Below are 72,089 nucleotides of genomic sequence, written 5' to 3'. Positions count from 1 at the left end.
ACATTTTCATCAATACCCCACAATGACAAAGCAAAAATAGATTTTTAGAAATGTTTGCTAATGTATTAAAAAAAAATTGAAAATATTGTTTAGGCCAGCTTTTAGAAGAGTCTTGTTGGTTCCAAACTTATTCCATTTAAGAATGACGGAGGCTACTGTGTTCTTGGGGACCATCAATGCTGCAGATATCTTTTGGTAACCTTCCCTAGATCTGTGCCTTGACACAATCCTGTCTCAGAGCTCTACGGACAATTCCTTCAACCTCATGGCTTGATTTTTCCTCTGACATGTACTGTGAACTGTGGGACCTTATATAGAGAGTTGTGTGCCTTTCCAAATCATGTCCAATCAATTGAATTTACCACAGGTAGACTCCAATCAAGTTGTAGAAACATCTCAAGGATGATCTGTTTTTCGCTTTGTCATTATGGGGTATTGTGTGTAGATTGCTGAGGATTTGTATTTATTTAATCCATTTTAGAATAAGGCTGTAACATAACAAAATGTGGAAAAATTCAAGGGGTCTGAAAACCTTCAAAAGGCACTGTACAACCGGCTGGCGTTTATTGGTATTGGGAGTCTTGTCCTTGGGGAAGAACTGAATGATTTCAGCTGGACGACCAGCTGCAAAGTCAAAATTGGCTATATTGCTTTTTGGTCTCAATATAAGGTTATAAGTATGGTTAAGGTTAGGTTTAACATCAAGCTTGTGACCATTTTACAGAGCTGCCTCCAGAACAAGATTCATGATGAAAAATGCTAACCTGTTGGGCGGTGGTGAGGGGTGGGGGAAGGTAATGAGGGGGGCTGTGCCTGTATCACCCCGCAGAAGGCATAGTGGCCCAAATGTGGTGTGACAGGCCATGCCAGAGGAGGACAGGGGGGACTTAATGTCTTGTGATCCCCCAGAAGGTGACAGACATTGATTGGGAGCATTCTGACGTTACGTGTAATGACAACAGAAAGGAAAGGTCAGTCAAATGGCATGAAAGTGAGGAAATGGCTGAGTATCACGCTAAGTCCTGACGAGCCATAGGCTCTTTTTTTTTGTACCTGATTCCATGTGTTTTTAAGAATAAAATATTTTATACATATGGTAAAACCTACATATTAGCCTGCATACAGTATGGATAAAAAGCTGTAGCGTCTCATAGTACTTACAGGTAGTTGATAATACAGTATTATCTACCTTTTCTAAGCCTTTTGTAGGTGCTACCTTTTTGTCACCATATTATTCTGACAATGAAGTCTGGATATAATAAATGTGAAACTTCACAATCATAACCATTTGGTGTCATTTAGGGGTCATAGTATTGAAATCAATGGAGGGTCGTTTCGGAATGTGCTGAGAGCAACATCAAACTTTAACTTCTAATCTCATGGATTTTAAAACATCCTACATTCTTCAAATGGCCTCATGACAACATGCACTGTGAACTGGTGTGATTCACAATGTTTTAAATACTGTCTGAACTGCTGGTTAGGATGCTGTGAGGTATTTGACGGTATACTCCTAGTGAGAGTATGCTTACTTGCTGAATGCGTGTATCTCTCTCTCTCTCTCTTCAGACTCAGTTTAGGGGTGAGGATGTGAGATGTCCACCCCCTTCCACTCCCTCCCTCCCCCTTACCTCAGTCTAGCCCTGGGCCCTGTGCTATGGCCATTAGGGAGATTCCTAGTCCACCCCAAGCAATGACAGGTGAAATGGAGCACAAAGTCCTACAGCGAGCGAAGGGCCTCTCCTCAACCTTTCTTCAACCCCTCTCTGTGTTTCTGTCTTGCTCTCTATATAATAATTGTTGTCTGTCTTTTTTCTCTCTCTTGCTCTCACTCATTTTCTCTTTATATCTTCTTCTCTCTGAAACACTCGAAAACATACAATGAATACGCCTTCAAATGTTTGTGAACACCCTCTTAGGGGAGATTTTTGAACTGTACACCTTTTGCATTACACATCCAACCACAGCAGGCAAAGGTAAGGTAATGTTCCCTTAGGGAAAAGTCCACTGAATAAAATACAGTTAACAACATGTCCTTGTTATAGGCCACATCGTCTAGAGCTCAACCAGAGTCAACCAGGTTACATTCTGAGGTGCTGCTCCTATATGTTACAATGAGCAACATTCCTTATGGCTAACATGAGACGACCTGAATGCTGCAGAAGGCAGAACATGTATATACACACACACACACACTACCCATGTGCACACACACCACAGACGCACGCACACACACGCACACATGCACACACACACACACACACAATGTTCAGAGAGCCATGCGGATATGTGATGGAAGATGGCACCTATTTACACAGGCCTTATGTCCCCTGGCAGTGGGGGAAGTGCTTGGTCATCAGTTTTCTGATTCATTAGACTAATGAGATGGAGTTTGAGTCCCCCCCCTCGCTCTTCATCTCTCTTTCCCTCATCTCTTCCTTTCTCTCCCCCTTGTCCTCTCTGGCTCCAGAAATTCACACTATTATGGTAACCAGTCCGTCTAACAGCGTGTTAATTCCTTCAAAAAGCCCCCGCAGTCAAATATAATGACATTTAATTATTGTCTTTGGCCATAGGGGTATTGAAGCCACCACTACAGTCACGACCTAATGACAGAGCGTATCTGCATTATTGATCATTACCAAGTTACATCCTGTACCAACCATGGCCAGGACTGTGCCCATAATGATTTCACTGCTGGTTTTTATAATTTCTTATGTTTTGATTTGATTTTGGTTTAATTTTCTGCAAAAAGATATTCTTATCCAATCATCAGTGTTTCTGAGTTTCTTTGAGTGTCTTGTTCCCACTGCTTTTGTACAATTGAAATCAAAGGGAGGGAGATATTTGTGGTAAGAGCTCTGTTACTAGACGTTCCCGTTGGGATAATGAGAGGACTGACTTTTGGAAGTTTGATTCTATTGTGCCAGAGCTCTAAGCAAACGAAACGTGTTCAGTGTCTGTATCAAAAGAAGAAGACAGAAAGGAAATGTTAAAAATGCAGACAGGCCTAGCTGCAGAGGCTGGGGGTGAAGTTGAAGGGATACCGTTCACATGCATGTATGTGCGCGCACGGAGACACACACTATTAGGGGAATCAAAACATTTTCGTTAATATGCTATTTCTGATATGTTTATTTTAAATAATACTAGCCTTTGAACTTTTAGGTTTGCAGTGTGGATATGTATTGTATACTCAGTGTAAACAGATACATTTTGGTCAAACTGAACCCCATCACTTGAGTAGGATCAAACCATGGCCAAATCGTCTGCAATCACAATAATTGAAATAATGTAACGTAAGAGGCCTTTTAATCAATAGTGGAACCCAAAGCACCACTTCAAATGTGTTGTCATATGGGTCAGAATGAAACACAAAAACTAGAGTTGATTTTAACTGAAAAGAATACAGTACCAGACAAAAGTTTGGAACACCTACTCATTCAAAGGTTTTTCTTTATTTTTACTATTTTCTACATTGTTGAATAATAGTGAAGACAACAAAACTATGAAATAACACATGTGGAATCATGTAGTAGCCGAAAAAGTGTTCAACAAATCAAAATGTTATATTTTTCAAAGTAGCCACCCTTTTCCTTGAATGACAGCTTTGAACACTCTTGGCATTCTTTCAACCAGTTTCATGAGGAATGGTTTTCCAACAGTCTAGAAGGAGTTCCCATATATGCTGAGCACTTGTTGGCAGCTTTTCCTTCACTCTACGTTCCAACTCATCCCAAACCATCTCAAATTGGGTTGAGGTCAGGTGATTGTGGAGACCAGGCCATCTGATGCAGCACTCCATCATCCTCGGTTGCAACACTCACTACCGAGTTCCAAACTGCCTCTGGAAGCAACATCAGCACAATAACTGTTCATTGGGAGCTTCATGAAATGGGTTTCCATGGCCGAGCAGCCGCACACAAGCCTAAGATCACCATGCGCAATGCCAAGTGTCAGCTGGTGTGGCGTGAAGCTTGCTGTTATTGGACTCTGAAACGCATTCTATGGAGTGATGAATCATGCTTCACCATCTGGCAGTCCGACGGACAAATCTTCTTTTGGCGGATGCCAGGAGATACCTGCCCCAATGCATAGTGGCAACTGTAAAGTCTGGTGGAGGAGGAATAATGGTCAGGGGCTGTTTTTCATGGTTCGGGCCCTTTAGTTCCATTGAAGGGAAATATTAATGCTACAGCATACAATGACATTATAGAGAATTCTGTGCTTCCAATTTTGTGGCAAAAGTTTGGGGAAGGCCCTTTCCTGTTTCAGCATGACAATGTCTCTGTGCACAAAGCGAGGTCTATTCAGAAATGGTATGTCGAGATTAGTGTGGAAAAACTTGACTGATCTGCACAGAGCCCTGACCTCAACCCGATTGAACGCTTTGAGCATGCATAACTATTCACCCCCCCCCAAACTCAATACTTTGTAGAGCCACATTCTGCAGCAATTACAGCTGCAAGTCTGTTGGGGTATGTCTCTAAAAGCTTGGCACATCTAGCCCTGGGCAAGGCAAAACTGCTCCAGCTCCATCAAGTTGGATGGGTTCCGCTGGTGTACAGCAATCTTTAAATCATACCACAGATTCTCAATTGGATTGAGGTCTGGGCTTTGACTAGGTCATTCCAAGACATTTAAATATTTCCCCTTAAACCACTCGAGTGTTGCTTTATCAGTATGCTCAGGGTCATTGTCCTACTGGAAGGTAAACATCGGTAACAGTCTCAAATCTATGGAAGACTGAAACAGGTTTCCCTCAAGAATTTGCAAGTTTATTAGCAAGTGCATCGGAGATATCGTACCCACTGTGACTATAAAAAAATGTCCTAACCAGAAATCGTAGATTGATGGCAGTATTCGCGCAAAACAGAAAGCGCGAACCACTGCTTTTAATCATGGCAAGACAACTGGAAACATGACCGAATACAAACAGTGCAGCTATTCCCTCCGCAAGGCAATCAAAAAAGCAACGCGTCAGTATAGAGACAAAGTAGTCACAATTCACCAGCTCAAACATGAGACGAATGTGGCAGGGTCTATAGTCAATCACGGATTACAAAAATAAAAAAAACTGCCCCATCGCGGACATTGACGTCTTGCTCCCAGACAAATTAAACAACTTCTTTGCTCGCTTTGAGGTTAATACAGTACCACTGACAGGGCCCGCTACCAAAGCCTGTGGGCTCTCCTTCCTCTCCTTCTTCATGGCCAACGTGAGTAAAACATTTAAACGTGTTAACCCTCGCAAGCTGCTGGCCCAGACGGCATCCCTAGCCGGGTCCTCAGAGCATGTGCAGACCAGCTGGCTGGTGTGTTTACGGACATATTCAATCAATCCCTATCCCAGTCTGTTGTCCCCACATGCTACAAGATGGCCACCATTGTTCCTGTTCCCAAGAAAGCTAAGGTAACTGAACTAAATGACTATCGCCCTGTTGCACTCACTTCTGTTATCATGAAGTGCTTTGAGAGACTAGTCAAGGAGCATATCACCTCCACGCTACTTGATACCCTAGACCCACTCCAATTTGCTTACCGACCCCAGTATCACACTGTAGAGTTCCCTATCCGATCTGGACAAGAGGAATACCTATGTAAGAATGCTGTTCATTGACTACAGGTCAGCATTTAACACCATAGTACCCTCCAAACTCGTCATTAAGTTCGAGACCCAATGCCCATTGCATGAAATGTTTCAGTGACTGTTGTAAGCCTCTTTAGGAACATTAGGTTATTTCAAAAGATTGCTTATTGTTTTTTTTAATCTTTTTGTAAAAAAATGCATCTACCACTTCCATATGTTGGTCCTAACTGTCAAATCACGGGGAATTCCAATCATTGTCCATGGCGCTGAATCTGCTTGTAGGCTACATTTTCCTGTGTGTTTACCTTTCACGTGGCGAAGTCACTACTGGCCACATTAACAGTGATGGTAGGCTATAGCTATATACAGTGCCTTGCGAAAGTATTCAGCCCCCTTGAACTTTGCGACCTTTTGCCACATTTCAGGCTTCAAACATAAAGATATAAAACTGTATTTTTTTGTGAAGAATCAACAACAAGTGGGACACAATCATGAAGTGGAACGACATTTATTGGATATTTCAAACTTTTTTAACAAATCAAAAACTGAAAAATTGGGCGTGCAAAATTATTCAGCCCCCTTAAGTTAATACTTTGTAGCGCCACCTTTTGCTGCGATTACAGCTGTAAGTCGCTTGGGGTATGTCTCTATCAGTTTTGCACATCGAGAGACTGACATTTTTTCCCATTCCTCCTTGCAAAACAGCTCGAGCTCAGTGAGGTTGGATGGAGAGCATTTGTGAACAGCAGTTTTCAGTTCTTTCCACAGATTCTCGATTGGATTCAGGTCTGGACTTTGACTTGGCCATTCTAACACCAGGTTTTCTTCCAGAATGGTCCTGTATTTGGCTCCATCCATCTTCCCATCAATTTTAACCATATTCCCTGTCCCTGCTGAAGAAAAGCAGGCCCAAACCATGATGCTGCCACCACCATGTTTGACAGTGGGGATGGTGTGTTCAGAGTGATGAGCTGTGTTGCATTTACACCAAACATAACGTTTTGCATTGTTGCCAAAAAGTTCAATTTTGGTTTCATCTGACCAGAGCACCTTCTTCCACATGTTTGGTGTGTCTCCCAGGTGGCTTGTGGCAAACTTTAAACAACACTTTTTATGGATATCTTTAAGAAATGGCTTTCTTCTTGCCACTCTTCCATAAAGGCCAGATTTGTGCAATATACGACTGATTGTTGTCCTATGGACAGAGTCTCCCACCTCAGCTGTAGATCTCTGCAGTTCATCCAGAGTGATCATGGGCCTCTTGGCTGCATCTCTGATCAGTCTTCTCCTTGTATGAGCTGAAAGTTTAGAGGGACGGCCAGGTCTTGGTAGATTTGCAGTGGTCTGATACTCCTTCCATTTCAATATTATCGCTTGCACAGTGCTCCTTGGGATGTTTAAAGCTTGGGAAATCTTTTTGTATCCAAATCCGGCTTTAAACTTCTTCACAACAGTATCTCGGACCTGCCTGGTGTGTTCCTTGTTCTTCATGATGCTCTCTGCGCTTTTAACGGACCTCTGAGACTATCACAGTGCAGGTGCATTTATACGGAGACTTGATTACACACAGGTGGATTGTATTTTATCATCATTAGTCATTTAGGTCAACATTGGATCATTCAGAGATCCTCACTGAACTTCTGGAGAGAGTTTGCTGCACTGAAAGTAAAGGGGCTGAATAATTTTGCACGCCCAATTTTTCAGTTTTTGATTTGTTAAAAAAGTTTGAAATATCCAATAAGTGTCCCACTTGTTGTTGATTCTTCACAAAAAAATACAGTTTTATATCTTTATGTTTGAAGCCTGAAATGTGGCAAAAGGTCGCAAAGTTCAAGGGGGCCGAATACTTTCGCAAGGCACTGTATATATTTGGTAGAAGTAACAGTCAGTGGATATTCCCCCTATTTTTTTTTTCTTTTTTTATATTGGATCTTTTCACAGCTCCTGTGAAAGTTTGAATATGTGTAAAACCATCCATACCTACTGGGTAAATGCTAGTTGAATCAATGTTGTTTCCACGTAATCTCAATGAAATTACATTGAACCAACGTGCAACAGACATTGAATTGACGTCTGTGTCCAGTGGGTAGTCTACGTTGTCTAAGGCCTAATATTATATGCTCACGGGGAGAAATTAGGGCCTCTGTAACTATATTTAGATATAGCCTATTTAAAACAAGTTGTTGTTTAGTTTCATAAAAATTATTTACTGTCTTTTTAGGTCTAATCAATAGTGAATTGACAATGTTTGGCATGTCCATGGCTCAGACACTAACTGTCATGTCTACTCCCGCTCCCCTCTCCGGAGCAAGAAGTCGCCAGTATACTAACCACCGGTCCTGGCAACCCATCATTACATACACCTGCCCCTCATCATTAGGCAAACCTGGACTTCATCACTTCCCTGATGGCTAAGGATGAGGTCCTCCGCGTTCTTCAACGTCTAGATCTTTCAACGAGCGGAGGATCCTCTACCATGAGTCGCCCAGCGAGCCAGCACCCCAGCCCATTCAACAGTCTGCCCAGGTCAGCGATGCCCATTTGTCGGGACTCCATCCAAATGCCGTTGTTTCCTCCTCTAGTGCGCCCTCTATTTCGCTCATCAAATGGGAGCCCCCACCACGAGAGGTTCAAGGTTGTCATGGTTATTTCCCTGCTAATCGGTCAGGCATTGTAGTGGGCTATGGCCATCTGGGAGAGGAGCTGGGTTCCTATGAGAGGTTCATGGATCTGTTCAGGGGAGTCTTTGATCATCCACCGGAGGGCAGAGAGGGGGGGTGAGTGCCTACTCCAACTACGGCAGGAGGGCCAGGGTGCTGCGGAGTACGTCCTCACCTTCCGTACAGTGGCAGCATCCAGCGACTGGAATGAGCCGGCGCTCCACACCTTATACAGAAGAGGATTGTGCGAAGAGGTCCAGACAGCGTTGGCATGCCCAAGACGACACCCTCTCATTGGACACATTCATCGCGATGGCCATCCGTCTGGATAACCTCATTTGGAAGAGTCGGCACCCCCATCGCCTTTCTCCCTCCTTTGTTGACCGTTCTGAGTCAGAGCCTGAACCCATGGCGGTAGGGGACATGCCTTTCCGCGGTTGAGAGACGACGTCCCTGTAGTGGTCAAGAGGGGCACCAGCTTCAACGGTGTCCGCTACATCCCAACCCTGGAGCCACTAGAGCAAAGGGACGGCCCCATAATCATCATTCTCCCAGGGTAGGTGTGAGCATTCCATCACTCTCCACTAAACCCTTTTTAGTATTCGTGTAGTTTCTACAGCTCTAGTGGACTCTGGTGCCGCAGGGTATGTTATTGACCAGGCCCTTCCTCCTCCCGGAATATAACATCATACCCACTGTCCTCTCCATTTCCGGTTCAAGCGCTGGATAACCGACCACTAGGATCTGGGATAATCGCACACATCACAGCACCATTCCCCATCACCGTGGGACCCCTGCACCAAGAAAGCCTTCCCTTCCTCATCATCCAGGCACTTGTACAAAAAGTCATACTCGGCCTCCCATGGCTCCAAAGCCACGACCCCATCATCTCCTGGTCGAGGATGGAGATCACTGCCTGGGCACTTAGATGTCCAAATAACTGCTTTCCATTACCCCTCAGTTGAGAGTCCTGTGGTTGCCCTCCAGGCCAACATCCTGGAGGATTACCAGGATCTCTGGGAGGTTTTCTCCAAAACCCGTGCTACCTGTCTCCCGCCTCAGCGGCCTTGGTTCCATCTGTCCATAGATTTTGTTACTGATATTCCCGTCTGATGTTATGGTTGTTTTGGACAAATTCTCAAAATCCTGTTGTTTTATCCCTTTCTCTGATCTCCCTACTGCTCTCTAGGTCACTGAGACACTGTTCCAGCAGGTCTTCTGGCACTATGGTCTTCCAGAGGACATCATCTCCGACCGTGGTCCCCAATTCACGTCGCAGGAATGGAGAGCCTTCATGGAGAACCTTCATGGAGAGCCTTCATGGAGAAGCTGGGAGTCACGGTCAGCCTCACATCCAGGTAACGGTCTCAGTCCAACGGGCAGGTGGAGAGGACCAACCAGCAGTGAGGCACCCGTATTCCATCCTGGGGATCACGTCTGGCTCTCCAACAGGAACCTCCTGCTCTGCTGGAAGCTGAGCCCCCAGTTTGTGGGGCCATTCAAAGTCCTCAGGAGGTTCAATGAGGTAACTTACTGATTACAGCTCCTCACTAACTTCTGGATCTTACCCTCTTTTCACGTTTCCCTCAGGCTGGTGGTTCCTGGTGGTTCCTGGTCCCCTGGCTGATGCCGTCACCAACTACACCCCTCCGCCTCCCCTGGACATCGAGGGAAGCCCCACATATGCCGTCAGATCCCTTCTGGACTCCCAACATCGTGGGGGTCAGCTCCAGTACCTGGTGAACTGGGAGGGGTATGGTCCAGTATGGTCCAGAGGAGCGGTGTTGAGTTCCAGTGGATGACATTCTAGATCCCAACATCATCTGTGATTTCGACCGCTGATGTCCGGACCAGCCCACTCCTCGCCCTCGGTGCCGTCCTCCTGGCCGGCGTCATCCTGCGTCTGGAGCTGCACGTTGGGCGGGGGGGGGTGGGTACTGTCACATCTACTCCCCCTTGCCCTTTTCTGCACTCAACGTCGCCGGTCTACTAACTACGGTCCTGGCAACCCATCATTACGCACACCTGGCAAACTTCATTACGCACACGTGCATCTCATCATTAGGCACAACTGGAGTTCATCACTTCCCTGATTACTCCCCCTTAATCTAGCACTTCGTTGTTATCACCCATCATACAGCATTGTTTCTGTGTTCATGTTCAGATGCTACTCTTGTTTGTTTATTCACTCTGTTCGTTCTTATTAAACTCACCGACTGCACCTGCTTCCTGACTCCCTGCGTCTTTGTTACATTAACATTCACATAAATTTGATGACAACGCAATACATAAACTGTAAATAACCACCTATTTAGCCATGGCTTACCTAGCTTGTGGACCTACAGGAGACAGAGGAGAAACCAGACAGCCCAATTCTGCAGAACTTCTGCTCTCCTCTCCTGCTCTTTTTCGGGAAATTTAAAAACACCTCTCTTCCTTCACTTCCTGTTTATGATTCATCCATCAGTCGCGTTGCAGTCGCTATATGGACGGAGGCAAGGCTCTGAATGGCATTTGTGTTGCAAAGTGAGAGTCAGAGTGCTGGGCAGTTTGTGTCAGCAGTTGCTACATGGGGAAAAGGTTTGACAATCAATGGCATGATTACAACATAGTATGTCAGAGGTCTAGTCTGCAATAGCATGTACCAAGGTCTAGTAATCAGACCTTTCCTACTCATATACAAAAAATAAGTTCTACACAGACCTTCTCTCCTCCTCTTCCTCCTGCTCTTTTTCAGGAAATTAAAAACCACCTCTCTTCCTCCACTTCCTGTATATGATTCATCCACTGACTCACCCATCGGTGGTGTTGCAGTGGCTATGGTATTTTTTATTTTACCTTTATTTAACTAGGCAAGTCAGTTAAGAACAAATTCTTATTTTCAATGACGGCCTAGGAACAGTGGGTTAACTGCCTGTTCAGGGGCAGAACAACCTTGTCAGCTCAGGGATTTGAACTTGCAACCTTCCGGTTACTAGTCCAACGCTCTAACCACTCGGCTACCCTGCCGCCCCAAATGGTAACCGAGCTACACCGCTAAAGTGTTCCGGTAGTCGTCCTGTGTCATACCTCTCAGCTTTTGGGGTCTTCAGGAAAGAGAGTCTTTGATGGATATCAAAACAATCAATCAAAAACATACGTTAAAAACTAACATTCACATATTTTACAAGAAGAATAGATAACGAGAAGAGAGAGATAGTGATGGGTGTGTCAGTGTGGACTTTGGTCTCATAGTCAGACAGTGACAGGGTTTGTTTGTTTGGACATCAGTGATTGATGAGGGGGCTGCTTCCAATCACCTTCCAATCACAATGATGTCACTTGGTTGAACTTCCTGTTGAATGCAGTATCTCAAATCAAATCAAAATGTATTTGTTACATGCGCCAAACGCTTACAAGCCCTTAACCAGCAATGCGGTTCATGAAATTGAGTTAAGAAAATATTTACTAAATAAACAAAAGTTTTAAAAAATCTAACCAAATCAAAAAGTAAGAAGAAAATGACATAACAATAACGAGGCTATACACAGGGGACGCCGGTACCGAGTCAATGTGCGGGGGTACAGGTTAGTCGAGTTAATTTGTAAAGTGATTATGCATAGATAATAAACAGCAACTAGCAGCAGTGTAGTTGGGTAGAAGCTGTTCAGCAGTCTTAGGGGTAGAAGCTGTTAAGGAGCCTTTTGGTCGTAGACTTGGTGCTCCGGTACCGCTTGCCGTGCGGTAGCAGAGAGAACAGTCTATGACTTGGGTGACTGGAGTCTTTGACAATTTTTTGGGCCTTCCTCTGACATCGCCTAATATATAGGTTCTGGATGTCAGGAAGCTTGGCCCCAGTGATGCACTGGGCCGTACACACTACCCTCTGTAGCGCCTTACAGTTAGATGCCGAGCAGTTGCCATACCAGGCGGTGACGCAACCGATCAGGATGCTCTCGATGGTGCTGCTGTAGAACATCGGGGACCGATGCCAAATATTTTCAATCTTCTGAGGGGGAAAAGGTGTTGGTGTGTGTGTGTGTGTGTGTGTGTGTGTACAGAGGAAGGGCTCTGAATGGCATTTGTGCTGCAAAGTGAGGGTCAGAGTGCTGGGCAGTTTGTGTTTACATCATAGCATGTACATACGTCTATTAATCAGACCTTTCCTACATTGATATACAAAAACTACAATGTCGGGAATGGGTGGGAAGTTTGTCCTCTGTTCATGGAGATGCAGTTTATCATTAACAGTCTTTTATGTTATCAAAATAAGTGTTTTTCTAATCATTACACATATATAATGTGCAATACCATCACCATGAATAAATATTAATGGTAATGCACTACATTACAACAGTATATTTATTTTTTACTGAATTTTGACGTTTCACCTAAATTTAAGGCAAATTTAAGACCTTCTTGGTCTAGCTAAAGTATATTTCTCCTTGCAAAGCATTAGTCGGCACAATTAAATAAATACTGACACATCTATCGATCTTGTTGGTTAAAATCTGGTACTTGTAGGTCTACTGTCATTCTTCCATTGCATGGGGCCAGCTCTCCTTCAAATCAAATCAAACTTTATAGGTCGCATACACGTGTTTAGCAGATGTTATTGCAGGTGTTGTGAAATGCTTGTGTTTCTAGCTCCGACAGTGCAGTAATATCTAACAAGTGAAAAGTAACAATTTCACAACATATACCCAATACACACAAATCTAAGTAAAGGAATGGAATTAAGAATATTTAAATATATGGACGAACAATGTCAGAGCGGCATAGACTAACATACATTAGAAAATAATAAAATACTGTACACTACCGTTCAAAAGTTTGGGGTCACTTACAAATGTCTTTGTTTTTGAAAGAAAAGCAATTATTTTGTCCATTAAAATAACATCAAATGTATCAGAAATACAGTGTAGACATTGTTAACGTTGTAAATGAGAATTGTAGCTGGAAACAGCTGATTTTTAATAGAATATCTACATAGGCGTACAGAGGCCCATTATCAGCAACCACCACTCATGTCATGCGTAGGTGTAATAGGTGGCAGGGAAGTCAGGCGCAGGAGAGTCAAATGGAGTGTAAAATGGAGTCTTTTAATAAAGTCCACGGAGTATGCTCCAACCAATGGAAAATGAAAAAAATGAAAAAAAGGATCAATGATGGCTAGAAGACCGGTGACGTCGAACGCCGAGCACCGCCCGAACAAGGAGAGGCAACGACTTCGGCAGAAGTCGTGACAACTCAGTTGTTCCAATGGCACGTTGTGTTAGCTAATCCAAGTTTATCATATTAAAAGGCTAATTGATCATTAGAAAACCCTTTTGCAATTATGTTAGCACAGCTGAAAACTGTTATGCTGATTAAAGAATCAATAAAACTGGCCTTCTTTAGACTAGCTGAGTATCTGGAGCATCAGCATTTGTGGGTTCGATTACAGGCTCAATATGGCCAGAAACAAAGAACTGTCTTCTGAAACACATCAGTCTATTCTTGTTCTAAGAAATGAAGGCTATTCCATGTGAGAAATTGCCAAGAAACTGAAAATCTCGATACAATGCTGTGTACTACTCCCTTCACAGAACAGTGCAAACTGTCTCTAACAAGAATAGAAAGAGGAGTGGGAAGCCCCGGTGCACAACTGAGCAAGAGGACAAGTACATTAGAATGTCTAGTTTGAGAAACAGACGCCTCACAAGTTCTCAACTGGCAGCTTCATTAAATAGTACCCGCAAAATACCAATCTCAATGTCAACAGTGAAAAGGCGACTCCGGGATGCTGGCCTTCTAGGCAGAGTTGCAAAGAAAAAGCCATATCTCAGACTGGCCAATAAAAATTAAATATTAAGATGGGCAAAAGAACACAGACACTGGACAGAGAAACTCTGCCTAGAAGGCCAGCATCCCGGAGTCGCCTCTTCGCTGTTGACGTTGAGACTGGTGTTAACAGTCTGATGGCCGAGATAGAAGCTGTTTTCAGACTCTCAATCCCAGCTTTGATGCATCTGTACTGACCTTGCCTTCTGGATGATAGCGGGGTGAACAGGCAGTGGCTCGGGTGGTGGTACCTGTTTCCTCCAGCATCTTTGACATCGGGTGCCCTGGAGGGCAGGTAGTTTCTTCCACATTGTAGGCCAATGTTTTCTGTAAAAGGGTAACTGACTGTTATGTCATAACAATGTTCAGAATGTCAAATACTCTGCATTCTTATTTACATCCATATACCAAAATCTAAGACCTATATTCAGAGACCAAATGCCACTAGACTTTGTATAGGGTAATTGAGTTTTGTTTTTAGATTAATTGCAGGTGCTAATAGACTATGTAAGAACCATCAATTGTTCAAAAACTTCAAAGGAAAGATACTGCAAAACATACATTATTGGTAAAACATCTATTCATATATGTATCTAAGCTGTTAGTTGCATCTAAATAGAACTAGATATCGCCACTTCTTCATCCCTTGTGTTGTCACGTGACATCCACTTTCCTACGTCACCATCCAAACTAATTCCACGCGCCAGCCAACGAGGAAGTACCAGGCATGCATACAGTCGCGAGTTGTGTATTTACTAGAGACAGACAGACAGTGTTGACATATTGTTAGCGTTGTACGTGACGGTCAACCTGCATTTCTCGCCGCCTTTTGAGTGTTTTCTTTCGGTGCATATGCAGACGTAGGAGTCACATTAGTTGCCGCTAGCCGGCTAACAGTATCAGCTAACGTTAGCTGGCTAATAGTTAGCGAGCAGTATTTCACTTGGCAACCTTTGCAATAATTTTAGTTTGCCTGAAGGCTACATGATTGGCTTTATTAGCAGTTGCTCTGATTATGCTTGAAACTAAATTACTTTGGTAAGATTAGCCAGCCAGCTTTAGCTAACTATCAAGCCGCTGCAATGGAACTCGTGCTTACGTGCTCGTCCTCCAAAACGCCTTCCAATATAATGAGGTATGCTCTACGTGCGTGTCCCTACAATTCCTGTAGTTTGAGAACAGACTGATATGTGAGGATATTTCTATAATCGTAATATTGTACAAATAACAATAGTCAACCAATATCTTCATTTTCTACAAGGTAAAGCCACAAAAATACTGTAAGGAGTAGGCTATTGTTATTCTGCCACCAACACTAAAGTCTTATCACACCATTCCATGCCCATTTCCTGTAGGGAATAGGTGACGATGCAGCATGACCAAAGACCCTATGCACCATGGCACAGACTGAAATTAATTGGGACCAACAGATACCTTTACCAAAGCTTTCCCCATTCCATGCCAAGATCGCTGTGGCACTAGTGGCACTGCTCTGCTTCATCAATAGCTATGATGGAGACTTTGTGTTTGATGATTCTGAAGCCATTGTCAATAACAAGGTAATAATCTACTTAATCTACAAGGATGCAGTGTCTATAAAAGCGTGATCTATTCAAAGTCTATATTGTGTGCATAATTTCAACAGCTAAAAATAACCTCACAGCCACAGTACATACTGCATACAGTACAGAGTATACTTACAGTTGAAGTCGGAAGTTTACATACACCTAGATTGGAATCATTGAAACTCGTTTTTCAACCACTCCACAAATTTCTTGTTAACAAACTATAGTTTTGGACATCTACTTTTTAGGACATCTACTTTGTGCATGACAAGTAATTTTTCCAACAATTGTTTACAGACAGATTATTTCACTTAACTCACTGTGTCACAATTCCAGTGTGTCAGAAGTGTACATACACTAAGTTGACTGTGCCTTTAAACAGCTTGGAAAATTCCATGAAATTATGTCATGACTTTAGAAGCTTCTGATAGGCTGTGACTACCTGTGGAAGTATTTCAAGGCCTACCTTCAAACTCAGTGCCTCTTTGCTTTACATCATGGGAAAATCAAAATAAATCAGCCAAGACCTCAGAAAAACAATTGAAGACCTCCACAAGTCTGGTTCAACCTTGGGAGCAATTTCCAAATGCCTGAAGGTACCACGTTCATCTGTACAAACAATAGTACGCAAGTATAAACACCATGGGACCACGCAGCCGTCATACCACTCAGGAAGGAGACACGTTCTGTCTCCTAGAGATGAAGTACAAATCAATCCCTTAACCTTCGTTAAGATGCTGGAGGAAACAAGTACAAAGTATCTATACCCACAGTAAAACGAGTCCTATATTGACATAACCTGAAAGGCCGCTCAGCAAGGAAGAAGCCACTGCTCCAAAACCGCCATAAAAAAGGCAGACTACGGTTTGTAACTGCACATGGTGACAAAGATCATACTTTTTGGAGAAATGTCCTCTGGTCTGATGAAACAAAAATAGAACTGTTGGCCATAATGACCATCATTATGTTTGGAGGATGCTTGCAAGCCGAAGAACACCATCCTAACCGTGAAGCACGGGGGTGGCAGCATCATGTTGTGGGGGTGCTTTGCTACAAGAGGGACTGGTGCACTTCACAAAATAAATGGCATCATGAGTAGAGGTCGACCCAATATGATTTTTCCATGCCGATTATTGGAGGACCAAAAAAGTCCGATACCGATTACCGATTAATCAGACAATTTTTACGTTTTTAAAATTTGTAATAATGACAATTACAACAATACTGAATGAACACTTATTTTAACTTAATATAATACATCAATAAAATCAATTTAGCCTCAAATAAATAATGAAACATTCAATTTGGTTTAAATAATGCAAAAACAAAGTGTTGGAGAAGAAAGTAAAAGTGCAATATGTGCCATGTAAAAAAGCTAACGTTTAAGTTCCTTGCTCAGAACATGAGAACATATGAAAGCTGGTGGTTCCTTTTAACATGAGTCTTCAATATTCCCAGGTAAGAAGTTTTAGGTTGTAGATATTATAGGAATTATAGGACTATGTCTCGCTATACGATTTGTATTTCATATACCTTTGACTATTGGATGCTCTTATAGGCACTTTAGTATTGCCAGTGTAACAGTATAGCTTCTGTCCCTCTCCTCGCTCCTCCCTGTGCTCGAACCAGCAACACATCGACAACAGCCACCCTTAAAGCAGCGTTACCCATGCAGAGCAAGGGGAACAACCACTCCAAGTCTCAGAGCGAGTGACGTTTGAAAAGCTATTAGCGCGCACCCCGCTAACTAGCTAGCCATTTCACATCGGTTACACCAGCCTAATCTCGGGAGTTGATAGGCTTGAAGTTATAAACAGCACAATGCTTGAAGCATTGCGAAGAGCTGCTGGCAGAACGAACGAAAGTGCTGTTTGAATGAATGTTTACGAGCCTGCTGGTGCCTACCATCGCTCAGTCAGACTGCTCTATCAAATCATAGACTTAATTATAACATAATAACACACAGAAATATGAGCCTTAGGTCATTAATATGGTCGAATCCGGAAACTATCATCTCGAAAACAAAAAGTTTATTCTTTCAATGAAATACGGAACCTTTCCGTATTTTATCTAACGGGTGGCATCCATACGTCTAAATATTCCTGTTACATTGCACAACCTTCAATTTTATGTCATAATTACGTAAATTCTGGCAAATTAGTTCGCAACGAGCCAGGCGGCCCAAACTGTTGCATATACCCTGACTCTGCATGCAATGAACGCAAGCGAAGTGACACAATTTCACCTGGTTAATAATGCCTGCTAACCTGGATTTCTTTTTAGCTAAATATGCAGGTTTAAAAATATATACTTCTGTGTATTGATTTTAAGAAAGGCATTGATGTTTATGGTTAGGTACACGTTGGAGCAACGACAGTCCTTTTTTGCGAATGCGCACCGCATCGATTATATGCAACGCAGGACACGCTAGATAAACTAGTAATATCATCAACCATGATTATGATTGATTGATTTTTTTTTATAAGATAAGTTTAATGCTAGCTAGCAACTTACCTTGGCTTCTTACTGCATTCGCGTAACAGGCAGGCTCCTTGTGGAGTGCAATGTAAGGCAGGTGGTTAGAGCGTTGGACTAGTTAACTGTAAGGTTGCAAGATTGAATCCCTGAGCTGACAAGGTAAAAATCTGTCGTTGTGCCCGTGAACAAGGCAGATAACCCACCGTTCCTAGGCCGTCATTGAAAATAAGAATGTGTCCTTAACTGACTTGCCTAGTTAAATAAAGGTGTAAAAAAAAAAGATATAGATTTCCGATTGTTATGAAAACTTGAAATCGGCCCCAATTAATCGGCCATTCCGATTAGTCGGTTGACCTCTAATCGTGAGGTAGGAAAATTATGTGGATATATTGAAGCAACATCTCAAGACATCAGTCAGGAAGTTAAAGCTTGGTTGCAAATGGATCTTTCAAATGGACAATGACCCCAAGCATACTTCCAAAGTCGTGGCAATATGGCTTAAGGACAACAAAGTCAAGGTATTGGAGTGGCCATCACAAAGCCCTGACCTCAATCCTATAGAAAACCTCTGGGCAGAACTGAAAAAGCGTGTGCGAGCAAGGAGGCCTACAAACCTGACTCTGTTACACCAGCTCTGTCAGGAGGAATGGGCCAAAATTCACCCAACTTATTGTGGGAAGCTTGTAGAAGGCTACCCGAAACGTTTGACCCAAGTTAAACAATAGAAAGGCAATGCTACCAAATATTAATTGAGTGTATGTAAACCTCTGACCCACTGGAAATGTGATGAAATAAATTAAAGCTGAAATCACTCTACTATTATTCTGACATTTCACATTCTTAAAATAAAGTGGTGATCCTAACTGACCTGAGACAGGGAATTTTTACTCAAATTAAATTTCAGAAATTGTGAAAAACTGTGTTTTAAATGTGTTTGTCTATGTAAACTTTTGACATCAACTGTATGTCATATTCCAAGTTGTACATGCACACATCAATGTATGCGTAAAAAATAAAATATATGTCCCTAGGCATCTAAAGTTGTTTTTGTCACATCTCTTTTCGGATGTGTCTCCCGCAGGACCTGATCCCATCCACGCCTCTCAACAACATCTGGAGAAATGACTTCTGGGGAAGTAACCTGAGCAGCAACAACAGCCACAAGTCCTACAGGCCGCTCACTGTCCTCACTTTTAGGTAGGATACACATATGACATACACACATGCATGAACTCATGTGCGTACTCACAACACTCCGCAAGGTAGCTCTGTCAATATACAGAAAGACGGACAGATCTAAAAGTAGGATCATAGCTGCCTCTACAAAAGTTGTTAGGATGAATAAAGAACATAATGCCAAGATGACCTTGGAATGTATTCATGGATAATTGTTGAAAACACAATTTGGTTCTCTGTGAGGATTTCAGAGGTGGGTCCCAAGTGCTATTCTTCTCAATAGAATTGTAATTGATAGGCAATGAATATGTACGGTATGTTACTTTGACTGGTTTCAGGATCTCAACATTTTATTTTCACCTGACATACACTGTATATACAAAAGTATGTGGACACCCCTTCAAATTAGTGGATTCGGCTATTTCAGCCACAACCCTTACTGACAGGTGTATAAAATCGAGCACACAGCCATGCAATTTCCATAGACAAACATTGGCAGTAGAATGGCCTTACTGAATAGCTTAGTGACTTTCAACGTGGCACTGTCATAGGATGCCACTTTGCTATCAAAGCAGTTTATCACATTTTTGCCCAGCTAGAGCTGTCCCGGTTAACTGTAAGTGCTGTTATTGTGAATTGGAATCATCTAGGAGCAACAACGGCTGAGCCGCAAAGTGGTAGGCCACACAAGCTCACATAATGGGACTGCCGAGTGCTCAAGAGCATTGCGCTTAGAAATCGTCTGTCCAGGTTCGAATACAACATGTGTAGACCTTACAGTGAAATGCTTACTTACAGGCTCTAACCAATAGTGCAAAAAAGGTGTTAGGTTAAGAATAGGTAGGTAAAGAAATAAAACAACAGTAAAAAGACAGGCTATATACATATATGCATATATGATGAACAGAGTAGCAGTAGTGGAAAAGAAGGGTTGGTGGGTGGTGGGACAAAATGCAGATAGCCCGGTTAGCCAATGTACTGACAGGAGCCTGGTTGGTCGGCCCAATTGAGGTAGTATGTACATGAATTGTATAGTTAAAGTGACTATGCATATCTGATTAACAGAGAGTAGCAGCAGTGTAAAAAGAGGGTTTGGGAGGGGGGCACACAATGCAAATAGTCCGGGTAGCCATTTGATCACCTGTTCAGGAGTCTTATGGCTTGGGGGAAAAACTGTTGAGAAGTCTTTTTGTTCTAGACTTGGCACTCCGGTACCGCTTGCCATGCGGTAGTAGAGAGAACAGTCTATGACTGGGGTGGCTGGGGTCTTTTTTTAGGGCCTGACACCGCCTGGTGTAGAGGTCCTGTGTGGCAGGCAGCTTTGCCCCAGTGATGTACTGGGCCGTACGCACTACCCTCTGTAGTGCCTTGCGGTCAGAGGCCGAGCAATTGCCGTACCAGGCAGTGATGCAACCAGTCAGGATGCTCATGATGTTGCAGCTGTAAAACCTTTTGAGGATCTCAGGACCCATGCAAAATCTTTTTAGTTTCCTGAGGGGGAATAGGCGTTGTCGTGCCCTCTTCACGACTGTCTTTGTGTGTTTGGACCATGATAGTTTGTTGTTGATGTGGACACCGAGGAACTTGAAGCTCTCAACCTGCTCCACTACAGCTTTTCCTGTAGTCTACAATCAACTCCTTTGTCTTGGTTGTTATGCTGGCACCACATTACCACGTCTCTGACCTCCTCCCTATAGGCTGTCTCGTCATTGTCGGTGATCAGGCCTACCACTTTTGTCGTCTGCAAACTTAATGATGGTGTTGGAGTCGTGCCTGGCCATGTAGTTGTGGGTGAACAGGGAGTACAGGAAGGGACTGCGCATGCACCTACCTACCCTCACCACCTGGGGGCGGCCCGTCAGGAAGTCTAGGATCCAGTTGCAGAGGGAGGTGTTTAGTCCCAGGATCCTTAGCTTAGTGATGAGCTTTGAGGGTACTATGGTGTTGAACGCTGAGCTGTAGTCAATGAGTAGCATTCTCACATAAGTGTTCCTTTGTCCAGGTTGGAAAGGGCAGTGTGGAGTGCAATAGAGATTGCATCATCTGTGGATCTGTTTGGGTGGTATGCAAATTGGAGTGGGTCTAGGGTTTCTGGGATAATGGTGTTGATGTGAGACATTACCAGCCTTTCAAAGCACTTCATGGCTACGGACGTGAGTGCTACGGGTCTGTAGTCATTTAGACAGGTTGCCTTTGTGTTCTTGGGCACAGGGACTATGGTGGTCTGCTTGAAACATGTTGGTATTACAGGCTCAATCAGGGTAATTGAAAATGTCAGTGAAGACACCTGTCAGTTGGTCATGCCCGGAGCACACGTCCTGGTATTCCGTCTGGCCCCGCAGCCTTGTGTATGTTAGCCTGTTTAAAGGTCATATTCACGTCGGCTACGGAGAGCGTGATCATACAGTCATCCGGAATAGCTGATGCTGTCATGCATGCCTCAGTGTTGCTTGCCTCGAAGCGAGCATAGAAGTGATTTAGCTCGTCTGGTAGGCTCGTGTCACTGGGCAGCTCGTGGCTGTGCTTCCCTTTGTAGTCTGTAATAGTTTGAAAGCCCTGCCACATTAGACGAGCGTCGGAGCTGGTGTAATATGATTCAATCTTAGCCCTGTATTGAGGCTTTGCCTGTTTGATGGTTCATCGCAGGGCATAGCAGGATTTCTTGTAAGCTTCCGGGTTAGAGTCGCGCACCTTGAAAGCGGCAGCTCTACCCTTTAGCTCAGTGCGAATGTTGCCTGTATTCCATGGCTTCTGGTTGGGGTATGTATGTACAGTCACTGTGGGGACAACGTCCTCGATGCACTTATTGATAAAGCCAGTGACTGATGTGGTGTACCCCTCAATGCCATCGGAAGAATCCCGGGTCATGTTCCAGTCTGTGATAGCAAAACAGTACTGTAGTTTAGCACCACTTTTTTTATAGACCGAGTCACTGGTGCTTCCTGCTTTCATTTGTGCTTGTAAGCAGGAATCAGGAGGATAGAGTTGTGGTCGGATTTACCAATTGGAGGGCGAGGGAGAGCTTTGTACACTTTTCTGTGTGTTGAGTACAGGTGATCTAGAATTGTTTTCCCTCTGGTTGCACATTTGTCATGTTGATAGAAATTTGGTAGAACTGATTTAAGTTTCCCTGCATTAAAGTCTCTGGCCACTAGGAGCACCACCTCTGGATGAGTGGTTTCCTGTTTGCTTATTACCTTATACAGCTGACTGAGTACGGTCTTAGTGCCAGCATCTGTCTGTGGTGGTACATAAACAGCCACGAACAGTATTGCTGAACACTCTCTAGGCAAGTAGTGTGGCCTGCAATTTATCACAATATACTCTACTTCAGGTGAGCAAAATCTAGAGACTTTCATAGATTTCATGCACCAGCTGTTGTTTACAAATATGCACAGACCGCCCACCCCTCATTTTACCGGAGCGTGCTGTTCTGTCTTGCCGGTGCAGCGTATATCCCGCTAGCTGAATATCCATGTTGTCATTCAGCCACGATTCCGTGAAACACAGGATATTATAGTTTTTTTTGTGAAGTTGGTAGGATATTTGTGATCATACCTCGTCTAATTTATTGTCCAATGATTGCACGTTGGCTAGTAGTAGTAGCTTTACCAGTCGCCTTTGCCGGGTCCTGACAAGGCTCTTTGTCCTCTGTACCGGCTCTTTGTACCTGCGTCGCTTCTTCTTGCAAATAACGGGGATGTTTGTCCTGTGGGGTGTTTGTCCTGTGGGGTGTTTGTCCTGTGGGGTGTTTGTCCTGTGGGGTGTTTGTCCTGTGGGATGTTTGTCCTGTGGGGTGTTTGTCCTGTGGGGTGTTTGTCCTGTGGGATGTTTGTCCTGTGGGGTGTTTGTCCTGTGGGATGTTTGTCCTGTGGGGTGTTTGTCCTGTGGGATGTTTGTCCTGTGGGGTGTTTGTCCTGTGGGGTGTTTGTCCTGTGGGGTGTTTGTCCTGTGGGGTGTTTGTCCTGTGGGGTGTTTGTCCTGTGGGGTGTTTGTCCTGTGGGGTGTTTGGAGAACGTCTTGAGCGTCGTCTTTTTTAGTGGAAAAAATATTTTTCTAATCCGAGGTGAGTGATCGCTGTCCTGATATCCAGAAGCTCTTTTTTTTCCGTAAGATACGGTTGCGGAAACATTATGTACAAAATAAGTTCCAAATAACACGAAAAAAACACATAGTAGCACAATTGGTTGGGCTCCTGTAAAACTGCTGCCATTTCTTCCGGCGCCATTTTTGTAATGCCAAGCGTCAGCTGGAGTGGTGTAAAGCTCGCCACCATTGGATTCTGGATGAGTGGAAACGTGTTCTCTGGAGTGATGACTCATGCTTCACCATCTGGCAGTCCGACGGACAAATCTGTGTTTGGCAGATTCCAGGAGAACGCTACCTGCCCCAATGCATAGTTCCAACTGTAACGTTTGGTGGAGGAGGAATAATGGTCTTGTGCTATTTTTCATGGTTTGCGCCCTTAGTTCCTGTGAAGGGAAATCTTCACGCTACAGCATACAAGGACATTCTAGATGATTCTGTGCTTCCAACTTTGTGGCAAAAGTTTGGGGAAGGCCCTTTCCTGTTTCAGCATGACAATGCCCCGTGCACAAAGTGAGGTCCATAGAGAAATGGTTGTCGAGATCGGTCTGGAAGAAGTTGGCTGGCCTGCACAGAGCCCTGACCTCAACCCTTCACAATTCTATTCCAAACTGCTATTCATTGTGTTGCTAATATTTGGACTAATCACATCACCTATTACAACCAGACCTGGGTTCAAATACCACTTTAAATCTCTAAGTTACTTTCACATTCATTTGAAGTACACTGAACAAAAATATCAACACAACATGCAACATTTTACAGATCATATGAGGAAATCAGTCAATTTAAATAAATGCATTAGGCCCTAATCTAAGTATTTCACATGACTGGGAATACAGATATGCATCTGTTGGTCACAGATACCTTAAAAAATTGTAGTGGCGTGGATCAGAAAACCAGTCAGTATCTGGTGTGACCACCATTTGCCTTATGCAGCGGGACAAATCTCCCTAACGTAGAGTTGATCAGGCTGTTTATTGTGGAATGTTGTCCCATTCTTATGTGTGAAGTTTCTGGATATTGGTAAGAACTGGAACACCCTGTCGTACACATCAATCCACAGCATCCCAAACATGCTCAATGGGTGACATGTCTGGTGAGTATGGAGGCCATGGAAGAACTGGGACATTGTCAGCTTCCAGGAATTGTGTACAGATCCTTGCGACATGGGGCTGTGCTTTATCATGCTGTAACATGAGGTGATGGCGGCAGATAAATGGCACAACAATAGGCCTCGGTATCTCATCACGGTGTTTTATCAAATTGCCATTGATAAAATGCAGTTGTGTCCTACAATCAGCATGCCAATTGCACGCTCCCTCAACTTGAGAAACTTGTGGCATTGTGTTGTGTGACAAACCTGCACATTTTAGTGACCTTTTATTGTCCCCAGCACAAGATGTACCTGTGTAATGACCGTGCTGTTTAATCAGCTTCTTAATATGCCACACCTGTCAGGTGGATGGATTATCTTTGTAAAGGAGAAATGCTCACTAACAGAATGTAAAATAATTTCTGCACAATTTGAGAGAAATTAGTTTTTTCTGTGTGTATGGAAAATGTATGGCATTTTTTATTTCAGCTCATGAAACATGGGACCAACACTTTACATGTTGTGTTTGTATTTTTTGTTCTGTATAAATATTCAGATATGCAGTACCAGTCAAAGTTTGGACACACCTACTCATTCCAGGGGTTTTTCTTTATTTTTACTATTTTCTACATTGTAGAATAATAGCGAAGACATCAAAAATATGAAATAACACATGGAATCATGTAGTAACCAAAAAAGTGTAAACAAATCAAGATATATTTTATATTCTTCAAATTAGCCACCCTTTGCCTTGATGACAGCTGTGCACACTCTTGGCATTCTCTCAACCAGCTTCATGAGGTTGTCACCTGTAATGCATTTCAGTTAACAGGTGTGCCTTGTTAAAAATGTATTTGTCGAAGTAATTTCCTTCTTAATGCGTTTGAGCAAATTAGTTGTGTTGTGACAAGGTAATGGTGGTATACAGAAGATAGCCCTATTTGGTAAAATATCAAGTCCATATTATGGAAAGAACAGCTCGAATAAGCAAAGAGAAATGACAGTCCATCATTACTTTAATGATGAGATTGAAATTTAAATTTAAATTGAGATTCTTGGTTCCATTTGCCGTGTCTTTGTGAGACACAGAGTAGGTGAATGGATGATCTCTGCGTGTGTGGTTCCCAGCGTGGAGGAGGAGGTGTGATGGGGATTTGCTGGTGACACTGTCAGTGATTTATTTAGAATTCAAGGCACACTTAATCAGCATGGCTACCACAGCATTCTGAAGCAATACGCCATCCCATCTGGTTTGTGCAGAGTGAGACTGTCATTTTTTTCATCAGGACAATGTCCCAACACATCTCCAGACTGTGTAAGGGATATTTGACCAAGGAGAGTGATGGAGTGCTGCGTCAGATGAACTGGCCTCCACAATCACCTGACCTCAACCCAAATGAGATGGTTTGGGATGAGTTGGACCGCAGAGTGAAGGAAAAGCAGCCAACAAGTGTTCAGCGTATGTGGAAACTCCTTCAAGCTTGTTGGAAAAGCATTCAAGATGAAGCTGGTTGAGAGAGTGGCAAGCGTGTGCAAATCTGTCATCAAGGCAAAGGGTGGCTACTTTGAAGAATCTCAAATATAAAATATATTTACATTTGTTTAACACTTTTTTGATTACTACATGATATGTGTTATTTCATAGTTTTGATGTCTTCACTATTATTCTACAATGTAGAAAATAGTGAAAATTAGTAGGTGTGTCCAAACATTTGACTAGTACTGTATATGTAAAGACAAGATTAAATCAAAAACAGTGTGATGGGTGACAATATTAGCCTATCAATTGTAAATTATATATAAAATAGTAAAAATAAATAAAAAACCTTGAATTAGTAGGTGTGTCCAAACTTTTGACTCGTACTGTATTTGTATTATCAAGTAAGTACACAATGTCGCAGTTGCAAATGAGAACTTGTTCTCAACTAGCCTACCTGGTTAAATAAAGGTGAAATAAAAATAAAAATGTCCCATTATATCTCATGCTAAGCCATTTTGATAGTACATTTAAACTCCGTTTTTTCACAATTCCAGACATTTAATCCAAGTAAAAATTGCCTGTCTTTGGTCAGTTATGATCACCACTTTATTTTAAGAATGTGAAATGTCAGAATAATATTAGAGAGAATGGTTAATTTCAGCTTTTATTTCTTTCATCACATTCCCAGTGGGTCAGAAGATTACATGCACTCAATTAGTATTTGGTAGCATTGCCTTTAAATTGTTTAACTTGAGTCAAATGTTTCAGGTAGCCTTCTACAAGCTTCCCATAGTAAGTTGGGTGTAACTGCGACAGGTTTGTAGGCCATTTTACTCGCACACGCTTTTTCAGTTCTGCCCACAAATGTTCTGTAGGATTGAGGTCTGGGTTTTGTGATGGCCACTCCAATACCTTGACTTTGTTGTCCTTAAGCCATTTTCCACAACTTTGGAAGTATGCTTGGGATCATTGTCCATTTGGAAAACCCATTTGTGACCAAGCTTTAACTGATGTCTTGAGATGTTGCTTCAATATATCCACATCATCTTCCTACTTCATGATACTATCTATGAAGTGCACCAGTCCCTTCTGCAGCAAAGCACCCCCACAACATGATGCGGTCACCCCTGTGCTTCACGGTTGGGATGGTGTTCTTTGGCTTGCAAGCATCCCCCTTTTTCCTCCAAATGTTATGTCATGGCCAACAGTTCTATTTTTGTTTCGTCAGACCAGAGGACATTTCTCCAAAAAGTACGATCTTTGTCCCCATGTGCAGTTGCAAACTGTAGTCTGGCTTTTTTTATGGCAGTTTTGGAGTAGTGGCTTCTTCCTTGCTGAGTGGCCTTTCAGATTATTTCGATATAGGACTCGTTTTACTGAGGATATAGATACTTTTGTACTGGTTTCCTCCAGCATCTTCACAAGGTCCTTTGCTGCTGTTCTGGGATTGATTTGCACTTTTCGCAACAAAGTACGTTCATTTCTAGGAGACAAAGCGCATCTCCTTCCTGAGCGGTATGATGGCTGCTTGGTCCCATGGTGTTTATACTTGTGTACTATTGTTTGTACAGATGAACGTAGTACCTTCAGGCATTTGGAAATATCTCCGAAGGATGAACCAGACTTGTGGACTTGTGAACCAGACTTGAACCAGACTTGTTTTTCTGAGGTCTTGGCTGATTTCTTTTGATTTTCCCATGATGTCAAGCAAAGTGTCACAGACTTTGAAGGTAGGCCTTGAAATACATCCACAGGTACACCTCCAATTGACTCAAATTATGTAAATTAGCCTATCAGAAGCTTTTAAAGCCATGACATAATTTTCTGACATTTTTCAAGCCGTTTAAAGGCACTGTCGACTTGTATGTAAACTTCTGACCCACTGGAATTGTGATTCAGTGAATTATAAGTGAAATCTGTCTGTTAACAATTTTTGGAATAAATTACTTGTGTCATGCACAAAGTTGATGTCCTAACTGACTTGCCAAAACTATAGTTTGTTAATTAACAAGAAATTCGTGGAGTGGTTGAAAAACGAGTTTTAATGACTCCAACCTAAGTGTATGTAAACTTCTGACTTCAACTGTACTTTGTTGATATCATTGTGTATTATTGATATATTTTTTTCAAATCTGTTTGTAGAATTCATGCTGTCATCTCTTTTATGGACCCAGGCTTAACTACCTCATGGCTGGTGGGCTGCACCCAGTTGGCTTCCATGTGCTGAACATCGGCCTGCACAGTCTCATATCAGCGCTGATGATCGACATGTTCTCCGTACTGATCGGTGGCTTGGCATACGATGGGAATGGGAACAGGCTCAACCACGCACCCAAAGCTTCTCTCCTGGCTGGTCTTCTCTTTGCAGCGCACCCCGTTCACACCGAAAGCGTAAGTAGACAAACATTGTATGGAATGGAGGGATGTAAGAAATAGTGAAAACACACAGACAGGTACTATACTATACGTGTCTATCACATAATATTTGTTTGTTTTATTGAGAACGACTGAGATGAGAGGAAGAGACCTATGAGATGGGTACTGTACGCAAATATGAAAAGTGGGAGTCTTGGGGATTGAACCCGGACCCATTACAAGGGGCAATGCATAGTCCGGAGTCGGCAGTGCTGTTACCAAAACCAAACTCCGGCACTGGAGCTATGATGACACTGGGTTGTTAGCTCAATAGAATCAGAATGGACTAGAAGGGACGTCCTTAATCAAAGCAATATTCCATGGTAGATAATTGTGTAATGGCGGCCATATCTGGTGTACCATTTGATATGTAACATTTTGAACTGATAGACTTTGTCCAATTCTATGATTCCCCCTCTGGCAAACAATATCTCTTTACTTACTTTCCAAAATAATAACAGCCTCCCATCACTACATGTGTTCCAACATCCACGGGTGTTTGTTGTATTAAACATGCGTTAGAGCCATGCCAGGAACAAAGGTCCATCTCAATCGGAGTGTGCATCGAAAAGGTGTGCGTTTTGAGCGAGGCCCAGACTATTAAAAGCTTATTCATACCCGGTTGTGGTGTGTGAGGGCTGCGGTGCCCGGCTGGAGGGCTGCACCCCCCCTGCTCTCGGCTGGCTTTAATCAGGGAGGGCAACAGGCTGAGGGAGACCTGGGGGTGGGAGCGGGCAGACCACAGACCCAAGGCCTGCTGCACTTATCAAAGGAGATAGCCCCCAGGATTCCAGGATGTATGCAGTACACACTATACAGACACAGTATAAATCATGCACACTATATGTAATATACTCTCTCACACACACACACCCCGACAGAGAGGGACACACACACATGCACTGCACACACAGGCCAGTAATGAGAGTCTCCTGCGCTGGATGTTAATTGGCTGCTGTCAGTGAGGCTGTTATATACAGTACAGGAGCAGATACAGAAAGATGGTGTATTTGCGTTATTGCATTTGATCATGTGCAGGTTGTTAAAATATACATTCCGACTATCTGTTGGCTGACACAGTTGCCTTCATCATTTCTGGTCTACCCGAAGAGTCCAAAGGCAGATTAGATAATAGGTGTTGATTTTTAACTGGACATAGCTACCCACCTCAACAACATCTGGTGAAATTGCAGAGTGCCAAATTCAAAATACAGAAATAGTCATAATAAATATTCATAAAAAATACAAGTGTCATACATTGTTTTAAAGATGAACTTCTTGTTAATCCAGACGCTTTGTCAGATTTCAAAAAGACTTTAAGGCGAAAGCATACCATGCGATTATCTGAGGACAGCGCCCCGCTTACAAAAACATACAAACATTTTACAACCAAGTAAAGGAATTACAAAAGTCAGAAATAGTGATAAAATGAATCACTTACCTTTGATGATCTTCATATGGTTGCAGTCACAAGAGACCCTGTTACACAATAAATGTTTGTTTTGTTCGATAAAGTCCTTCTTTATATCCCAAAAACTCAGTTTTGTTGGCGCGTTTTGTTCAGTAATCCACTGGCTCAAAGGCAGTCAAAATATGCAGATGAATACATCCTAATAGTACCGGTAAAGTTCGTGAAAACATGTCAAACGATGTTTATAATTAATCCTCAGGTTGTCAATTGTCTAAATAATCGATAATATCTCAACCGGACAATAGCGTATTCAATAGAAAGGAAAACAAGGAAGCGTGCGCATACCAGCACTGCATGATTCTACAGTCCACTGACAAAGATCTCATTCTTCTTAATTTTTCTTAAAACAAGTCTGAAACAATGTCTAAAGACTGTTGACATCTAGTGGAAGCCATAGAAACAGCAATCTGGGTCCTAACCCATTAGATACTCTATAGGCATTCAATTGAAAATACTCACTTCAAAAAAATCCCACTTCCTGGATGGATTTTCCTCTGGTTTTTGCCTTCCATATCAGTTCTGTTATACTCACAGACATTATTTTAACAGTTTTGGAAACTTTAGTGTTTTCTATCCAAATTTACCAATTAAATGCATATCCTAGCTTCTGGGCCTGAGTGACAGGCAGTTTACTTTGGGCACGCGTCTCATCCAGACGTCGAAATACTGCCCCCAAGCCATAAGAAGTTATTAAACCCCTCTTTCTCTCTTTCAGGTGGCAGGGATTGTAGGCCGGGCAGACCTACTTTGTGCACTGTTCTTCCAGCTCTCCTTTCTGACCTACTGCAAAGCCTTCAGAGGAGGTAGGTTTTGTATGCATTAAGGATGGTGTGTCATGGTTGCTTGAATGTATACAGAGAGAGTAAGGACATGCATCACATCTATAGGCAATGTACACAAGTCTCAATGTACACAAGTAACATAGTTGATATGTCTTGGAAGTATATATATTACACACACACACACACAGTACCAGTCAAATGTTTGGACACACCTACTCATTCAAGAGTATTTATTTTTACTTTTTTCTACATTGTAGAATAATAGTGAAGACATCAAAACTATGAAATAACACATATGGAATCATGTAGTAACCAAAGGACACCAGAAACAAAATGGTAGACCTGCACCAGGCTGGGAAGACTCAATCTGCAATAGGTAAGAAGCTTGGTTTGAAAAAATCAACTGTGGGAGCAATTATTAGGAAATAGAAGACATACAAGCCCACTGATAATCTCCCTCGATCTGGGGCTCCACGCAAGATCTCACCCCGTGGGGTCAAAATGATCACAAGAACGGTGAGCAAAAATCCCAGAACCACACGGGGGGACCTAGTGAATGACCTGCAGAGAGCTGGGACCAAAGTAACAAAGCCTACCATCAGTAACACACTACGCCGCCAGGGACTCAAATCCTGCAGTGCCAGACGTGTCCCCCTGCTTAAGCCAGTACATGTCCAGGCCCGTCTGAAGTTTGCTAGAGAGCATTTGGATGATCCAGAAGAAGATTGGGAGAATGTCATATGGTCAGATGAAACCAAAATATAACTTTTTGGTAAAAGCTCAACTCGTCGTGTTTGGAGGACAAAGAACACTGAGATGCATCCAAAGAACACCATACCCACTGTGAAGCATGGGGGTGGAAAAATCATGCTTTGTGGCTGTTTTTCTGCAAAGGGACCAGGATGACTGATCCGTGTAAAGGAAAGAATGAATGGGGCCATGTATCGTGAGATTTTGAGTGAAAACCTCCTTCCATCAGCAAGGGCATTGAAGATGAAACGTGGCTGGGTCTTTCAGCATGACAATGATCCCAAACACACCGCCCGGGCAACGAAGGAGTGGCTTCGTAAGAAGCATTTCAAGGTCCTGGAGTGGCCTAGCCAGTCTCCAGATCTCAACCCCATAGACAATCTTTGGAGGGAGTTGAAAGTCCATGTTGCCCAGCAACAGCCCCAAAACATCACTGCTCTAGAGGAGATCTGCATGGAGGAATGGGCCAAAATACCAGCAACAGTGTGTGAAAACCTTGTGAAGACTTACAGAAAACGTTTGACCTCTGTCATTGCCAACAAAGGGTATATAACAAAGTATTGAGATAAACTTTTGTTATTGACCAAATAGTTATTTTCCACCATAATTTGCAAATAAATTCATTAAAAATCCTACAATTTGATATTCTGGATTTTTTTTCTCATTTTGTCTGTCATAGTTGAAGTGTACCTATGATGAAAGTTACAGGCCTCTCTCATCCTTTTAAGTGGGAGAACTTGCACAATTAGTGGCTGACTAAATACTTTTTTGCCCCACTGTAATGCAGAAACCATTTTATCGTTTGAATATTTAATTTATGAACTACGTCTCACTCATCTATGGATGTCTTCTGCAGGTAGGGAGAGCGAGGAGAAGTTTTCCATCCATTGGATTGCCGTGAGCCTCTTGCTGTGCGCTGCGGCCATGCTCTGCAAAGAACAAGGCATCACAGTCCTGGTAGGCGTGTCAAAACATCCTCACCTTACTGTTAATTAAATGCGACCTAGTAGCTGCTTTTATCCAAAGTGCGTAGATATTTAGTATGTGATCCCTGCGAGAATTAAACTCACAACCTTGGCATAGCTAGCGCCACTCTCTTGATAGTCATATACAGTACATTGTGTTTATGACTAAGCTTGTGTAATGGAAGCCTAATACATTTGTAGCCTATATTTAACTCTTGTGAACTTGACCCAGCAATTATCTGATGTCTGTCGCTGGTTTATATTGTGCTTGAATGTCTAATCTCTAATGTTTCTCTCTTCTCTCAGGGGGTGAACGCTGCCTTTGATGTCCTTCTCATCTGTAATGTAAATGTCTACGAGCTGAGCCAGAGGCTGTTCCTCAGAAGGAAAGCAGAAGACGTGAGTAACTAGCATACTACTTACAATGCCCAATACATGTCTTTATTCTACAAGGTATGCTAGTGTGGACATTGGAACAGTGACATTCGCTAGGGTTGGGAGGTATCCAGATTTTCATACATTTATAATGTTCTTGTACCATACTGGGATGTATGGTATTACCGGCACTGCACACAAGGGGCGCTATTTCTGTCCGAACGTAAAAAATATACACTACCGTTCAAAAGTTTGGCATCACTTAGAAATGTCCTTGTTTTCCATGAACACATACATGAAATGAGTTGCAAAATGAATAGGAAATATAGCCAAGACGTTGACAAGGTTATAAATAATTATTTTTAATTTAAATTATAGTGTCCTTCAAACTGCTTTTCATCAAAGAATCCTCAATTTGCAGCAATTACAGCCTTGCAGACCTTTGGCATTCTAGTTGTCAATTTGTTGAGGTAATCTGAAGAGATTTCACCCCATGCTTCCTGAAGAACCTCCCACAAATTGGATTGGCTTGATAGGCACTTCTTACGGTCAAGCTACTCCCACAACAGCTCAATAGGGTTGAGATCGGGTGACTGTGCTGGCCACTCCATTAAAGACAGAATACCAGTTGACTGCGTCTTCCCTAAATAGTTATTGCATAGTTTGGAGCTGTGCTTTGGGTCATTGTCCTGTTGAAGGAGGAAATTGTCTCCAATTAAGCGCCTTCCACAGGGTATGGCATGACGTTGCAAAATGGAGTGATAGCCTTCCTTCTTCAAGATCCCTTTTACCTTGTAAAAATCTCCCACTTTACCACCACCAAATCACCCCTAGACCATCATATTGCTTCCACCATGCTTGACAGATTGCGTCAAGCACTACTCCAGCATATTTTCTTCTTTGTGATCTTCTTTGTGATCCAAACGAACACCTCTAACTTAGATTCATCTGTCCATAACACTTTTTTCCAATCTTCCTCTGTCCGGTGTCTGTGTTCTTTTTCCTATCTTCATCTTTTCTTTGCCAGTCTGAGATATGGCCTTTTCTTTTTAACATATGTTTCTCAAACTAGACACTCTGATGTACCTGTCCTTTTGCTCAGTTGTGCACCGGGGCCTCCCACTCCTCTTTCTAGTCTGGTTAGAGACAGTTTGTTCTGTGAAGGGAGTAGTATACAGCGTTGTACGAGATCTTCAGTTTCTTGTCAATTTCTCGCATGGAATAGCCTTCATTTCTCAGAACAAGAATAGATTGACGAGTTTAGGAAAGTTAATTGTTTCTGGCCATTTTGGGCCTGTAAACGAACCCACAAAAGCTGATGCTCCAGATACTCAACTAGTCTAAAGAAGGCCAGTTGTATTGCTTCTTTAATCAGGACAACAGTTTTCAGCTGTGTTAACATAATTGCAAAAGGGTTTTCTAATTATCAATTAGCCATTTAAAATGATAAACTTGGATTACCTAACAACACCCTTAGGGTCATTATCCTGTAGGAAGGTGAACCTTCGCCCCAGTCTGAGGTCCTGAGCGCTCTGGAGCAGGTTTTCATCAAGGATCTCTGTACCTTTCTCTGTTCATCTTTCCCTCGATCCTGACAAGTCTTCCCTGCCGCTGAAAAACGTCCTCACAGCGTGATGCTGCCACCACCATGCTTCACCGTAGGGATGGTGCCAGATTTCCTCCAGATGTGACGCTTGGCATTCAGGCCAAAGTGTTCACTCTTGTTGTCATCAGACCAGAGAATCTTATTTCTCATGGTCTGAGAGTCATTAGGTGCCTTTTGGTAAACTCCAAGCAGGCTGCCATGTGCCTTTTACTGAGGAGTGGCTTCCGTCTGGCCACTCTACCATAAAGGCCTGACTGTTGGAGTGCTGCAGAGATGGTTGTCCTTCTGGAAGGTTCTCCCGTCTCCGCAGAGATACTCTGGAGCTCTCTCAGTGACATCGTGTTCTTGGTCACCTCCCTGACCAAGGCCCTTCTCCCTCGATTGCTCAGTTTGGCTGGTAGGCCAGCTCTAGGAAGGGTCTTGGTGGTTCCAAACTTCTTTCATTTTAGAATGATGGAGGCCACTGTGTTTTTGGGGACCTTCAATGCTGCAGAAATGTTTTGGTACCCTTCCCCAGATCTGTGCCTCAACACAATCCTGTCTCGGAGCTCTACGGACAACTGTCGGACCTTACATAGACAGGTATGCGCCTTTCCAAATCATGTCCAATCAATTGAATTTACCAAAGGTGGACTCCAATCAAGTTGTAGAAACATCTCAAGGATGATCAATGGAAACAGGATGCACCTGATGTCAATTTTGAGTCTCATAGCAAAGGGTCTGAATACTTACTTAAATTAGTTATTTATTTATTTATTTGTAAACATTTCTAAGAAACTGTTTTTGCTTTGCCATTATGGGGTATTTTAAAGTAAGACTTTAATGTAAGAAAATGTGGGAAAATCGAAGGGGTCTGTATACTTTTCGAATGCTCTGTACATTGTGGAGTTGAAACTGGGCTAGCTAGAAAACTAGCAAACTAAATGCATAGCCGGAGCCCTGAGCTGGAGAAAATGTATTTGACACTTCTTACGTATTTAGCTGGCAAACATTAGTAGTGAATTTAAAGTTTAAACTGATCAACTCTCTTGGGTTGCTCAACAGTGGATCGTCATGTTACGTTTGCTCCATTCGTTTTTTGTAAAGAAACATACACTTATGTGACTGGCTCAATTGACTATTTCAGATTTTTCTTTTGTACGGTATTTAAAATCATACCGTCGGTAGAATGCAGGTATGGATATTGCATCGTAGCTATTGTAACATAATTTCACCATACACTCATATAACCATTAAAACCATGATTATATGAGTGTATGTCTAACTAGAGCCTGTACGATATGGGATTTTTTGTTTTTCCGATTTTAGAGAGTGGAAATATTAATCAATAACGGATATGTGCCGATTTATTTTTATTTTAGCTGAAATTAAAAAAAAAACTTCCGTACGAAGATACTCAACTTTGATGTCTTACATTTGAGGAAAGAACATTCATGTAATAATTTAGGAGCACCAGAAAGAGATGTTTAATGTAAAAATGGTGTTACTCTAATCTAGTGAAAGGAGAATAAACTGCACTGATTCCATCATCAACAAATAAATGCCTAGGCTCTGAAGAATGAGCTGCCTCATGCTAGCCAGCTGGAAAACAACGACAGGACACATTTTCAGTGTATTAGTAATTAGCTATGTTTTCATCGATTGTAAGGCTGTAGCCACTGAATTCTGGTAATCACTTGAAAGGAAAAACAAGCTTTGTCTTTGTGCTATCTGGGATCCTTGGGACCTCCAAACAAATGTTTAGTGTAATGGTTCAGGTTTAGCGTAGGGACGTCCCAAGGATTCTTGATACTACTAAGCTTCAGTGAATGGCGTCAAGAACTCTCACACAGCTAGTTAGATGGCTGGCTAGCTAGCACTTGTCAAGGAAATGGATTAGCGATTGGCGAAACGTGAATTTGAACCAGTCCCTATCAAGTGACAATGAACCCATACATCAAAACGTAGCTGCAAAGTGCTACTTTGTAAACCGCCAAGTTTTTTTTTTGTGTGTGTCTCGGAAAACATTTGAATGACAGAGCTTGAGGAATATGCTTCGCAAAGAGCATATATAACACTAGATCTCGCTGGCTTCACTAGAGGGCATTAACGTTACCACAGAGTTGAATGTTCTTAGCACGGCACTTACTTGGTACGCCCCATCAATTGTTTGTCGAGACACCTGACATCCTACCAAGACACTTCACGTAATGGTATATGCCCAGGGTGCATTTTTGGCACTTTTATTGAGCTGGCCAGCTCAATAAAGTGGTAGCAGTAAGACTAAGAGTTAGTTCACAGTTGTTCACTCTCCTCTCTGACTTAAGGCATCTGCATGCTTCCCAGCCGAAACAGTTTGGAAGTGTTTGTGCATATATGATGACATTTTGTGACGTTTTTGTACTTCGGTAAGGGTTTTATCAGCTTTTCAGGCACAAGACATCTTTTCTCGAGGCAAGCCGAAGTCTATGCCCTTTCGTCGGTGATTGGTCAACAGTAGGGATTCTTCAAGTCTTGTCATTCAATGAGAGATTACTCATTTTCATGCCCAGTTTTTCTGCACCAAACATCTTAGTTAATGTAAAATTGTGCGGCTAAGATCTCTGCAAAAACATAAACATTTATGAGAGATTTCTTAAGCAGTTGGTGGCATTAAGTCCATGCACAATAAAGTCAAATTCTATGAACTACTACTTTCTCCACATCTTGTATATGTCCTTTCCAATGGATCAAACGGCAATACAAATACATCAGTAAAAGGATACTATTGGTCGGGCTCTACCTCTTACACTAATTATGTTGCTTTTCCTGTTACACTACTCTATATGCCCTTATGTTATACTAGGGAAGTTGTGTTTTCGTAGCTAGGGCTGACAGAAAGGGTTTGTGAAAAGCAAAATCAACAACCTCTGCATAATAATAACAGTGGCTTTGTGAGAATGAGAAAGTTCACAGTTTGCCATTGTTATGTAAATGCAGGCTGAAAAGTACCAGTTGCTTGGCTTTGACCCAAAGTGAGAGCATGACCGCCGGAGCCATGGCCAGTGAGACACATGTCGGCCCCGCGTAGATGGAAACAAAATTCTGAGCCTTTTGGGTAAAACACTGGGGTAAATCCTGTATGGAAATGCACCAGAATAGCCTTCTAACATGTACCGATCATGTACCCTATGGTTATGGTTAGGTAAGTGTACCTAATTTGGACTCGGGCTGTTGTTGTTGTGGACTCCTCTATTACTATGTTTTTCTGGTGTGTGTCGTGTCAGGTGAGTGAGCGGGTGCGGACGGGCCTCCTGATCCGATTGGCTCTGCTGGCCATGGGCGGAGCCTCCCTGCTGTACGCCCGCTGGAGAATCATGGGAACTGGGCCCCCCGCCTTCACTGAAGTAGACAACCCAGCATCCTTTGCAGACAATGTCTTTCTCAGAGTGAGTCGTGTTTTACCTATTTGAATGATACTGGATAGAGTGTGTAGGCTAAATAACGACTCTTATGGTAATTTGTAACCTCACCCTCCTTTATGGAAGGAAATTATTTTAAAGTTATGTCAGAATACTAAATCTAAATGGATTAAGTTTTTTGGTTTTGGATGGTCTTTTTAGGATGTGATCTTGATAGTTGAAAACATCTAACTATCACCACGCAGACCTCTGTAGTAGTACAACAATCATAATCGTATTTTTTTATTTCAAATGTTCTTATTTTTTCCCTCTCTCTCTCCTTTTTCCTCACACTCTGCCATCTTACTCTGCCATCTCACTCTGCTCTCTCACTCTGCTCTCTCTCTCTTTCTCTCTCTCTCCCTCCCATTCTCCCTCTCCCTCCCACTCTCTCTCTCCCCTCCTTCCCACTCTCTCTCTCTCTCTCTCTCTCTCCCTCCCCTCTTTCATTCTCATCCCCTGTCCTGTTCTGTGTGATTGGCAGATAGTCAACTATAATTACTACTACTCACTGAATGCCTGGGTGCTGCTGTGTCCCTGGTGGCTGTGTTTTGATTGGTCCATGGGCTGTGTGCCCCTCATTAAGTCAGCGTTTGATTGGAGGACGGCCTGGCTGCTGCTGCTCTGGTGCTTCCTGATAGGCTTGATAAGCCAAGCCTTATGCTCACAGGACAGCCAGAGGAGGAGGTAGGAGAGAGCTCAGCCGACACGTGTGCACACACACACACGCACACACACACACTGTTGTCAAGATAAAACATGTTTGGATACAATGTTAGTTACTCAGTTATGAACAGTGGATGGAATGTGATTCAAGCATCACCTCTGATCACTTTATAGAAACATTCAGAATAATCTCAGCTGATTTACAACTGTATATTACACAGTATGTCTATGTGTTGTAAGTATTATGTAACCGTGTTTTTTAGGGGTCCAAGCAGTGAAAAGAACAAAGGCCAGCACACTGAATATGCTCTGATGAAAATCCTTTGAAATGTTGCCAATAAAGGTGGTAATTGGAAGCATATATAGTGTGCAGGTCTTTCTGTTTTTTTCCTACTATACTTCATTAGCCCAGTGTTATGTTTCCACTTCCACCAAGGTTTTTTTTAAAGGATGTCGGTATGACCATGACCTTTTCTATAGACTGGTGAAAGCAGTGAAACACCCACCCACCTCGTCCTCCTCACGTCCTGTTCACTGCAGACCCTCATTCAAATAATAGGTGTGAGTTCAGGTGGGCCGACCAAAAGTGGTGAAGGTAGGCAACAACACGTCCGCCCCTCTGATCCTCAACATGGGGGCCCCCTGTACTCCCTGTTCATCCAAATATTACAAAGTGTTACTTTGACCCTGTGAATCTTGTCAGGACGTTGACCCTGGGTCTGGTGCTGCTGGTAGTCCCCTTCCTGCCCGCCTGCAACATATTCTTCAGGGTTGGCTTCGTCATTGCAGAGAGGGTCCTCTACCTCTCCTCCGCTGGCTACTGTCTGCTACTGGCCTACGCCCTGGGACACTGCTGCGGCCGCTGGAGCAGATGCAAGGTAGAGAATATACACACACACACCCTCGCCCAGCTAAAAGCTACACATCACATATATTTGAGGTTCTCCCAAATGTTTTTGTCACCTGATCCAGTCTTTTGTTGGACATTGAAAAGAGATGGAGGATTTAAGACTGTTAGGACGGAGCTGAATCAAACAGGGTTCACTTCATTGCCTTCACTTCATTGTCCTGTTGTAACGGATGGTCCTCAATCTTGTGTGTTGTAGGGGCTGCTCCGTGCCTCCCTGCTGGCCCTGCTATGTGTGTATGTGGCTCGCTGTGCCCTGCGCAGTCACCAGTGGCGGTCCGAGCAGAGCCTCTTCACCAGCGCCCTGTCAGTCTGTCCACTCAATGCCAAGGTGGTGTCTGTCTGTCTGATGTGTCTATCTTTCTTGCTGGCTTGTCTGTCTGTCAGGATTACTGGTGCATCGATTGGTGTGTCTGTCTGTCTGCCTCTTTGTCAGACCATATTGGGTCCTCAAGCTGTCATGAAAATGATTCCCAAACTATTCAAAATAAGTTTTATTTGAATTTTATTAGTTTTATTTTGTTTGTTTTTTGTCTTTCCCTCTCCAGGTGCATTATAATGTGGGTAAGAACCTAGCAGACAGAGGGAACACCAGTGCTGCCATCAAGTACTACAGAGAGGCAGTCAGGTACGAATACTACAGGTTCACACTCTCAATATGAGTTTTTCTATAGTTCTATGGTACATGTAGGTTACATTCCAATGTCCATACTTGTATATCACTTACACCCAAAATATTGTTTCAAACTAGGTGTTATGCTACTGTGGATATTGGAACAGAGTCGCATTGGAAAGCACATGTCACGATAACACTTTATCAAACCTACGGCTGAAACCATTGAACCTCTCAGCTGTGTTTTGTGTCAGGTTGCACCCTACGTATGTCCACGCTATGAACAACCTAGGCAACATCCTGAAAGAGAGGAACAAATTGGTGGAGGCAGAGGAGCTTCTGGCAAAAGCTGTACTCGTACAGTAGGTGGACACACACACTGTCATGCACGAACATATGCATGCATGTACATGCACACAGAAAAGAATCACAGATATAACTTTATTAGCCTTTGACTTCACAAAAAAACAAAACATTCCGGACATTAAACGCAACTGTGGTGTTCTTCTGAGAAAGGCCGGACTTTGCAGCAGCGTGGATGAATCTGGGAATAGTGCAAAACAGTCTGAAGAAGTTTAAGGAAGCAGAGCAGAGCTACTGGAACGCCATCCAATTCCGGAAGAAATACCCTGACTGTTACTACAACCTGGGACGCCTGGTGAGTGCAAAGGTTGGACATAAAGCCACCAACCGAGGTTGGACTTAAAGCCACCAACCGAGGTTGGACTTTAAGCCACCAACTGAGGTTGGACTTTAAGCCACCAACCGAGGTTGGACTTAAAGCCACCAACCGAGGTTGGACTTAAAGCCACCAACCGAGGTTGGACTTAATGCCACCAACCGAGGTTGGACTTAATGCCACCAACCGAGGTTGGACTTAAAGCCACCAACCGAGGTTGGACTTAAAGCCACCAACCGAGGTTGGACTTAAAGCCACCAACCGAGGTTGGACTTAAAGCCACCAACCGAGGTTAGACTTAAAGCCACCAACCGAGGTTGGACTTAAAGCCACCAACCGAGGTTGGACTTAAAGCCACCAACCGAGGTTGGACTTAAAGCCACCAACCGAGGTTGGACTTAAAGCCACCAACCGAGGTTGGACTTAAAGCCACCAACCGAGGTTAGACTTAAAGCCACCAACCGAGGTTGGACTTAAAGCCACCAACCGAGGTTGGACTTAAAGCCACCAACCGAGGTTGGACTTAAAGCCACCAACCGAGGTTAGACTTAAAGCCACCAACCGAGGTTGGACTTAAAGCCACCAACCGAGGTTGGACTTAAAGCCACCAACCGAGGTTGGACTTAAAGCCACCAACCGAGGTTAGACTTAAAGCCACCAACCGAGGTTGGACTTAAAGCCACCAACCGAGGTTGGACTTAAAGCCACCAACCGAGGTTGGACTTAAAGCCACCAACCGAGGTTGGACTTAAAGCCACCAACCGAGGTTGGACTTAAAGCCACCAACCGAGGTTGGACTTAAAGCCACCAACCGAGGTTGGACTTAAAGCCACCAACCGAGGTTGGACTTAAAGCCACCAACCGAGGTTAGACTTAAAGCCACCAACCGAGGTTGGACTTAAAGCCACCAACCGAGGTTGGACTTAAAGCCACCATCCGTAAGCTTTCCTACTGTCTAACAGTCAATACAATTTACACTAATTAATTATTGAAGGATATGTTATTAATTGCCTTATGAGCTCAGTACTGTTGTACCCCAAACTGTAAGGTTAAATAAACTATATGTTTAAATGTATCATGTTGATCAGTCTATGTAGAAAAAGTGAATTCAATAGATTTGAGAGTGGTAACCTTTCCCGATAAGGTTCTGTAGCTTGTTCTGTTCCAAACCTAGTGGCAAGGCTGCTGTAAGCCTCAAACACAGACTGCAGATTGTGGCTTTGATGATGAATGAAGGTGATGTGGTTTGCTAGAATGGTAATGTAGGAAATCTACATAACCTGGTTCAAGCATTCATAACATCACCCTGAAGAAGGCACAGCGATGCCGAAACGTTGGTGTGTTTTTAGCCAGTAAATGACTAGGAGCTTATACCTGTGGAGTGTGCAGCTCTTTGTTTTTAAAGCTTACTGTTTATTCACCGTTAGTCAGCACCTAAATCATTTCCTCTGGGTGTGTGCAAGCTCATGCTTTTTATTTGTCTAGTATGCAGACCTGAACAGACACCTAGATGCTCTGAATGCGTGGAGGAATGCTACAGTGCTAAAGCCTGACCACAGCCTGGCATGGAACAACATGGTCATACTACTGGACAACACTGGTAACCACACACACACACACTGCCACATGCACGTACACCACATACACACTTCTAACACACACTTTCACAGACACACACACACTACCACATGCATGCGCACCCAAGGCTCTAAATAAAGTCATTTAAATTGGTAGCACTGCTTCACCTAAAGTGAACACAACATAAGCACAACATAAAATCTGTTTCTCAAATGAGACACTTTAATGTCATTGTCCTCTTGCTCAGTTGTGCACCGGGGACTCACACTCCTCTTTCTATTCTGGTTAGAGACAGTTTGTGCTGTTCTGTGAAGGGAGTACCTGTCGGCCCCAGCCTCGAACGCAGATCCTGTATGTACCTAACTGACAAACTCTGTCCATTCATTGCCATTTACCCGTTGTTGTCTTAGCTCTCCTGATCTACATTTGTGTTTGCTTTTTACCTCTCTCTAATGTCAATATATCTTGTCTACTGCTGTCTTGGCTAGTTCTTATTGTTTTATTTCACTGTACAGTCGTGGCCAAAAGTTTTGAGAATGACACAAATATAAATTTTCACAATGTTTGCCGCCTCAGTTTGTTTGATGGCAATTTGCATATACTCCAGAATGTTATGAAGAGTGATCAGATGAATTGCAATTAATTGCAAAGTCCCTCTTTGCCATGCAAATGACATGAATCCCCAAAAAACATTTCCACTGCATTTCAGCCCTGCCACAAAAGGACCAGCTGACATGTCAGTGATTCTCTCGTTAACACAGGTGTGAGTGAAGACAAGGCTGGAGATCACTCTGTCATGCTGATTGAGTTCGAATAACAGCCTGGAAGCTTCAAAAGGAGGGTGATGCTTGGAATCATTGTTCTTCCTCTGTCAACCATGGTTACCTGCAAGGAAACACGCGCCGTCATCATTGCTTTGCACAAAAAGGGCTTCCCAGGCAAGGATATTTTTGCCAGTAAGATTGCACCTAAATCAACCATTTATCGGATCATCAAGAACTTCAAGGAGAGCGGTTCAATTGTTGTGAAGAAGGCTTCAGGGCACCCAAAAAAGTCCAGCAAGCGCCAGGACCATCTCCTATAGTTGATTCAGCTGTGGGATCGGGGCACCACCAGTACAGAGCTTGCTCAGGAATGGCAGCAGGACAGGTGTGAGTGCATCTGCACACACAGTGAGGTGAAGACTTTTGGAGGATGGCCTGGTGTCAAGAAGGGCTGCAAAGAAGCCTCTTCTCTCCAGGAAATACATCAGGGACAGACTGATATTCTGCAAGAGGTACAGGGATTGGACTGCTAAGGACTGGGGTAAAGTCATTTTCTCTGATGAATCCCCTTTCCGATTTGTTTGGGGCATCCGGAAAAAAGCTTGTCCGGAGAAGACGAGGTGAGCGCTACCATCAGTCCTGTGTCATGCCAACAGTAAAGCATCCTGAGACCATTCGTGTGTGGGGTTGCTTCTCAGCCAAGGGAGTGGGCTCACTCACAATTTTGACTAAGAACACAGCCATGAATAAAGAATGGTACCACCACATCCTCCGAGAGCAACTTCTCCCAACCATCCAGGAACAGTTTGGTGACAAACAATGCCTTTTCCAGCATGATGGAGCACCTTGCCATAAGGCAAAAGTGATAACTAAGTGGCTCGGGGAACAAAACATCGATATTTTGGGTCCATGGCCAGGAAACTCCCCAGACCTTAATCCCATTGAGAACTTGTGGTCAATCCTCAAGAGGCGGGTGGACAAACAAAAACCCACAAATTCTGACAAACTCCAAGCATTGATTATGCAAGAATGGGCTGCCATCAGTCAGGATGTGGCCCAGAAGTTAATTGACAGCCTGCCAGGGCGGATTGCAGAGGTCTTGAAAAAGAAGGGTCAACACTGCAAATATTCACTCTTTGCATCAACATCATGTAATTGTCATTAAAAGCCTTTGACACTTATGAAATGCTTGTAATTATACTTCAATATTCCATAGTAACATCTGACAAAAATATCTAAAGACACTGAAGCAGCAAACTTTGTGGGAATTAATATTTGTGTCATTCTCAAAACTTTTGGCCACGACTGTGGAGTCCTCAGTCCCGCTCAAAATGCCTTAGCTCTTTTTGTCCCACCCCACACACATACGGAGACCTGACCTTGCTTAACTGGTGCCTCCATAGGCGAGACCTCTCGTCACTCAATGCCTAAGTTTACCTCCACTCTACTCACATCCTACCATACCATTATCTGTACATTATGCCCTGAATCTATTCTACCATGCCCAGAAATCTGCTCCTTTTATTCTCTGTCCCCAACACACTAGACGACCAGTTCTTATAACCTTTAGCCGTACCCTTATCCTACTCCCCCTCTGTTCCTCTGGTGATGTAGACGTTAACCCAGGCCCTGTAGCCCCCAGTTCCACTCCTATTCTCCAGGCACTATCATCCCCCTCTTCAAAGGTGGAGACACTCTAGACCGAAACTGTTACAGACCTATATGTATCCTGCCCTGCTTTTCTAAAGTCTTCGTGAGACAAGTTAAACAGATCACCGACCATTTAGAATTCCACCGTACCTTCTCCACTATGCAATCTGGTTTCTGAGCGGGTCATGGGTGCACCACAGCCACGCTCAAGGTCCTAAACGATATCATATCCGCCATCGCTAAAAGACAATACTGTGCAGCCGTCTTCATCGAAGGCTTTTGACTCTGTCAATCACTGCATTCTTATCGGCAGACTCAACATTCTTGGTTTTTCAAATGAATGCATCGCCTGTTTCCCCAACTACTTCTCAGATTTCAGTGTGTCAAATCGGAGGGCCTATTGTCTGGACCTCTGGCAGTCTCTATTGGGGTACCACAGGGTTCAATTTTCCAGCCAACTCTTTTCTCTGTGTACATCAATGATGTCGCTCTTGCTGCTGGTGATTCTCTGATCCACCTCTATGCAGACAACACCATTCTGGCATATACTTCTGGCCCTTCTTTGGACACTTTGTTAACAAATCTGCAGACGAGCCATTACAACACTCCTTCCGTGGCTTCCAACTGCTCTCAAATGCACCTTAGCCAAATACATTTCAACTCAGTTTTTCACAATTCCTGACATTTAAAATGATTAAAAATTATGTTCCTAGGTCAGTTAGGATCACCACTTTATTTTAAGAATGTGAAATGTCAGAATAATAGTAGAGGGAATGATTTATTTCAGCTTTAATTTCTTTCATCACATTCCCAGTGGGTCAGAAGTTCACATACAGTGGGGCAAAAAGTATTTAGTCAGCCACCAATTGTGCAAGTTCTCCCACTTAAAAATATGAGAGAGGCCTGTAATTTTCATCATATGTACACTTCAACTATGACAGTCAAAATGAGGAAAAAAAAATCCAGAAAATCACATTGTAGGATTTTGAATGAATTTATTTGCAAATTATGGTGGAAAATAAGTATTTGGTCAGCTACAAACAAGCAAGATTTCTGGCTCTTACAGACCTGTAACTTCTTCTTTAAGAGGCTTCTCTGTCCTCCACTCGTTACCTGCCATGGTGGCGAAGTACGTACAATATAGCAAGTAAAACACTGGAATGGTAGATTTGCAGTGGAAGAATGTGCAAAGTAGAAATATAAATAATGGGGTGCAAAGGAGCAAAATAAATAAATAAATACAGTAGGGGAAGAGGTAGTTGTTTGGGTTAAATTATAGATGGGCTATGTACAGGTGCAGTAATCTGTGAGCTGCTCTGGCAGCTGGTGCTTAAAGCTAGTGAGGGAGATAAGTGTTTCCAGTTTCAGAGATTTTTGTTTTCCTTGCAGGGTGATAATAAGAAGTGTGGATCATCATTATTTGGTCCATAAAGGTTAATGACCCATATCTGTTTATGGTCCAATAACATATTTAAACATAAACATATTGCACGCTGGGATCAAAATGACTGTTAATTAATAACATCACCCCTTTTGAGTTTCTTTGCCCATGGGAGAAATGCACTACCGCTCAAAAGTATTGGGTCACTTAGAAATGTTCTTGTTTTTGAAAGAAAAACACATTTTTTTTGTCAATTAAAATAACATCAAATTGATCTGAAATACAGTGTTGTTAATGTTGTAAATGACTATTGTAACTGGAAACGGCAGATTTTTTTTAAATCTACAAAATACCAGTCTCAACATCAACAGTGACAAGGCGACTCCGGGATGCTTGCCTTCTAGGCAGAGTTCCTCTGTCCAGTATCTGTGTTCTTTTGCCCATCTTAATATTTTATTTTTATTGGCCTGTCTGAGATTTGGCTTTTTCTTTGCAACTCTGCCTAGAAGGCCAGCATCCCGGAGTTGCCTCTTCACTGTTGACGTTGAGACTGGTGTTTTGAGGATACTATTTAATGAAGCTGCCAGTTGAGGACTTGTGAGGCGTCTGTTTCTCAAACTCTAGACACTCTAATGTAATAGTCCTCCTGCTCAGTTGTGCATCAGGGCCTCCCAATCCTCTTTCTATTCTGGTTAGAGACAGTTTGCACTATTCTGTGAAGGGAGTAGTACACAGCGTTGTACGAGATCTTCAGTTTCTTGGCAATTTCTCACATGGAATAGCCATAATTTCTCAGGACAAGAATAGACTGACGAGTTTCAGAAGAAAAGTCTTTGTTTCTGGCCGTTTTGAGCCTGTAATTGAACCTACAAATGCTGACGCTCCAGATACTCAACTAGTCTAAAGAAGGACAGTTTTATTGCTTCTTTAATCAGTATGACCGTTTTCAGCTGTGCTAACATAATTGCAAAAGGGTTTTCTAATGATCAATTAGCCTTTTAAAATGATAAACTTGGATTAGCTAACACAACGTGCCGTTGGAACACAGGAGTGATGGTTATTGATAATGGGCCTCTGTACGCCTATGTAGATATTCCATAAAAAATCTGCCGTTTCCAGCTACAATAGGCATTTACATTAACAATGTCTACTCTGTAATTCTGATCAATTTGATGTTATTTTGATGGACAAAAAAACGTGATTTTCTTTCAAAAACAAGTACATTTCTAAGTGACCCCAAACTTTTGAACGGTAGTGTATATTTTTCCACACAACTTTAACTAAAATTGTTGAATGAGTTTCCTGTTGACAATAGATATTATGTTCCTTCTCTTTGACCAAGTTAAATATTGTTATGTTCTTATCATCTGCTAAACCATTACAATTATAACTGGCTATACTTATTTCACCATTTACCATAATGAGATACAAGTTTCAAATCTATTTATCATAATATGTTTGTAAATGTACCATGGTGATTGAGTATCCATATTAGCTGTACCATGATATTTGCATTGCTACTAAGTAACCCTCCAATTGACTTCCGCTAAAGCACCCTCTCTTATCCCAAGCTCTCTCTTTCTTTCTGTGCCCCCAAATGTTTAGATATATACTGGTAAAGTAACCAGGTTGTTAGCTAATGAGGTAACATGACTGAACAAGGTGTAAACAAATGTGTGGTTTTTGAACGACCCGCGACATGGTTTATGAAGAGAGCCTAAAAACAAACATTTTGGTCCACCAAGCACTTTTGCAGGTCGATGAAAAAAATCTATCATCCACTCATAATTCTTACCAGTCGATACATTTATTCGCCATAATAACACCAAAAATCACCCCAAAAAATTGTCTAGTTTTTTTCCCTCCGTGTTTCCGATTTCCCTAGTTTTCTTTTCTTCAGGTTTTCACTCTCAAAATCATACCTTTTTTAATAGAACATCCCATTTTGTTGTTTCTCTAAGTCCACAAGAATGCTTAAACCACATCAGGAGACCACATGTGAGTTCTGGGGAAGAAAATAAAACACATGTTTTGCAGGGTATATTTGCCCTTTTTTAATTTTAATTCTGTTTATAAAACAAGACACTCGATCCATACAGATCATCATAAAATCATATTATTGTGCCAGGTAAGTTTACTCTACAGTTAACATTTAATTTGGAATTGAATACGTCTCAGGAAAGTTGCAAGAAATACAAGTCACTGATGAATTTTCTAACATTCTTTACATGTAGGCTTTGGATTGAAGTACAAGTCACTGATGAATTCTTTAACATTCTTTACATGTGGGCTTTGGATTGAAGTACAAGTCACTGATGAATTCTTTAACATTCTTTACATGTGGGCTTTGGATTGAAGTACAAGTCACTGATGAATTCTTTAACATTCTTTACATGTGGGCTTTGGATTGAAGTACAAGTCACTGATGAATTCTTTAACATTCTTTACACGTGGGCTTTGGATTGAAGTACAAGTCACTGATGAATTCTTTAACATTCTTTACATGTGGGCTTTGGATTGAAGTACAAGTCACTGATGAATTCTTTAACATTCTTTACATGTGGGCTTTGGATTGAAGTACAAGTCACTGATGAATTCTTTAACATTCTTTACACGTGGGCTTTGGATTGAAGTACAAGTCACTGATGAATTCTTTAACATTCTTTACATGTGGGCTTTGGATTGAAGTACAAGTCACTGATGAATTCTTTAACATTCTTTACATGTGGGCTTTGGATTGAAGTACAAGTCACTGATGAATTCTTTAACATTCTTTACATGTGGGCTTTGGATTGAAGTACAAGTCACTGATGAATTCTTTAACATTCTTTACATGTAGGCTTTGGATTGAAGTACAAGTCACTGATGAATTCTTTAACATTCTTTACATGTGGGCTTTGGATTGAAGTACAAGTCACTGATGAATTCTTTAACATTCTTTACATGTGGGGCTTTGGATTGAAGTACAAGTCACTGATGAATTCTTTAACATTCTTTACATGTGGGCTTTGGATTGAAGTACAAGTCACTGATGAATTCTTTAACATTCTTTACATGTGGGCTTTGGATTGAAGTACAAGTCACTGATGAATTATTTAACATTCTTTACATGTAGGCTTTGGATTGAAGTACAAGTCACTGATGAATTCTTTAACATTCTTTACATGTGGGCTTTGGATTGAAGTACAAGTCACTGATGAATTCTTTAACATTCTTTACATGTGGGCTTTGGATTGAAGTACAAGTCACTGATGCATTCTTTAACATTCTTTACATGTGGGCTTTGGATTGAAGTACAAGTCACTGATGAATTCTTTAACATTCTTTACATGTGGGCTTTGGATTGAAGTACAAGTCACTGATGAATTCTTTAACATTCTTTACATGTGGGCTTTGGATTGAAGTACAAGTCACTGAGGAATTCTTTAACATTCTTTACATGTAGGCTTTGGATTGAAGTACAAGTCACTGATGAATTCTTTAACATTCTTTACATGTGGGCTTTGGATTGAAGTACAAGTCACTGATGAATTCTTTAACATTCTTTACATGTGGGCTTTGGATTGAAGTACAAGTCACTGATGAATTCTTTAACATTCTTTACATGTGGGCTTTGGATTGAAGTACAAGTCACTGATGAATTCTTTAACATTCTTTACATGTGGGCTTTGGATTGAAGTACAAGTCACTGATGAATTCTTTAACATTCTTTACATGTAGGCTTTGGATTGAAGTACAAGTCACTGATGAATTCTTTAACATTCTTTACATGTGGGCTTTGGATTGAAGTACAAGTCACTGATGAATTCTTTAACATTCTTTACATGTGGGGCTTTGGATTGAAGTACAAGTCACTGATGAATTCTTTAACATTCTTTACATGTGGGCTTTGGATTGAAGTACAAGTCACTGATGAATTCTTTAACATTCTTTACATGTGGGCTTTGGATTGAAGTACAAGTCACTGATGAATTATTTAACATTCTTTACATGTAGGCTTTGGATTGAAGTACAAGTCACTGATGAATTCTTTAACATTCTTTACATGTGGGCTTTGGATTGAAGTACAAGTCACTGATGAATTCTTTAACATTCTTTACATGTGGGCTTTGGATTGAAGTACAAGTCACTGATGAATTCTTTAACATTCTTTACATGTGGGCTTTGGATTGAAGTACAAGTCACTGATGAATTCTTTAACATTCTTTACATGTGGGCTTTGGATTGAAGTACAAGTCACTGATGAATTCTTTAACATTCTTTACATGTGGGCTTTGGATTGAAGTACAAGTCACTGATGAATTCTTTAACATTCTTTACATGTGGGCTTTGGATTGAAGTACAAGTCACTGAGGAATTCTTTAACATTCTTTACATGTAGGCTTTGGATTGAAGTACAAGTCACTGATGAATTCTTTAACATTCTTTACATGTGGGCTTTGGATTGAAGTACAAGTCACTGATGAATTCTTTAACATTCTTTACATGTGGGCTTTGGATTGCACGAATCTGCATTCACATTCTTCTCTAGGGCACTTGGAAACAACTGCACAATGAAGACTATCATTACAACAATTATTATCTGGGAGCATGTATCTAGGAGCATAAGCAACCAAAATGGTCGTTCTTTAGAGCCATGTGCGTACCACACACACACACACCACTAACACACACTTTGACACACTCACCACAGTTGCTGTCTAATGGGAGATACTATGAGTGACAATACCCATCACTTGCTTTGTTTTGTGCCCAAACTATTTTGGATATTCAAAATCAATCTTTAATAGTTGAGTAATGGATGAATTTCCATTGATTACATGCGCCGCAGAGTTAGTCAAATGCCTCATTTTTACTCATTCATCCGTACGCACAGTTGTTCAAAGATTGTTTCTGTACGTTAACAGCAGTGAAGACAGAGACAAAGATAAAAAAAATGGGGGGAAATTTGATCTAAGCGCCCAACGTGATTAGACTGGAAGAGCAGGAACCGGCAATGCTTGAAATTTATGTATTAAAGCTTTGTGTGTGGAGTTTTCCAAAGGCACTCTTCCCTGCCGTGTGGAGAATGCGCTGATTTCCAGACGTTGGCGCCGCTTTTGTCAGAAGCCTCTCCCAAGGGGGGCGGGGTCTCCCAGGAGGGCCCTAGAACCATCCAATCGCCAGCCAGCATGCCCATGATCAAACGCAAGGCAGACACAGAGAAGTGCCCCCTCAGAATTCAGAATCCCCCTCCTCCACCCACTCTCCCCATAATTTCTTCCCCAAATCTGCCAAGACTACATGTCACCAAAAAACATAAAGTAACTGGGGTGTGCTTCCTTTATTCTCCTTTATTGCACAGAGACAAAGCTGAGCTAGCACACATACACTCAGCAATAAAAGAAACATCCTCTCACTGTCAACCCTGTTTATTTTCAGCAAACTTAACATGTGTAAATATTTGTATGAACATAACAAGATTCAACAACTGAGACATAAACTGAACAAGTTCCACAGACGTGACGAACATAAATTGAATAATGTGTCCCTGAGCAAAGGGTGGTCAAAATCAAAAGTAACAGTCAGTATCTGGTGTGGCCACCAGCTGCATTAAGTAATGCAGTGCATCTCCTCCTCATGGACTGCACCAGATTTTCCCGTACTTGCTGTGTGATGTTACCCCACTCTTCCACCAAGGCACCTGCAAGTTCCCGGACATTTCTGGGGGGAATGGCCCTAGCCCTTGCCCTCTGAGCAACAGGTCCCAGACGTGCTCAATCAGATTGAGATCCGGGTTCTTCGTTGGCCATGGCAAAACACTGACATTCCTGTCTTGCAGGAAATCACGCACAGAACAAGCAGTATGGCTGGTGGCATTGTCATTCTGGAGGGTCATGTCAGGATGAGCCTGCGGGAATGGTATCACACAAGGGAGGAGGATGTCTTCCCTGTAACGCACAGCATTGAGATTGCCTGCAACGACAACTAGCTCAGTCCGATAATGCTGTGACACACCACTCCAGACCATGACGGACCCTCAACCTCCAAATCGATCCCACTCCAGAGTACAGTCCTCGGTGTAACGCTAATTTCTTCAACGATAAATGCGAATCGGACCATCACCACTGATGAGACAAAACTGCGACTCGTCAGCGAATAGCACTTTTTGCCAGTCCTGTCTGGTCCAGCGACGGTGGGTTTGTGCCAATAGGCGACGTTGTTGCTGGTGATGTCTGGTGAGGACCTGCCTTACAACGGGCCTACAAGCCCTCAGTCCAGCCTCTCTCAGCCTATTGCGGACAGTCTGAGCACTGATGGAGGGATTGTGCATTCCTGGTGTAACTCGGGCAGTTGTTGTTGCCATCCTGTACCTGTCCCGCAAGTGTGACGTTTGGATGTACCGATCCTGTGCTGGTGTTGTTACACGTGGTCTGCCACTGTGAGGATGATCAGCTGTCCGTCCCGCTGTCTTAGGCGTCTCACAGTACGGACATTGTAATTTATTGCCCTAGCCACATCTGCAGTCCTTATGCCTCCTTGCAGCATGGCTAAGGCACGTTCACGCAGATGAGCAGGGACCCTGGGCATCTTTCTTTTTGTGTTTTTCAGAGTCAGTAGAAAGGCCTCTTTAGTGTCCTAAGTTTTCATAACTGTGACCTTAATTGCCTACTGTCTGTAAGCTGTTAGTGTCTTAAAACTTCTTAAGGATAGGTGTTTCCTGGCTGGACAACTTCCGGTGAAACTGGAGGGAGCACAATTCAAATACATTTTAAACACTTATGTACATATACAGTTGAAGTCGGGAGGTTACTTTTTTTTTACCTTTATTTAACTAGGCAAGTCAGTTAAGAACAAATTCTTATTTTCAATGACGGCCTAGGAACAGTGGATTAACTGCCTTGTTCAGGGGCAGAACGACAGATTTGTACCTTGTCAGCTTAGGGATTCGAACTTGCAACCTTTAGGTTACTAGCCCAACACACTAACCACTAGGCCCCTACATATACCTTAGCCAAATACATTTAAACCCCGTTTTTCACAATTCCTGACATGTAATCCTATTAAAAATCCTCTGTCTTAGGTCAGTTATGATCACCACTTTATTTTAAGAATGTGAAATGTCAGAATAATAGTAGTGAGTGATTTATTTATTTCAGCTTTTATATCTATCATCACATTCCCAGTGGGTCAGAAGTTTACATGCTCAATTAGTATTTGGTACCATTACCTTTAAATTGTTTAACTTGGGTCAAACGTTTCTGGTAGTCTTCCTCAAGCTTCCCACAATAAGTTTGGTGAATTTTGGCCCATTCCTCCTGACAGAGATGGTGTAACTGAGTCACGTTTGTAAGCCTCCTAGCTCGCACATGCTTTTTCAGTTCTGCCCACAAATGTTCTATAGGATTGAGGTCAGGGCTTTGTGATGGCCACTCCAATACCTTGACTTTGTTGTCCTTAGGCAATTTTGCCACAACTTTGGAAGTATGCTTGGAGTCATTGTTCATTTGGAAGACCCACTTGCAACCAAGCTCAATGTCTTGAGATGTTGCTTCAATTTATCCACGTAATTTTCCATCCTCATGATGCTATCTATTTTGTGAAGTGCACCAGTCCCTCCTGCAACAAAGCACCCCCACAACATGATGCTGCCACCCCCGTGCTTCACGGTTAGGATGGCGTTCTTCGGCTTGCAAGTCTCCCCCTTTTTCCTCCAAACATAACGAGGGTCATTATGGCCAAACAGTTCTATTTTTGTTTCATCAGACCAGAGGACATTTCTCCAAAAAGTACGATCTTTGTCCCCATGTGTGGTTGTAAACTGTAGTCTGGCTTTTTTATGGCGGTTTTTGAGCAGTGTCTTCTTCCTTGCTGAGCGGCCTTTCAGGTTATGTTGATATAGCCCTCGTTTTTCTGTGGATATAGATACTTTGTAACTGTTTCCTCCAGCATCTTCACAAGGTCCTTTGCTGTTGTTCTGGGATTGATTTGCAATTTTCACACCAAAGTACGTTCATCTCTGTGAGACAGAACGCCTCTCCTTCCTGAGCGGTATGACTGCTGTGTGGTCCCATGGTGTTTATACTTGCGTACTATTGTTTGTACAGATGAGCGTGGTACCTTCAGGTGTTTGGAAATTGCTCCCCAGGATGAAGCAGACTTGTGGAGGTCTACATGTTTTTTTTTTTAGGTTTTGGCTGATTTATTTTGATTTTCCCGTGATGTCAAGCAAAGAGGCACTGAGTTTGAAGGTATGCCTTGAAATACATCCACAGGTACACCTCCAATTGACTCAAATTATGTCAATTAGCCTATCAGAAGCTTCTAAAGCCTTGACATCATTTTCTGTCATTTTCCCAGCTGTTTGAAGTCTCAGTCAACTTCGTGTATGTAAACTTCTGACCCACTGGAATTGTGATACAGCGAACTATAAGTTAAATAATCTGTCTGTAGAAAGAAAAATGACTTGTGTCATGCACAAAGTAGATGTCCTAACCGACTTGCCAAAACTATAGTTTGTTAACAAGAAATTTGTGGAGTGGTTGAAAAACGAGATATAATGATTGTGTATGTAAACTTCCGACAACTGTAAATGTCTTATATTTGCGTTAATCTAACTGCACTGTCCAATTTACAGTAGCTACTACAGCGAAAACATGTAATGCGATTGTTTGAGGACGGCGCCCCACATCAAAATATTTTTTCACCGGCACAGGTTTCATACATTCACATATAACGATTAAATATTCACTTACTTTTTGAAAATGTTCCTCTGATTTGACATCCAAAGGGTCCTAGCTTTAACTTCATAGGGCTAGGCCACTTTTTTCTCCACTTCCTGCCTGAATGACGTGCCTAAAGTAACTCAGGCCATGAAGCCAGGATATGCATATAATTGATACCATTGGAAAGAAAACACTTTGCCGTTTATAGACATTTTTAAATAATGCAGGAGAATATAACACAATAGACATGGTAGGAGAAAATCCAAAGAAAAACAAATGTTTTTTTGTTGAGAAAGACCATCCTCTTAGAAATGCAAAATGTCATATTGCAATTCCTATGGCCTCCACAGGTTGTCAGCAGTCTACGTTCAAGGTTTCAGGCTTGTAACTTCAAAAACAATAAGAAATAACAGTTTTAGTAGAGGGACACAGTCTTGGAAATTCGTGTTTGCGTGTGCCATGAAGACATTACGCACCTGCTAAAATCAGTTTCCTATTGAACATACTTCTTTCCGAAATAAATATTATAGTTTCATTACATTTTAGGGTACCTGAGGTGTAAATAGAAACGTATTTTGACTTTTTGAAACAAAGTTTAGGGGTAGAATATCGGATTCTTTCTCTGCAAGATGAACGAGTGGATGACTCAAATCGGTGAAGCAAAAAAAACGGACATTTTGGGATATAAAGAAGGATTGTATCTTACAAAACGACACTACATGTTATAGCTGGGACCCTTTGGATGACAAATCATGTTAAACCCTTTACAATAAAAATCTGTGAAGTTATTTGGATTTTTACAAATTCTCGTTGAAATACAGGGTCCTGAAAAAGGGATGTTTCTTTTTTTGCTGAGTTTATGTGCACACACATGTGCACGCAGAGCATGACTCGGGGCCTCTCTCCCTCCCACCTTCCCTTCCTCTATCTCTCTCCTTCCCACCTCCCCTCCCTGGTCAGACAGGTCTGACAGAGATCAATAAGCCAGTGGTCCTTGTGTTCAGCTCCTAATTAGGAAGCTAAAGCGCTCTTCCATGTGTGGAGAGGAAAAACTCTGCTCTACACACCACAGACAACACACACATGTACACGCACACTGGGCGCTCAGTTTATATTGGGTTTCATCATTTTATCTATTGTATAAAGGTATAAGCACTTGCTTTAAAGCTCTGTACGTTCGTACAAGCAGTTGACATTTGTATTCTGTGAATGCATCGACTTCCAATTAAGACTTTTAAAGCTGACTTGTAGTCTGACGGTTTTAAACTTTGTTCTCCTCATGACTTGGATTTCCACCTTGCATGTCCACAGGCTTTGAACTAGCAAGTTCAATCTCGCTTGTCTGTGTCTGACTATCCGTCTGTCCTTCTCATGTCTTTCCCTTCTCTCTCCTGTCGTCTAGGCAACCTAGCCCAGGCGGAGGCAATTGGCCGAGAGGCCCTAAAGCTCCTCCCTAACGACCACACCATCATGTTCTCATTGGCCAACGTCCTGGGCAAACTACAGAAGTATAAGGTCAGTAAACCCAGAGAGAGAAATTACTTACAATAATTTACCTCAACTAGGGCTGTGACGGTCATGAAATTTTGGATGACAGTAATTGGTCAGCCAAATGACCGCGGTCACGTTTCAACCGTTGGAATAGCAATTTAGTAAAAAATAATCTAATCATGTGATTAAGGCACATTTTCTCCTCTCCTCCGCTCCTGACTGCATGTGCTGCCATAGAAATAGAATGAATGAAATGGACGTCCTCATTCAAGTCAATGATGGCATAATGGCTGGACTGGTGGCAATTGCAAGTATAGCAGCAAAGGAGAAAAGCTAGGTTGAAGATAACAAAGGTTAAAATGAGGATTCTAATACCCCATAACTTTTTGCAGCAATGGGACCAGCTATGCAAGTTAGCAACGGCGCTGGTCATGCGAATGTTTATTTTCTTAAAGCTTTCACGTGGAGTCCTAACTTTTATCTTCAAGCTAGGAGTAAAGCAACTGAAACCAGGAAGTGTACCTGTCTATTTGTGCTGTGATTTGTTGATTGAACTCATCTGACATTACAAAAAATACATTCCATTGCATGAGCCCCATCAGTTAACATCATTTGAATTAACATTCTACATTACCATGGAAATGATTGTATCACAATACCAGGCAGCCATTGCGAGTGTACCCATTAGTTTACCAGTCACATTTCCAGGGTTAGAGGTTGTAAGCCTGTTCTATTCATTCTATTTCTGTGTGTGTGTGCTGCAACCTAACACTCGTTTGCTACAACACCTTGCTCGTTTCTGCAAGGAGCAACACATTTTCATCACGTGGTTAAGAGTCCATGTTACCACAGAAACAGACTTAACCGCATGAAGTCATTGGGATTGACACCATTTTTTGGGACTCAAATCAAATGTTATTTGTCACATGCACCAAATACAACAGGTGTAACCCTTACCGTGAAATGATTACTTACAAGCCCTTTACCAAGAATGCAGTTTTAAGAAAATATAGTTAAGAAAATATTATCTAAATAAACTAAAGTAAAAAAAAAATAATAATAACACTATAAAATAACTAAAATGAGGCTTATATACAGGGGGTACTGGTACCGAGTCAATGTGCAGGGGTACAGGTGTGTGTGTGACTGCACTCCTAATGCAGCCAGATACCCACACACACTGAAACATGTCCTGTGTTTTGTGCCCAATCAGGAGTCCGAAGGCTTCTTCCTCCAGGCTCTGAGGATCAACCCAAATGCTGCCAGTTGCCATGGCAATCTGGGTAAGACCAGTGGGTTCCGAGATACGTTTGATGTCGAACCATAGTTCTTATAGACCCATATAAATGTTTTTCATATACAGTATATTTGTCTTTTGTATTAAGACACTTGCCACATAAATAAATCCATAATACCTCAATGTGGTGTGTTTAATTAATAGTTTTGGGATAATGTGATGGGTTTGGTCTCAAGCAAGAGTAACAGTTAGAAACATTATTGGTCATATGAAGTAAATGCATGGGCCACCTTCAGTAGGTACACGGTAGAACGTTGCAGGTAGAAATGTCACGAAGAGGCTGACATGAATTGTGATTCCTTATTCTCAAAATCAGAGGCATGTTTATTCTGAGTGTTCCACACGTGTCTTTGGCCTCACAATAATATGTCTGTGTCTCTCTCCCCTCCATCTCAGCGGTGCTGTACCATCGCTGGGGGAAGCTGGAGCTGGCGAAGAAGCACTACGAGCTGTCTCTGAAGCTGGATCCAGAAGCCCCAGGCACCCGGGACAACTACAACATGCTGCGACGCAAACTGGACCAGCTTTACAGGACCACACCACCCTGAGGGACTCAACCACTGACTGCATGCTGCAACACACACACATACGCAAATAACCATTCATTCATTCCAGCTTTGTACCGTTTCCATTCTATTTAAGAAATAAAGACTGTTTTGTGTAACATGTTCTGTTGCTTGTCCCCCATTATGGGAAGGGGACTAGATCGGTCTCTGTCTGTTCGTACGTTAGTCACACGCGATGTCTGACAGCACTGGCCCGATTTTAAATAAACTTGGGTGAATGTTCTGGGGAAAAAAACACATGCAAATTCGTTTTGTGGCAAATTTAAGGCGAATTGTGAACTTCTGGAAAACAATTATGGGGAAACTTGTGGCGAACATTCTACTGTTTGCAAATTTGTTTCACACTGTATGAATATGCAAATAAAATCTGATTTTTGGTTACTGTGTGTTAACATTTAAATGTATCTACATAAACCAAATAACATAATTTTAAATAAACTTGCTTCTCACAAAGAAAACTAAACATACTATACTGAACAAAAATGAACGCAACATGTAAAGTGTTGGTCCCATGTGAGCTGAAATAAAATATCCCAGAAATGTTTGATACACACAAAAAGCTTATTTCTCTCATGTTGTGCACATATTTGTTAACATCCTTGTTCGTGGGCATTTCTCCTTTGCCAAGATAATCCATCCACCCGGCGGGTGATTAAACAGCATGATCATTACACAGGTGCACATTGTGCTGGGGATAATAAAAGGACATGCTAACATGTGTAGTTTTGTCACACAACACAATGCCACAGATGTCTCAAGTTGAGGGAGCATGATGAAACTGAAGTATTTCTGAATGTAATATAGTTCACACCCATGTGAAATCCATAGATTAGGGCCTAATGAATTTATTTCAATTGACTGATTTCATTATATGAACTGTTAACTCAGTAAAATCATTTAAATTGAAGCATGTTGTGTTCATTTTTGTTCCGTATAAATGTACCAAATATACTAAACATGTACTCAATGTCTTAACAGATTAAAATGTATCCAATAGAACTTGAAATGATCTGCATGCTAGTGAAGAAAAGATGGGCTATTTCCCAAATACATTTCTAATTGAATCTATTGATGTAGATACAACATTTACATGAGAGAGATGGGAACACTATGGGGATTTTGACCGTAAGATGTTTAAAGGGGAAACTACAGAATTTACATGAGCCAAGTGAAAACCGAGCAATAGCTTTCAACCAGTGGAAAACAGGGTCAGCTATTACAAAGTTGCATTGATGTTGCTATGCTTCTCACTGAAACTGGCATTCTATACACTGAACAAAAATAAAACCAACATTCAACAATGTCAAATATTTTACAGAGTTGCAGTTAATTTAAGAAATTCAGTCAATTGAAAACAATTCATTAGGCCCTTATCTATGGATTTCACATGACTGGAAATACAGATATGCATCTGTTGGTCAACACTTGCCTAATGCAGCGTGACATATAGAGTTGATCAGGCTGTTGATTGTGGCCTGTGGAATGTTGTCCCACTCCTCTTCAATGGCTGTGCTAAGTTGCTGAATATTGGTGGAAACTGGAACACGTTGTCATACACGTTGATCCAGAGATTGCCAAACATGTTCAATGGGTGACATGTCTGGTGAGTCTGCAGGCCAAGTACAAGGAGACAGTCATTTACTAGTTGACTCTTCTTCCTAACCCAGGTGTATAAGGCTTGGGTGAAAGAAAAGCAACATAAAATTGAGTTATGCCTAATATGGCAATTCATATTATTTTTCCAAAGTGAATTATCGTTAACTTACATCTCAAAGCCATGCATGCAAGAAGCCTTGACCTAGTGGACACGTTTCTATGTCCTCAATTTTGATTGAAGGCCTGTCTCTTTGCCTTGTAACTGATTGCTTCTAGAAAGAGAGAAGAAACAAGACATGATCAAGATGCACTAGTGTTCCCATCTCTCTCATGTAAATGTTGTATCTACATCAATAGATTCAAGACGCAGACGTCTCAAGTAGGCACCTGGAAATGCAAATGCGCTACGCTAAATGTACTCGTTAAAACTCAAACGTTCATTAAAATACACATGCAGGGTATTGAATTAAAGCTACACTCGTTGTGAATCTAGCCAACAAGTCAGATTTTTAAAATGCTTTTCGGCGAAAGCATGAGAAGCTATTATCTGATAGCATGCAACACCCCAAAATGCCTGAAGGCGACGTAAACAAAAGAATTAGCGTAGCCGGCGCTACACAAAAACGCAGAAATAAAATATAAAACATTCATTACCTTTGATGATATTCTTTGTTGGCACTCCTATATGTCCCATAAACATCACAAATTGGTCTTTTTCCCGATTAAACCCGTCCATGAATGCCCAAAATATCCATTTGTATAGCCTGTCTGCTTCAGGAAAAAAGCTCTCTTCCAACACGCAACGTCATTTTTAAAAATTATATAAGTTGCCTATATTCTTTGACAAAACACTTCAACTTACTTTTGTAACCCAACTTTAGGTATTTGTAAACGTTAATAAGCGATCAAATTGATCACTGGGCGATCTGTATTCAATAGCAGCTACTCAAGAAAACAATGTCCATTTTTCAATCTTCCAAAATCGATTGTTGTAGGCTGGATGGAATGGCGGATCTATTGGTAATGTCTCAAAGGATTTTTGTCAATGACATTTTTTGGCGACATCGTGTGGAAGCTGTAGGAATTGCATCCGTGTCCATATTAAATTTGGTGTCCTTTAATACAATACATGAAAGGGGCGCATGGATACTTTTTTCAGCTTTCAGTGACCAGTTTTTCTTGCGCTTTTCGATGAAACACACGCTCTGTTATAGTCACAGCCGTGATTTAACAAGTTTTAGAAACTTCAGAGTGTTTTCTATCCACACATACTAATCATATGCATATACTATATTCCTGGCATGAGTAGCAGGACGCTGAAATGTTGCGCGATTTTTAACAGAATGTTCGAAAAAGGAGGGGGTAGGATGAAGAGGTTTTAAGTTGCTTTGATGTCAAGTCAGCTCATATTGTTGCTACCTTAACATGCTACTGAACAGTGACACTGGCATATTGACATGAATTTATTAAAAAAAGAGCAACATATTCACCTAAAAATGTCCTTAGCTAGCTAGCAATCACATTAATTGTGCAAAAATGATAGCTAACATCCGCTAGCTAAGCGTTAGCCAATCAGTGGAGCTGCCGATTGAAACTTTATGCCATAAAACATGACTTTGCTGATTAAGCATCATTTAGCTAACTCAATTTAAAAGTTTATTAGGAAGTTTAATAAATAAATTAGACACTCACAGGACAACTTTGGTAGGTAGCTAGCTGGATAGCTCAGTTTCCATTTTCCAACAGATTTTTCTAATCCCCCTGATTGGTCATCGACGGATACTGATCTTCTGGTAAACTGATTGCCAGTAAAAATCCTCTGGTGAAATGTTTATCACTAGTGGCAAACATTTGCAACTTTTTGTGGCACACTATTCAGTTTGCAGCAAATTTGCCACACAGTTGCAGGAAGTATGAAGCAACACATTCATTTTTTTAAAGGTTGCCATAGAGATCCAGCGTTTAAAAAAATTACACTGATTGGCCCAAGGAGGGAGCTATAGTAATTAACTGACATTTTGTGAGTCACACAAGACAAGAAGAGGCGAAGCGAGAACTCAAGCAACGATTATGAACATACTGACAAGACACATGTCTCTGCCCTAACAATAGGAGTTGTCCACAAAGCAGCACGGTGGGCTGTCTAGCTCCCGCCTATCCTCTCTTTGGATTGGTGGATACATCTCGTCATTGTAATCCTTTTTGAATATTCGATGAGGGTTGTTGACTTCAAAAGCCTGTATTCAATGGAGAGAGATGCTATAAATAAATAAACCAAACGTAGCAAATAAGCCATAAAGGTTTTTGTTGACCAAATTCAACACTCATTGACCCCAATACAAAAACTCCTTGCTTCTTCCCCATCAGCCAATCAAATTCAAAAATAAAAAGCGCTATCACGCACACAAGAATATCTATTTTCCCACATCAAAATGGTAAGCATATTGCATCTAAAAACAACAAAAATGACAAGGCTATTTTCATTTTATGCCAGCTAAACATCTAAAACACTGAAATGGGAAGACATCTAGATTAGCTAAACTGCTTTGCTGGTTAGTTCTCTTTTCAAAGGATCTCATTTAGCTTGCTAGCTATTGGCTGGCTATTTAGCTAATGTTTTTAATCTAGCTACCTGCATAATGCAGCAAGTACTGGTTTTGAGTCCGGTATCGAGACCACATATTGAGTCTTAGTCTTGTCATATTGAGTGTCATCGTCTTGTCTCGGTGTCAGATACATTTGTACTTGGTCTCAGACACTGAGGACTCAACATTTCTTCCCGAGACCAGCCGAGTATAAAACCCATTATCAGCTTCCATTCAGTCACCTCATAAAACCACTTCGCCAGGCCAAATACACTGCTCAAAACAATAAGGGGAACACTAAAATAACACATCCTAGAGCTGAATGAATGAAATATTCTTATTAAATACTTTTTTCTTTACATAGTTGAATGTGCTGACAACAAAATCACACAAATTATCAATGGAAATCAAATTTATCAACCCTATGGAGGTCTGGATTTGGAGTCACACTCAAAATTAAAGTGGAAAACCACACTACAGACTGATCCAACTTTGATGTAATGTCCTTAAAACAAGTCAAAATGAGGCTCAGTAGTGTGTGTGGCCTCCACGTGCCTGTATGACCTCCCTACAACGCCTGGGCATGCTCCTGATGAGGTGGCGGATGTTCTCCTGAGGGATCTCCTCCCAGACCTGGACTAAAGCATCCGCCAACTCCTGGACAGTCTGTGGTGCAACGTGGCATTGGTGGATGGAGCGAGACATGATGTCCCAGATGTGCTCAATTGGATTCAGGTCTGGGGAACGGGCGGGCCAGTCCATAGCATCAATGCCTTCCTCTTGCAGGAACTGCTGACACACTCCAGCCACATGAGGTCTAGCATTGTCTTGCATTAGGAGGAACCCAGGTCCAGCATATGGTCTCACAGGGGGTCTGAGGATCTCATCTCGGTACCTAATGGCAGTCAGGCTAACTCTGGCGAGCACATGGAGGGCTGTGCGGCCCCCCAAAGAAATGCCACCCCACACCATGACTGACCCACCGCCAAACCGGTCATGCTGGAGGATGTTGCAGGCAGCAGAACGTTCACCACTGCGTCTCCCGACTCAGTCATGTCTGTCAAGTGCTCAGTGTGAACCTGCTTTCATCTGTGAAGAGCACAGATCTTGGTGTTCTCTGGCAAATGCCAAACGTCCTGCACGGTGTTGGGCTGTTAGCACAACCCCCACCTGTGGACGTCGGGCCCTCATACCACCCTCATGGAGTCTGTTTCTGACCGTTTGAGCAGACACATGCACATTTGTGGCCTGCTGGAGGTCATTTTGTAGGGCTCTGGCAGTGCTCCTCCTGCTCCTCCTTGCACAAAGGCCGAGGTAGCGGTCCTGCTGCTGGGTTGTTGCCTTCCTATGGCCTCCTCCACGTCTCCTGATGTACTGGCCTGTCTCCTGGTAGTGCTTCCATGCTCTGGACACTACGCTGACAGACACAGCAAACCTTCTTGCCACAGCTCGCATTGATGTGCCATTCTGGATGAGCTGCACTACCTGAGCCACTTGTGTGGGTTGTAGACTGCGTCTCATGCTACCACTAGAGTGAAAGAACCGCCAGCATTCAAAAGTGACCAAAACATCAGCCGGGAACTGAGAAGTGGTCTGTGGTTACCACCTGCAGAACCACTCCTTTATTGGGGGTGTCTTGCTAATTGCCTATAATTTCCACCTGTTGTCTATTCCATTTGCACAACAGCATGTGAAATTTATTGTCAATCAGTGCTGCTTCCTAAGTGGACAGTTTGATTTCACTGTTTGTGTCCTTCCTTCTTGTTTTGTGCCTGTTCAATTAAATAATATGTGGGAGCCATATCACGCTGCAGCTTGGTCTGATAATTATTACGACGAACGTGACACATTAGTTGTTGATGTGCATAACAGATGGAGCGAGAGTCTACCTTTCCATGGTTGTTTGATCAATAGGACTGTAAAGTTCCCAAATGTAAGAGGACTCCTTTGGTGTTTATATATTTGCAGAAATCCATTCAGGTTTGTTTTTTGGCGAATGGCCTTCTCATCTAAATGTGCGCTGTTGCAAATGGCTTGTATTGTAGCTCTGTAGCTCTGCTTGGCTATAGCACACCGGTCTGTGTAGACTTTAGTCCTGGACAAGGCAGATGTTTTCATTTGGTTTAATTTACTGCAGTGTCTATAAATTGTCCAAACACACGGCCCTTAACCACACTACATTTCTATAGAATTTTCACAAATGCCTTAGTATACGTAATTCCCAAACGTTCTAAGAATTTATGTAAATGTGAAAATGGTTGCTTAATCTGATTTTTTTTTTTGGGGTGTATACAGTATGAACAGATTTTAATAAGATTTCATGTTGCTGAAATGCTGTCAGTTCCACTTTAAATGCAACACTGTAGCACACGCAAGTTATTTTCAAAGAGATGGCTAACAAGCAGGCTGCAATGAAAAGCACAGATCCACTCACCAGATGATCATCTGAAACTTAACTTCTTGTTGAATGTTATTCTTGAAAAGGGTGACGCTAACAAATTAGCAACACCATCCGCTTTTAATACACGCGCCGCAGCTGCTGCAAACTAGCAGACAACTGAAGCCACTGTTGACTAACCCCATTCCGTACAAATGTATGCAACCGCGGCATTCAAACAAGGCTGGAATGAAAACTAATGGGACTGTAGCGACTGTGTTGGCGTCAAAATCTGGGGTGTGAACTACGTTTCTATTCAAGCGTTGATCGACATGGTAATGGCTCTATAGTATTGGAGTTGAAACAACTGACCTCTCTGACACTGTACGTTAAATGATGAACTGTCATGGCGTAACGTACAGCACGCCGCATAATGTGACTCATTCTGTGTCGTACAGCGTCTCTCCACCAGGTGTAGCTCTTCTCTCGCATATTAAAAACAAGAAAGGGACAGGGTAAGGAGGATACCTAGTCAATTGCACAACTGAATGCATACATATGTTGTGTCATTACTGCATGCCAACATGACTCTCAAAAGCCATGACAGCCGCTGTTTACTTCTGAAGATAACTTTAGCACCGCCCTAAAAACCAGATTCAAATTTGACACAAACCTTCAAATAGGTATGTAATGATACATTACATAAACTCTTCATAATTTTTTTATTTACATTTTAGAGGTGATTAGTTGGACCATCAGTCTTGGTCTTGACTCGGTCTCGGACCCCTTGTCCCCATCCTGGTCTCGGTTTTGACTCAGTCTTGGCCTCCCATCAGTCTTGGTCTTAACTCGGTCTCGTACCCCTTGTCCCCATCCTGGTCTCGGTCTTGAATCGGTCTTGGCCTCCCATCAGTCTTGGTCTTAACTCGGTCTCGTACCCCTTGTCCCCATCCTGGTCTCGGTCTTGACTCGGTCTTGGCCTCCTATCAGTCTTGGTCTTGACTCGGTCTCGTACCCCTTGTCCCCATCCTGGTCTTGGCCTCACATCAGTCTTGGTCTTAACTCGGTCCCGGACCCCTTGTCCCCATCCTGGTCTTGGTCTTGACTCGAACTCGATTTGCTCCGGTATTGGTCTTGAATTTGTTTCGCTTTAGGTGGCCTCGAACACAACACTTTTCTCAGGAGCTTTCAATTTCTCTCAAATTGTGTGTACTTTCTTTCACATCCCTGTTAGTGAGCATTTTATCCTTTGTCAAGATAATCAATCCACTTGACAGGTGTGGGGTATCAAGAAGCTGATTAAACAGCATGATCATGATACAGGTGCACCCTGTATCAAAGCCTGTGAGGGTGACTGCAAATTGAAGTTCACAACTTTACTCTTTAACCAACACAAACAACAAACAACAAGGAAAAAAGTTAGCCTTGTGAAACCAGATGGTTTGCTAAGAAACATAATGTGAGCTCGTGAGATCAGGCTGGTTAAGGCCAAAACAAAGTTGTTCTATATGAGAAAATATGTCCTGAAGAAAAACTGGATTATTTTATAATTTCATAAAACAAATATCTCTCCTGATATTCAGTGTCTGGTAAAACTCGTAATTACAACAAATGAACCCAGATTATTGAACCAGAATATTTCAATGACTCACTATTTAGATATACACAACACAGGATTGGACTGAGCAGAAAGTCAAAACTCACAGTTTGTTCAATGTACATATGGAGTAGAAATATATGCAACCTCTAATAATATGTTCCATGTTAGACAGAAGAGAGTGATAGGGTTACCATCCCTGGGTTGAGGCAGAGCAGGAGCCTGTTCAGAGAAAACAGGGGAGCAGTTCCGGAATTTGTCCAATATGAACGATTTTTGTTTGCCATTGCAGAAAGTTTTTGCTACGGTGTACCCTACTGAACACAACCCAGGGGTACGTGTGAGTGACAGTCAGTTCTCCCCAACACCTGAGTGTCAGTCGCAGGTCTATCCCTGTGTTGTTCAGGCAGAGCAGAAGTCTAGGTGTGGGTCACCTCACCTGTCCACCTGGGTTAGGGTTCCTATAAATGCCACCCTATTCCCTATATAGTCCACAACTTTTGATTAGAGCCCTACGATGGGAAATAGGTGCCATTTGGGACACAGGCCTAGGGTCACGCCATCTGCCCCCCTCGGTTAGTCAGAGTTAGGGTTACTAGAGTCAGAGATTCCCTTTGAAGACTTTTACTAATGTAGTCAGTACTGTTGTACTGATCCCCTGTCTGTCTCTGTAAAAATACATATTTTCTTTTAACACGCACACATATAGATGCAAACGCGCATGTAATACTTGAAGGGGGTATAGCATTCACAGCACCTTTGCTTGACTAGTCATTAGTGGGCGCTTTGATAGATTTTTTTTTTTACCCTGCTATTGCAAACTCCCAACATTTGTTTCCTTATGGCTTTGCTTAAAGATATTGTAAGTAGCAGGTGCTCTAGAAGCTAACACTAGTCACATGTCTATCTAAGTTTCTGTGTTTCATCTGTGTGGAACCCATCCTCGGTGAACCCTCTCCTCTCTCATCTCTGACCCCCATGTTATCTCAGCTGTGAGGAACACAGTGCGTTTGTGTGTCTAGAACAGGCATTGTAAAACTGTGTTTAGTTTGGCTAGCCCTCGGGAGTAGACCTGGGTTCAAATAGAATATAACTTTATATTCACTTTGGGATTATATACTATGCTATCCTTTATCTGTGCTTGATTGAGCTTGTCTAGCGCAATGTAAACAATAAGGTAGGTCTAATGTACGATCCTCACCTATTTGCCAGTCACACTCCAGCCATGCTCAAGCAAACGCTCAAAGTATTTGGAAGATTTCAAATACTATTTCAACCCAAGTCCGCTTGGGAGTGCCATTGCATTCTTGCACAACACTCTACATTATATTACTCTGGAGGAAAAAATAATAGTTCAATCGTTGTTTACTGTCTGTGAGGTGCATTGGCAGATAGGGTTCGGTCATTCAAACGGTTTGTGTTACTGTGTTTATTTTGACTAACATCTCTCTGTTCTTTTCCTAACTGGGGTGGGATCAAGACCCTTCACCTCTCCTCCATCCCTCGTTTCCTCCCTCCTCTTCCCGTCCTCTGTAGTTTTAATGTAAGAAAGGTGTTTGACCACAGAATTTTAAAAAAATGTACATCTTAAGATTTTTCCACCTAAAAGAGCAAAACCAATGTTTCAATCAAAAATATGGCCATCTTTTCATCAACTTTTTCCACCATCTGTTTTTTTTTTTTACACTTTCTTACACAGACAAAAATACATGAACATTTTCATTATGTTACTTTACATGTACTGAAAATAATGGTCATACTGTGTGAGACATCAGCATTCTCCCCCCTTTTCCCCAGAAAGGTGTTTGGCCATGAAAGTTTTTCTGAAGTGTCCACCGAGGCAACCAGGGGTCAGCCGAGACAGCAAGTCAGCATCGGCAGCCATCGCTGGATGAAAACATAGAGGCTTCAAAGAGACGTGATGAGATCCCTCACAGCTACACACACAAACAGTATCACACATGGTCTCTTTCGCTCACACACACACACACACACACACACACACACACACACACACACACACACACACACACACACACACACACACACACACACACACACACACACACACTCTCTCTCTCTCTCTCAGACATAGTCTCACTGTCTCCCTCTCTCACACTTCGGCTTCTCTGAAAGGACACTGCTGAGGGAAGCGCTGACCCGGACGTGAAACATCAGTCAACAACTGTGCAGTCCGGGTTCAAAGGTCAACACACAATTTTTTTCAACTGCCTCCCTTGGCTCGCAGGAAACTTTTGAAGCACTGGTGGTGTGTCTATCCTTTAAGGGCTGCAACATTTCTTTACACATGCAGTAGAATACACGTGTTGTGACTGAACGCAGCCCCTTTGATGTTGATGTCACTGATACACTCACCGGGGGGGCGACACGACACCTGATCTGGATGGGTTTTTACCATCAATGGCAGTCTTCGATAAGTTCCAACTTCTTGTACATACACCACTAGTATCCACTAATGACATTTCACACTTGTTGTGTAACTGTTTTTTTATTTGCTCTACTTTGATGTAAATACACAATGTTGGAGATGTTTGAAATTGCAATAAATAGCTTACACACACGGCAAACAAAAAAATCAAACCCGTGCTTCTCATTGGATAACATCTTGCTAAGGTCGCTTAGTTCAGTCGCTATGGAAACTAAAACGAGATGAAAAAGGCGATCAGTTGATGGTTTCACAAACCTAAAGACTTTCCAACGGAGCTCCCAGAACTGAGTGTGGGAACAGTCGGCTACCGCGTATGTCTCTTCTGACAGTCTTCTGTTTCATTCTTTTTTTATCTCATCCTAGGCTTGAAGGTGGATGTTGATCCATATTGTTCTGGCTGGCTGGATACCACATACACCACACTCATCAGCAGGGAGCAGACATTTTGATCATAATAACCTTATATTATCATAAAAAGTATGTTGGGATGAATCCCCACCCCAAAAAACTTGGTCTTCATTAGTTATTCTGACTGACAAGAACCTGGTGTCCTAGGGAGTGACATTAATAAAAGATGGGTTGCCTACCGGTGCTTTAACTTCTCATACTGGATCACATTTTGCACTTCACACTTCTTATCTGCTAAATCACCCTGACACAATTAATGAAATATTGAATTAAATACTGGTACGCTATATATACAAAAGTATGTGGACACCCATTCAAATGAATGGATTTGGTTATTTCAGCCACACCTCTTGCTGACAGGTGTATACAATTGAGCACACTGCCATGCAATCTCTATAGACAAACATTGGCAGAATAATGACCTTACTGAAGAGCTCAGTGACTTTCAACGTGGCACAGTCATAGGATGCCGCCTTTCCAACAAGTTAGTTCGTCCCAGTGAAGGGAAATCTTAATGCTACAGCATATGACATTTTAGACAATTCTGTGACTCCAACTTTGTGGCAACAGTTTGGGGAAGGTCCAAAAACCAAATAATGTCGCTCAAACAGAAGGAGGAATTAACAAAGAGTCACTGACAACAACCAAAACTAAACAGGTGTGGTTTTAGGAGAGGTTCTGAAAGACACTCATGGGGGTGTCCACTGAAAGTTGACTATCAACAACAACTGGAACCAGAGCGTCCACTGAATTTGCCCACTTAGAGGCAAACAAAAGAAAAATCCACACCAAACTGAAAGACAGGAAGCAAACCAAAAAGGTAGAGCAAAACAGAATCAGGGAAATCAAATAAATGATTGTTTGTCTAGAAATCAACATGGGGCGCACCAACTAAAGGTGTTAACCCTCCGGATCTATCAAAACAACTGGAGCACAGGGCCAGCCACTCTTAAATAGCGCCTGGGCCAGCACAGGTGAAACACCTTACCACTAAGCAGATGGACAAACCTGCACAGGTATAACATACCGACTAACGAAAGGTTTCACCAATCGGTGCACCGAACAAACTAAAGTGCTATATGTGCTGTCCAACCTCAAAACTAGAATAGAAAACAAAAACCTGTAACACCTTCCCCCTTAATTAAGACCACAAATATATTCATCTCCAACACGTAAAAAAACATGCAATCAAAATAAATTGTGAGCCTGGGCTAAACACAAAACACAAATCTTTTTGACTGACCATCCTTGAAAGACATTCAGCAACCAAATTGTCCTTACCACGGACATGTCTGATTTCAACGGGAACTCCTGCAATATCCGTAGTAACTTTCCTCTTGTGATTTTCCTCAGTAGAAACGTCCATACAGTAAGCAAGGTCCATACAGAAATGGTTTGTCGAGATCGGTGTGGAAGAAGTTGATTGGCCTGCACAGAGCCCTGACCTCAACCCCATCGAACACCTTAGGAATTAATTGGAATGCCGACTGAGAGCCAGGCCTAAACACCCAACATTAGTGCTCAACTTCACTAATAGTCTTCTGGCTGAATGGAAGCAAGTCCCCGCAGCAATGTTCCAACATCTAGTGGAAAGCCTTCCCAGAAGAATGGAGGCTGTTATAGCAGCAAAGTAGGGACAAACTCCATATTAATGCCCATGATTTTGGAATGGGATGTTTGACGAGCAGGTGTCCACATACTTTTGGTCATGTAGTGTATTTTCCCAAAGCTTAGACTGCATGAGATGTGATGCCTGGAGATGTGCAGATTTGCCAAATCTTAACTAATGATATGTGGAGGTAACTCGTCCGTAAATCCTGCCATGATGTCAAAAAAGCACTACATTCACTTTATGATCGCAGATCTCAAGAAGTAATTGGCACTGTAGGCTAATTGTTGGCCACATACTGTACATACAGATGTACCTTCTTGATTTGATTACTCTTGTCGCAGAGAATTTTCCTGCACAGCAGGAAATGCAAACTTTGAGTGTTGTTGAGTGTATTCAAGGTTTAAAAAGGCTTCTAAATTAAAATGTCAGATTTGATTTATCCTAACAAAACTGTATCAACCCCTACAGAAATGTCCATTGATTATAATCCACATAATAATTCAGATTGCATGTTGATGCAGGATTATTTTCCTGCTGTGAGAAACTGGTCAATTAAGAGAGTACATCTGTACCTCTATCCTGTGGAATCATGGTTGCATGTTCATTTGAACACTCCTGCCCCACCTCTAACCTACCCCCATCATCTGAGAGAGGTCTTCTCGGTCTTCTGACAAACTTCTTATCAATCTGACAGGACGTGATCTGTGTTAGCCCATCCCTCCCGTCCCCCCAACCACAACAACCCTAATGGGCTCTGATGGACACCTCCGTCTCCTCTGTCTAATTGATGTAAAGCGCATCAACTTCAACCAACGGTATCTCTCCCATCCCTACACTTTCCCCCTTCTCTAACACCAGAGGTCAGGAGTCATGTGTGATCATCATCTTCAACCAACGGTATCTCTCCCATCCCTACACTTTCCCCCTTCTCTAACACCAGAGGTCAGGAGTCATGTGTGATCATCATCTTCAACCAACGGTATCTCTCCCATCCCTACACTTTCCCCCTTCTCTAACACCAGAGGTCAGGAGTCATGTGTGATCATCATCTTCAACCAACGGTATCTCTCCCATCCCTACACTTTCCCCCTTCTCTAACACCAGAGGTCAGGAGCCATGTGTGATCATCATCTTCGTCTGTGTGATCATTAAACTGGCAGTCCTTATTAGGTAACAGCTTGTCACAATCCTGCCTCCGCCCCAGCGTACTTCCATCCCTTTAATGTCACATTCCTTCCATCCCTCTGCCCCTTCTATCTGTCCAACCCTCCACCCCTCTTAGGTATCCCAGGCGTCCACTACTGGTGATTAATCATTAGAGATGGGCAATAAAACGTCCAGAGAAGCCAGATTCTCATTCGTTCATTCTTTGTTCGGATCACCATTAGCTGATGCCTTAGCGACAGAGAAACTGGACGCTAGTCTTTGTGAAGTCTTGATATTACCCAGGGC

The 72,089-nt window shown here is 42.3% G+C and overlaps 1 protein-coding gene across 3 annotated transcripts; it reads left to right on the top strand.

Moving 5' to 3' along the window:
• The first annotated feature begins 14,729 nt into the window (after window positions 1-14,729).
• LOC139380305 (transmembrane O-mannosyltransferase targeting cadherins 4) lies at window positions 14,730-58,572 on the top strand. 3 transcript variants are annotated; one of them, XR_011628434.1, is made up of 19 exons: window positions 14,996-15,187; window positions 15,408-15,611; window positions 19,177-19,292; window positions 28,108-28,324; window positions 30,535-30,626; window positions 32,212-32,308; window positions 32,623-32,715; window positions 37,543-37,704; window positions 38,201-38,403; window positions 39,086-39,260; window positions 39,489-39,620; window positions 39,838-39,917; window positions 40,157-40,264; window positions 40,419-40,560; window positions 42,067-42,181; window positions 42,449-42,510; window positions 56,062-56,174; window positions 57,364-57,433; window positions 57,844-58,572. XR_011628434.1 is itself a non-coding variant. In XM_071122896.1 (18 exons), exons 2-18 carry the CDS (start codon window positions 15,450-15,452, stop codon window positions 57,993-57,995), a joined length of 2,229 nt encoding a protein of 742 aa, XP_070978997.1. In that variant the 5' UTR covers window positions 14,730-15,187; window positions 15,408-15,449; the 3' UTR covers window positions 57,996-58,572. The 3 variants fall into 3 exon arrangements, 2 of the variants coding, with proteins under 2 accessions (XP_070978997.1, XP_070978996.1); XM_071122896.1 differs by lacking the exon at window positions 42,449-42,510 and having other exon boundaries at window positions 14,730-15,187; window positions 30,535-30,622; window positions 32,208-32,308; XM_071122895.1 differs by lacking the exon at window positions 42,449-42,510.
• The last annotated feature ends 13,517 nt before the right edge of the window (window positions 58,573-72,089 follow it).

The sequence above is a fragment of the Oncorhynchus clarkii genome, chromosome 22 (assembly GCF_045791955.1).
Source record: "Oncorhynchus clarkii lewisi isolate Uvic-CL-2024 chromosome 22, UVic_Ocla_1.0, whole genome shotgun sequence".
Taxonomy (NCBI): domain Eukaryota; kingdom Metazoa; phylum Chordata; class Actinopteri; order Salmoniformes; family Salmonidae; genus Oncorhynchus; species Oncorhynchus clarkii.
This window is presented reverse-complemented; position numbering and strand designations above follow the sequence as displayed.

Coding starts and splice junctions, on each gene's coding strand:
- LOC139380305 (XM_071122896.1), top strand. CDS start 15,450: ATGGCACAGACTGAAATTAATTGGGACCAACAGATACCTTTACCAAAG. Junction 28,325..30,534: donor ACCCCGTTCACACCGAAAGC/GTAAGTAGACAA, acceptor TCTCTCTTTCAG/GTGGCAGGGATTGTAGGCCG. Junction 32,716..37,542: donor TCAGAAGGAAAGCAGAAGAC/GTGAGTAACTAG, acceptor GTGTCGTGTCAG/GTGAGTGAGCGGGTGCGGAC.